General features: G+C 50.5%; 1 protein-coding gene across 1 annotated transcript; it reads left to right on the plus strand.

Moving 5' to 3' along the window:
- Positions 1–19,013: 19,013 nt before the first annotated feature.
- Slc6a2 (solute carrier family 6 member 2) lies at positions 19,014–54,465 on the plus strand. Its single transcript, XM_076838565.2, has 14 exons — positions 19,014–19,281; positions 30,163–30,294; positions 32,112–32,349; positions 37,969–38,107; positions 44,675–44,809; positions 46,407–46,510; positions 47,595–47,719; positions 49,211–49,323; positions 50,253–50,381; positions 50,797–50,896; positions 51,906–52,006; positions 52,279–52,446; positions 53,738–53,809; positions 54,442–54,465. The coding sequence occupies exons 1-14, from the start codon at positions 19,014–19,016 to the stop codon at positions 54,463–54,465; spliced, it is 1,848 nt and encodes a 615-aa protein (XP_076694680.1).
- Positions 54,466–65,300: the final 10,835 nt, after the last annotated feature.

Consider the following 65,300-nt stretch of genomic DNA (forward strand, 5'->3'; position numbering starts at 1 on the left):
TTTTCAAGGTTGTTCTGAGCCCCAAAGTGTAGCTGTCTCAGATCCTGGGCTGGGCCCTGGAGAGAACTCAGTGCATTCTGTCCAGGTCACTAGGGTCACTAGGGCCAGGCTTTTTGGCCTCAGGGTGCACTGAGCTGGGCCAGCCCCAATCTAGCTGCACAAGCTCCCAACACAGAACCCAGCCACAAGAGGTGCAATGTCCCCTCCCAAGTGGTCACTCTAGTGTCCAGTTCTGGTTTGTCCAGCCGGTCTCACTTTTTATCATTTGCCTCCCAATTTTACCTCTGTCCTTTACCTAAAGTTCACCATGAACATAAGCCCACATGGAAACCCCAAGTCCTTTAAGAGTAACCCTTTAACAGGGATTGTTTTATCAGATGCTTTTCTTGTTTTGCCTGTGTAGATGGGAGATCCCTAACTAGATAGCAACCCAGGCGGGAGCTTTGCTTCTTCTTATCTTCTGTGGAAAAGATGCAAAAGCCAACAAGAAAGAAAGAGATAGAAAAAACATTGCTACAGGGGGATGATGCGGGAGGGATGTGCCTCAGGCGACAGAAGGGCACGTGCGAAGGCAGGGAGAGGCCAGGAGCAGGAAGAGTAGGTCGGAGCTCAGGTGGACCGCCAGCCATGGCTAAGTGGGTGGTGTGGAAAGTTCCGGATGCTCGCGGAAGGGCCAAGTGCTAAGTTTCTCAGGGAAGTGCTGATGCCAAGTGGGAGAAGTGTCAAGGGCAGGGGGTGCAAGGTCTCAAGCACCCAGAGGCTGGGCGGGAAGGTGAGGCAGGCAGGAGTAAGAAGTCCAGGGTCGACAGGAGAGACTCAGGCTCTTTCCAAACTCAGGGTCCAGACAGGACTTCTGATGCTTTGGGAGAAGCCAGAAACTTGGCATTTGATGTCGATCTTCCTGACGTGCCCAGCAGTCAGCGGACCAAATACAACAGGAAGCGGGCTCCAGTTGGCCGCCAGGCGCTGGCTGGTGATTCCCGGAACAGAGGTAACTCCTTCCGCCATCCCCCCTCAACATCTGGCTGGGCAAGGCCACAGCTGCCTTAGGGACTCCCAGGCACCTCCCGAGTGATCCCCAAGGCTGATGGCCTGTCCCTGGTGAGAGAGAAGAGGCACATCTCTCAAGGCGGTGAAGGGGCGCAGATGTTCGCATTTCCCAGGATGGCAATCCATGCAAACCAGATCAAGGAGACCCGAGGAAGAGAGTGGCTGAGGCAAGACGAGATGTGTCCCCGTGGCCTCCTCAGCAATTAGCTTTGATATCCCCGGCAGCTGCTGAATTCCAAAGGCAATGGCAGGAGCTCTGGTTTGGAACCAGTGTCTTATTAAGACATCCCTAGAAGCAGCGGGGACTGGAGAGGAGAAAACACAGGCAGGTGGTGGAGCTGATGAGGAGGGAGCCATTATTCTCATCTTCAGGTATTGGCAGGGTAGGGATCACTTCTCTTTGTGGGGAGATCCAAGGCCTTGCTAAACCTGGAACCAGAAAGTAGACTCTGGAGGGAGAAAGACCTTTTACCTGGAGAACTTGCTAACAATCGCACACGTCTAAGGGCGCAATCGGTTCCTTCAGGAGCAGCAAGCGCTCTGTCCTTGGAGGCATTCAAGAACATGTTAAATGACACTGCTTGGCCATGGAGAGAAGGGCTGCTTTGGATGAATTCTGAAGTCCCTTCCACCCCCAGAAATTTTATGGTTTATCTTTTTTTTTTTAATTAATTTTTATTGTTGGTTGTTCAAAACATTACATAGTTCTTGATATATCATATTTCACACTTTGATTCAAGTGGGATATGAACTCCCATTTTTACCCCGTATACAGATTGCAGAATCACATTAGTTGCACATCCATTATGGTTTATCTTAATAGCAACAACTTGTGATTTTCAGTAACCTGCTTTAGCTGTGGTCATGATCATATATATATATATATGCAAATGCTCACTCCTCGGTATTCACCCTGAAGAATTAACGTCATCTTACTGCAGTGATACATGCATACATTGTTTATAGCAGCGCAATTCACAATAGCCAATCGACGGAACTGGCCTAGGGATCCATCCACAGATCAATGGATTTTAAAAATGTGGTGTATATATACACAATGGGGTTTTATTTGGCCATAAAGAAAAAGGAAATAATGGCATTTGCAGAAAAATGGATGGGACTAGAGACCATCATGTTGAGTGTAATTAAGTCAAACTCAGAAGGATAAGTGTCGACTGTTTTCTCTCATGTGTGGAAGCTACAGAGGGAAAAAGAAGACAAAGGTGGGGGTGGATCTCCTAAAATCAAAGGAAGATCAGCAGAGGACGGACCCAGGGTTGGGTGGGAGGCGGGCGGAATGTCAGGGAGTGACATTGTTATATTATGAGCACGTATGAATTAGTAACAATAAATCCCATCAATATGTTCAACTATAACGCACCAATAAAAAAAATTTAAAAAAGAGAAAATGTTCAGAAACTTCAGGTTTCTCTTTTTACTGTGGAAATGGGACTTGGGAGCTCTCAACAGAGGAACATGGTCATTGGAAGAATCCAGAATCACGGTCCTCAGAGGCACAGGCTGGGAACGGACAGGGGTTTACGTGTGGCTGCCCTGGAAGTGTTCATGTCCAAGCCGAGCTTCTGTTGGAACGGGCAGGTGGGACATCGGAGCCTGGAATTCATAGGTCCAATGGCTGAGTCACTGCACTCATTTCAAAGTCTGAAAGTAATAGAAAAAAAAATTTAACAAAAAGAAATTAAAAAAAAATAAAGAACAGGAAATCAGACAATTGGAGAGTAATAAATGCTTTGCAAAGACCCCAGGTGACCAAGACAACGGGAGAAGCCAGGAAAATGTAATTACTCACAGTGGAGTGGGAGTCCCTGGTGGGAGCCGATTACCTCGCCCCTGGCCCTCCTCTCTCACCTGCTTCCTGCCAGGACCCAACTGGAGGGGCAGAGGGGCTCACCATTTGCTCAAAGTGGTCCCCGTCACCCCTTGTCCCAGGACCAGTAAGTCCGTCGTTCCGTCTGCCCCCCTTAGAAAGAATATGGGGAATCAGGACAGAAGTGGACGCTGAGATCCTTCACCCATTTACATAGAAGGGAAAACTGAGGCCCAAAGATTGGATCCTGGGCCCAGAGCCATGGGGGAGGTGGAGGGGTGCCGCAGTCACGTCGCCTTCTCTGCTGAGTTCACACACAAAGAAGTCGGTCCTGGGAAACCTGGATCTTGCGCTTCTGCTTTAGAAATCATCACCCCTGGAATCATACGGAAAGTCTCTTCTCTCCAGGTGAATAACTGGATCTTGAGGAAGAGATTTCTCCTGTTCTACACCCTCAAAGGAACTTTGTTTTGTTTTGTTTTGTTTTACAGAGTGAGTTTGAGGGTGTGCTCAACAGCAGGGGCTATTTGTATTCAGTTCACAGACTGATCAAGGGACCCACAGCCCCCAGATGGACCCTGTGTGTCCACCTGAAACTCAGAGAGGCCCCAGGAGGGCTTCCAGGCAGGAGTGGGGGAGCAGGGCCCTATTCTGGGGCAAGCATTTCTGAAAAGAGCTGTAGAGCATGTTCATTTGGCTTTTGTGTATTTCTTTATATACTTGCAGAATCAGAAAAATGTCCCCAGACTGTCCTTGGGCGGTGGGCTCTAGAATGTCATGAGAAGCACCCTCTATTTCCTGCCCATCCTCCTCCTCTTCTTTCCCTGGAGACCCCAGAGCCCCCTGTCTGGGCCCAGCTCTAGCCCTGCCAGCTCCCTGCACACAGCAGACCCTTTAAAATGCAAACTGAGCCATGCCACTCAGGGCCCTGAGGGCCTTCTCATTGCGTGGAGAGGGAAAGCCACCACCAGAGTGGCCAAAGGATGCCTCAAGTCGGGCCACTGCCTGCCTCTTCACGGCACAAGGATTCCTGTGCCAACACCCTGGGATGGCCCTGCCCCTCTTGCTGCTCTCCCTCCCCCAGCCCACGCCCCGCCCCCTCTAGACTTTTCTTCCAAGTTTAGGGAGGGACCTCAGCTGTCTTTTGCCACTGTAGTCCTTCCTCACAGAATTGTTCCTGTCACATAGTAGAGACTTGGTGATGCTTGTAGGAAGGAAGGAAGGGAAGGAGGGAGGGAGGGAGGGAGGGAGGGAAAGGAGAGGATGGAGGGAGAAAGGGAATCTCTTGTATCTAGATATTCTAGTTGGATGGCAGTCGGAAGAGAGCGATGTTGAAAGGCTTAACCATTGGGGCTGGGGATGTGGCTCAAGTGGTAGTGCGCTCGCCTGGCATGCGTGCTGCCCGGGTTCGATTTTCAGCACCAGGTACAAACAAAGATGTTGTGTCCGCTGATAACTAAAAAATAAATATTAAAAAATTCTCTCTCTCTCTCTCTCTCTCTCTCTCTCTCTCTCTCTCTCCTCTCTCACTCTCTCTTTAAAAAAAAAAGTCTACTTTAAAAAAAAAAAAAAGAAAGGCTTAACCATGGCTTGGAGGCATTAGAGCAGCCATGTCTGGGGACAGGGTAAGAGCAGCTGGGGAGCCCCCACATCTTACCTTACAGGCTAAGATGCCCAGAGGCAGGACAGACAGAGGCCAGGGGCCACCCGGAGTGTGGGGACGGAGCATACGTGGAGGAGGTGAGAAATCTCAGCCCTCACAGCTGTGCAGGTCTTGCCTGGGAGACACCTGAGGCCAGTGTCCGCCATTTCATGAACCACATCAGGTCAACGTGGTCCTTGAAGAACCCAGACAGAGGCAGAAAGGAAGAGTGGGGTGCATACTGGGCCCAGAGAAAGGAGCTCCTCTGAGATGGAGCTGGGTCTCACACAGCTCTGAGAGTGGCACTGTCTTCTTTCAAGAGCTGGCCTTAGGTAGATACCCTACGCATAGTGGTTCAATGACAATCGATGGCACGGGAGAGGGGGACCCAGATTGGTGTGTCATGGAAGAAGAGGTCCCAGGAGTTCTTAGAAGAGAAGGGGGAACTCGACTCAAGACCAGCAGCATCCTGGGCAAACATGACAGAAGAGCATTTCAGCAGGGGCCACTCAGAGGCATGGACAGAGATTTATTGAAGAAAACCTGTACACGCTCTAGAGAAATGTGGGCCATCGAGAGAGAGAGAGAGAGAGAGAGAGAGAGAGAGAGAGAGAGAGAGAGGGGGGGAGATGCACTCCAAGATAAAGCAAGGGAGATGCACTCCAGGGAGGAGGCGGGCCCCCTGGAGAGCCAGAGGTGCATTTGGGGGACTCCCGGCCACGCTTTAGAGGAAATCAGGTGGGAGGTAGGTTCAGGAAGCTGTAGGAACAACAGCAGTCTGGTGGTCTCAAGACACGTAGTGGTGTCTGGTCAATCTCTGGATTCTTAGGTAGACCTGGTCTCTGTCATTTTTTCAGTAGATAGTGTTAGAAAGTTCCCTAACTTATAATCAAGTTTTTCAAAATATTATCTTTCTCTTTCTGGAGATGGTGGTGCCTGCATTGGAAATTACACAGAAAAAAATAAGTATAATTGATGTAAGGTAACTTCACTCATCTAAATTAAATAATGTGATTGTTACAGGAGGCTGAGGCAGGAGGATTGTGAGTTCAAAGCCAGCCTCTGCAAGGGCAAGGCACTCAGCAACTCAGTGAGACCCTGTCTCTAAATAAAATACAAAATAGGGCTGGGGATGTGGCTCAGGTTGAGTGGCCCTGAGTTCAATCCCCAGTACAAAAAAAAAAATATATATATATACACACACACACACACACACACACACATACACACACTCCTCCTCCTCCTCCTCCTCATGTCTCCCTTTACTACCTATTTGTCTGGGAGGGCGTGTTATTTGACAGTGCTCACGTAGACTCATAGATTTCCCAGGATTCCGGAGTCATAGGCCTGGGAAAGAGACGGGCTTAAGGAGTCCTAGGCCTGGATCAGAGTGTGGAACTTCTGAAGTAGTATCTTCCCTCCTTGTCCTCTGTGCTCTGCTTCCTACCTGTTCCTTATTCCTTCCATCCTAACGCAGGCAGGCATGAGCTAGGGCAACCCAGCCTGGGGCATGAGCTGGCTTGGGCAGAGGAAGAGGAAGATGAGGTGGTGGTCAGGGTCCCGGGCGACCTCCGATCCTGTGGCTGTCAGACCGGGTGCATTTCCTGCTGGTGCCCAAGTGAACTCTCAGAAGCCTCAGGAGGGTGTTCAGCGCATCAGGGAAAAGTCAATTCCCCGGGGCTTTGGCTTGTAACTTTGTTTGCAGATAGTGGGCCTTTTCCGTCCGGCTCCTCATCCCGAGCCTTTCTGCCTCTAACAATCACATTATTTAATTTAGACGAGTGAAGTTACCTTAGATCAATTATACTTATTTTTCCTGTGTAATTTCCAAAGCTTAATATCTCCATTCGGGCCCAGCCTGGGGGACAGGTTGTCTCGCAGAGTCCTAAACGATTTCAGCCTTTAATTCAATTGTACTTTTGCCATAGCCTGGGCAGCGAGCATAATTCTTTTATCCCTAAGATGTCTCATTAGCAATAATCTAATAGTGCACATTAAAATATAGGTCACCGAGGTGGGCTGCCGAGTGGAAGCCTTGTCATAACTTGGGAAACTGGACAGCCGCCTCGGTGGGTCCCCCAAACTCAGCATCGCCCCCAACTTCTGGCTTCATTCTAACACAATCGATTCAACAGCAAAAAAAAAAAAAAAAAAAACAGTTTACTTTCTGCAGTTCAAGGTTAAGAACGAGCGTTGGCTAGGAAATAGAGTTGATGTCTGCGGCTGTCGGATGGGTGAGGTGGAGGGAAATGTTTCTTGCCAACATGACATAATCGAAAAGGTTTCTGGCTTCAGGCATTTGGGACCAGAGCCTCCTACCAGCTGTGGCAGGAACCCAGTGAGGAACCTGAGGACAACTCCTGTTCTCTCTGGGCTCAGTCTGCACACCTGTGGAAGGGGAAGGCTGGGGTTAGGCCCATGTTTCCTACGCCCCGGCACCTCGAGCTTGAGTTGTCCTACTGTGCACAGGGTGTTCTCTCCTATATCAACTCGCTCTCCTTAATTAAGTACATTTGTTTTATACAGGAAGCGCAAGTGTCAACATGGAAAAATCTCAAGAACGTCTGCAGAGGGATTCACGCAGAATGATAGCATTTGTATAAACTTGAAGCGTACACAGAACGGTCTCTCCTATTGTTCAGACAGGCACAGCAAATGTGGGCCAGGAGAGGTCAAGAGAGTGGCCACTTTCGGGGAGGGTGGAGGAGATGCTGATGGCGGGGAGGGCGCAAGGGGGGCTTCTGTGAGGCTCATCATTGTTTTGAGGAGCCTGGGTGTGGTTACAGGGGTGTATTCGCTATGTAACAAGTACACTCATAATCAATTCACTGTTCTCTGTATCTGATCGACTGTATAAAGTGTATGTTTATACAAGTGTTTAAAACTTGAGGGATACACACACACATATATATAGAGAGAGTATATATTAAGTATATTACATGCACCACTTTTATATGCATACATAGATGCATACAATATATTTAATATGTATACCGTATGTTTAATGTGTTATTAGGTATATTGTATATACTGTTGATATTCCTAGGAATACTCTGTCACCTATTTATACATTTTATATGTATACTAGATATCTAATAGGTGCTATTAAACATATATTATGTGTATGTATATGGTGTCAATTATTATAGGCATGTGTGTAGACATGCTTTCACGGCTCAGGAATACTCAGCATTATTTAAGGACAGTGGCTGCTGAGGGGAAATGGGAGGGAGGAGCAGGGTTGGGGAGGGTTATAGGGGCTTCAACCAAATTTCTAATGTTTTCGCTTCTTCAACGAAATGGTCAGTTGTGGCATTATTTTCTACATTTTGATGTAAGTACAATGTCTCACAGTTTTAAAAATTGGGCCAAAGGTGAAGAATAATGAAAGAAATTTCTGCAACGACCATAAATTGAAAACAGTATCCCATGCTATCAACAGATGGTGACTGAAAATAAACGCAGGGAGTCAGGTGTGGTGGTGCCTGCCTGGAATTCCAGCAACTCAGGAGGCTGAGGCAGGAGGATCACAAATTTGAGGTCAGCCTGGGCAGCTTAGTGAGACCCTGTCTCAAAATGGAAATAAAAAGGGCTAGGGGTGTGGCTCAGTGGTAGAGCGCCCTGGGTTCAATGTTCAGTCACACGCACACAGAGGCAATGGAAGCCGCTGGGAAATTCTTCGTTGACCCTGTTTTGGCCAGAAGTCTCTGACTCAAGCCAGCTTCCCCCTGCTGAGATGGGGTCCAGGGGGTGAGCTAGAGGCCATTAGCACCAGACTAAGCCTCGCTCCTTCCATAATAAATGATCCAGAGTAATGTCAGGAGGGCCTGCACAGCCTTAAGACATGGCCCCAGGGAAGAGCCCCAAGGTCCCTCTAAGCTCTGACTGGTAGGGGAAGGTCAGGGAGAAAAAAGAGGGAAGAAATTATTAGTAAAATTTGGAAAAAATTTAAGAAAAAGCCCCTTCCTTCCCATGGCCCCTTTATCTGGGTCCTTCCCAGGATCAGTGGGCCCAGCAAACAGTCCCCGCTGTGACTTTTGTCACTCGGAGGCTCAGTTTGGAAGTTTCTGGAAGCAGGGTACTCACACCCTTGGAGGGCAGCCTGTGTCACCCCTGACACAGCCTTTAGGCTTCCTCTTGTGCCACTGTGAGCTGGTCTCATGGTTGGTCTCTTATGGGTGACCACGGGTCCCTCTCCAAGTCAGCAGATCCTAAGACCTGAGTCTCTCAAGGTGGGCAGCACCTCTGGTCTGACAGATGTCCCCATGGAGAGGACTTGGTATGTGGAGAGGCCCTTGGGACAAGTGTCAGGATCCAGGGTCTGAGTTCCTAGGGCCATGACTCACCTGTGTGACTGCTGGAGTCAGGCGGGGGCATGAAGTAGCCCCTGGAGGGAAGGGGCAGGAGGAAGACTGGCGGAGGTGGGAGGGTCATTGGATGCTGAAGCCCTGGGCAGGTGTGGCAGCCAAAGGGTAGAAGGGGAGAAACAGGATGGTGTTGGGGTCAGGTCCCAGAGGTAATGGGAGAGCTGGCCCTAAGGGTTTGAGGAGGAGGAGGTGAGACCCGTGAGGACGGGCCTCTCTTCAGAGAGAGCCTGTTGACATTCAGAAATGCATCCAACACTGCCGCCCAGAGCCCCAGCCAACCCTGATGAGTGGCCCTGCTGATAATGGGGACTAGACAAGGGACCACTGAGCCACTGGTGTAGAAGAGCGGTCAAGAACGTGTGCCCTGGAGCCGCCTGCATCGAAGTTCAAGTCCTACCCCTTTCCACTCTAGCCCGAAACCTAACGTGAGACAGTCAACCTCTTCCCGCGCCCACTTTTTAATCTGTCAAGTGAGAATAACAGTGAACACTCTGGTGAGTAGCACACACCACGGGACCTAGAGCCAGTTTGCGCTGTTAATAAAGGATTGACCCACGTCAAATATCCACTGTGTCTGTAGCATGTGCCAAACCCCACTCAGGCACTCTGTGGGCACTGATGCATTGAGGTCTCACGACTGCCCCATGAGGCAGATTCTACATGAGAAACAGAGGCACACATAGTCTCAAAAGGTGACACAGCTGGGAAGTAGGAGCCAGATTTAACCACCACTCAGAGTGGGAGTTGAGGGCCACTGCACCTGCTGGTTTCAGTGGCCCTAGAGCTCAGGGCCCCTTAAGGATCTAGGAAGGAGGGCGATGGAGTTCTCCATAAAGAGGGTCAGCACACCGTTGTCCTGAGCCCTGGTCCCTAGCACCCCTGCCTATGCTCTATGACTCTCCAGCTTTCATTCTGGGGGAGGGGGAGCAGCAGCCTTCTTAGGTGTATGTGCACGTGGTCCACAGAGTGTGGCCTCCCGACTGCACCACCGTCACCGAGGGGCTTCTAGTTGCAGCTCCTGAGCCTGAGAGCAGAGCAGGGGCAGCTCAGAGCCAGGGCAGCACCCCCAGCCCTCGGCTTCACTGTGCTGCAACCTCATGAGCATCGCCCCAAGAGGGTGCAGCTCACACCTGCATCCCACGCCCATCCCACACACCTGCTCGGGGGCTATGGGTGCTGCTGGTGCCCTCAGGATGGTCCCCTAGATAGTGAGCGTGAAGCCGTTTTTCTCCCTTCTTTGCCCCAAAGGTGACGCACCTCCCTGGGAAGACAGTTCAACTGGGAAATGGCTGTGTGCTTTCCTCTAGGTGTGGTCAGACGTTCTGGGGCTAGGGAAGAAGGGACTCAGGGTGGACAAAGCAAGTGCAAACCTCTAGGGCCATTCAGGGCCAGGCCAGCAGTTACGAAATATATGTCCTGATGCTGGAATTATTAAAAAAAAAATAAGAGTGAACATGCTCCAAATATGCAGATTCCTGACCCCACTGATGACCCACAGGATCCAAATTTCTGGAGTGGAGCCTGGGAACCCGAGCTTTTAATAATCTGCTAGATTGTCAATAAAAGTGGCAAAAAGGCAAACTATTTCTAAGAAAAAGCAGTGACCTATGAGGATATGATTCCTCTCAACATCATGGAGCCTTGATAAATGTGACCCCTTGACTATTGTAATAGGTGCTGTTACCCCCATTTTACAGGTGAGGAAACTGGGGCTCAGAAGAGGAAGTTCATCAAAGGCAAGGCTTAAAACCAAGCTTTTATTTAGGAATAAAATCACTGAAAAGATCACATTCCTAATTGTTAGACCATTCCACATTTGCTATTTCAATTTAGGCTTGAAATTTTTAAAAAATATTTATTTATTTATTTTTAGTTGTAGTTGCACACAATACCTTATTTATTTTTATGTGGTGCCGAGGATCGAACCCAGGGCCTCGCACGTGCTGGGTGAGCACTCTACCACTGAGCCACGACCCCAGCCTTTAGTTTTGAAATTTAAAGTCAGATAAACCTAGCTTAAAATCATGGACAAGATCTCTGCCTCCCACAGACACAGAGCAATTAAAGATTTTTGGTACCAAAAACCAATAACCCATATGCTACCTAAGTTGCTTTGTATGTATTTATTCATTTAATCATCTCAACAATTCTGTGAGGTAAGTACTATTATTCATCCTCATCATCTTTTCCATTTTACAGGTGAGGGAAACCGAGACACAGAGAAAAAAAAGGGAACTTGGTCAAAATTTCATGGATAGTTAGTGGCGGAGCTGGGACTAAAATTCAGGACATGTGCCTTCCAAGGCCAAGCTTTTATCTGTCTTTCCAGGCTGCAGAGAAAGCTCAGCCTGTAAGTTTTCCAGGTGTTTCCACACCCGTGGAAAGGGAAGGAAGGTAGTTGTAAGAATCAGGGTCCCAAATGCTTTACTGGTGAAGCCACAAAACGGTGTTTCCTGAGGAAAAAGGGTGAGCACAGATAATTAAGGATGGTGATTTTAAGGGATCGAGTCTGAAAATCACCCCCAAACTGTTTTTTTTTTTCATATTTTATCAGTACAATCTAATCTCAAAACTGTATTAAAATGTGTTATACATTAAGGAAGACAAATACGTGGAAACGTGACCTCTGTTCTTGGAAGAGAAAACTGAATATTGTAATGATATTCATTCTCCCCAAATCGATCTATAGAATCAATGCAGTCACTGTTAAATTGCAATGAAATCTTTCAAAAAAACTCTTGAGTTGATTCTTGAAACTTGTAGGGAGGAGAATTGTCAAGACATTTCCAAAGAAAAAGAGCTGGAGATCCTTGTTCCATCAGATAAGATAGTGTGGTATTGCTCAGGCACAGATAAACAGATGTAGAGAGCCCAGGAAAAGTCCAAACATACAAGGAAACTTGGTAAAGATGGAGAATTCTCTGCTGATCAGAGCAGAGATGTTAACTGCCTAATGACTGGATGAGGACAATTTGTTTTCAGATATTTGCATAAAAATTAATGAATTGAAATCCCTACCTCACACCCTACCCAAAAAAAAGGAACTCTTGGTCCTGACATAAATATGAAGGGCAAAGCTCTCAGATTTTAAAATATAATTTACGAAAATATCAGTTAGGGAAGAATTTTTAAAAATTAGACATACATATTTAAAGGATTTAATTATCATAAAAATAATAATCTCTACGAAAATCACCCTCAGTAGAACAAAAAAAAAAAAAAAAAAAAGCTATAACACAACCAAGTGAAGGTGTTTGCAACATATTGGACAGAGGTTAGTAGGACCCAGAATATTTTATGAACTACTGTGAATTAGAAAAAGTCAAGCCAATAAAAAAAATTGTGCGTTTCACAGAGGAAAAAGAAACACAAATGAGCCACAGCATGTGAGAAGATGCTGAGTGTCTTTAGAAGTCAGGAAAATGCAAATTAAAACTAGAATAAGACACCATTTCATACTCAAAAGATAATCCAAAGTTAAAAGCCTGGATACTACAGGTTAGTGAGGAGGTGAAGAAATTAGAAGTGAGGAATTGATATACTGCTAGAGGTGTAAGGGCCATAAGCACTTTTGAAGATGGTTTAACATTACCTGATAAAGCTAAACAAACACCCACCCTACAAACTAGCAATGCACTTCTACAAAGAAACCCTGGACAGAATTGTGCACGTGCATAGAGGAGACATCTCAACATCATGGATAGCCTGGTTTAAAGTTTTAGAAAGAAGACAAAAATACAAATGTCCTTCACATCAAACAAGTATAACAATTGTGATTATTCATTCAATAGAGCCAATACGTACAGCAATGAGGATAAACCAACTATGGCCAACCCCATGCTCACAAAGAAATCTAAAAAAATTATAGTGAGCCAGAGAACTCAAGGACAATATCTACACTGTAAGGCCTTTTATATGAAGTTCATAAAAGAATAAAACTAAACAGAGTATTGTTTAGAAATATATCCATAGGTGGTAACACTATAAAGAAAAAGAAGGAACTGGGGATTGCTAAGTTCAGGACAGGGGTGACCTCTCCCTGGGGGAAGAGGGGTGAAGGAACCTGCTGAGGGAGAGACACAGGGGACCGGGACTCTGGGACATGGATGTATTCTCCTTGGAGAACTGGGTGAGTTCTTGTAGGTTCCTATAATAATAATTACTATTATTTAAACTGAGAATGGGTCACACCTGGGATCTATACTTTTTCTTACGTATGATCAATTTCATACATCAATTTAGAAATGCTGAGCCTCTCCGCACATTCATATGGTTACCTTTGGACTGTCTGGTCTCCTGACAGAGGACAACAGGGCATGAAGATTGCTGAGATTTTGTCTTCTTCTGTGGTTCCTGGAAGGACAGAGACCTCATGCCAGGCAGACCATGGCTCATCCCTGTCAACCAACCACAAACCCCTCTGCCATGGAGAGGAACACTATCCAGGTGTGAGACTGACCCCATAAGCTTCACGATCATGGTCAAAGGGCGTGTCTGGCTCAGAGGGGCGGGAAAAGCTCCTCCTTTCCCCAGGACACTGAGCTCCTATCTGGACACCTTCTTGTCTCCTTCCGGGGCTCTTCTCCTGACATGGGCATTGTCTGTCTTTCCACGGTGCTGAGCATCTTGCTGGTCGACTTGACCACCACCACAGTTTCCGAACACACCAGAGCTGGGTGACAGTTCCCAGCCCAGAGCCCTTCCCGCCACACCACCTGCACTCTGTCCTCTGCCCCAGCACCCTGCTCTTGCTCCACCTGGCTTCCCATGCATTGGCCAAGTCCACCCAAGGATGAGCTCAATCATCCATTCCTATCAGCCCTGGAAGGACTTGGATTTTATTCTGAATGAGACAGGGAGGAGAGAGAAGGGGTGGAGTTGGGGGGAAAAGGATCCAAACTCATTCCAAAAGGTCTTTCTGGCAGCTGTGTAGGGCTCAAGCTTCAAAGGACAGGGGGAGAAATCGAGGAGGCTACTTAGAGGCCATCATGTCATCCCCGCAGGAGATGGTGGCTTAGAACAGGGAAGTCACCCCAGCACAGAGATGCAGAGATGTGACGTGACCTGGAGCCCACAGAGTGTGCTGCAGGGTCGCATGTGACAGTGAAAGAAGAAGAGTCCAGGCTGACCCCGGGGTTTGGGCTGGGGGAGGGAGGAAGATGGCCGTTCCCTGGGACGGGGAGCAGTGTGGAGAAGCCGGCCTGCGCCTTTGTTAGGGAGGGGACCTCCAGGACTCTGCTTTGGACATGGGCAGTTCCAAGGGCCTTTTATTACCCTCATAGAGATGTTCAGTCCCTTGTTGGATGAAGGCCTGTGGAATTTGGTGGGGGTGGGGGAGACACAGACAGAGGACACACTTGTGAAGGTCAACAGTGGAAGACATGCCAGTACCCGGATGGGTCAGCTGGGCTAAGAACGTTAGGGAGAAGACTCTAGGGATCGAGTCACAGCGGGATGGGATGGAAGCCTCAAGGATCCCCCAGGGGGCTTCAGTCAAAATGCCCTGAGGGAGACTGATTCCAGCTGAGGAGGGTCTTTTTTTTTTTTTTGGTACCAGGGATTGAGCCCAGGGGCAGTCAACCACTGAGCCCCATCCCCAGCCCTACTTTGTATTTGATTTAGAGACAGGGTCTCACTGAGGAGCTGAGCACCTTGATGTTGCTGGGGCTGGCTTTGAACTCACAGTCCTCCTGCCTCAGCCTCCGGGGCCACTGGAAGTACAGACGTGCTCCACTTGCCCAGCTCAGAGGGGTCTTGTGATGAGGAAACTTTCATGCTATTTGTGAATATTGCACAATTGGATAAATGACCAATGACCCTAGGGAAAGCTGACTGCAATGAAACAGATCTAATGTCCCTAAAGGAGTGGGGAGAGGGAGGGAGGCAGGAGGCAGACTCCTTTCCTTTTTCCCCTTCTTTTCCCCCTTGGTGCAATGGAGGTGAAGACTGACTGTACCCTGAGGACCCAGCCCCGCGTGCCAGGCCCCTGGTGTCTGCAGGGAGATGGCCAGGCTGGACCCACAGCACCAGCCATCGCCGTGCATCCCATGGCCTGTGTCACCAAGGGCCATAGTAAGTGGAAGTGACGCCTCCCCAGAGACCATGTTAGCTCTGATAATGCTCCAGCCTCCTGCCCACCACTTGCCCTCAGGCTGCCTGGGGGGCAGGATGCAGGGCACCAGGAGAAGCCACATGGCCCCGTGGCTTTTGGAGCTGGGAGCAGGGAGTCTGGGCCGGAGATGTAGGAGACGCCTTCCCTTCTGCTCAACCTCAGCCTGGTGTCCACGCTGCTATATCCCAGATGTCTCTGAAACCACAGGAGGAACTCTTGCTGATTGGTCCTCTGAGGGTGTGCATGTTGCGGGTGGCGGGTGGGGGGGTGTGGCTCCTCTGGCCCTGCAGCGAGTACTTCCAGGGCCCTGCCCACACCCTCCTCGCCAGTGCAGACCGGACCCTACAGCTTCCTGCTGCAAGTGTCTGGGACTCTGTGGGAAGCCCTTCCTTGGCAGCAGAAGCACGATTGCCCCATGTCAGGTGGGCTGGAAATGTGGGGAAGCCAGTCCAGGTGGATCAACACGCCAGCTTCCTTGCCCCTAGGTGAGACGACTCCAGGCCATACTCGGTGTCTCCAAGGTCCCAGCAGCAGACATACCAGATGGCCCCAGCACTAACTAACATCTACCCTCTGTTGGGGGCTCATTCCCTTTCTTGTCTCACTCCCCCCATTCTCTCCCAGTGCTTCTAGCAACTGCCTCCTAAATAAACTACTTGAATTTGAATCTTTGCTTCAGGTTCTGCTTCTAGAAGAATCCAATACAAAACCACGCTCAACCCAATCAAAGAATGAGATCTCTTCTAGTTCTGTTTTATAAACCTTTTCTGGATACAATTTATACACTAGGATACATCCAGCATTGTCCTTGTCCCTGGTAGGGAAGTCCTATGTGTAACTGAACTACACAAATATATACAGCAGTATAAAAGCAGCCAAAAGGTATTTGACTCTGTTGTGAGAGATGGTTTTCAATCAGGGAAGGCTTCAGAGGTGATGTAGGAGGTTTTGGAGGATGAATAGGAGTTCTCCATAAAGGCAATCAGACGAAAATAGCATATTAAAAAATTTAGTAATGCATAAAAGGAGAAGCATAAGTTCAGGGAACAACTATTCATGGAGTTTCCCATGTTGCATGTGTCAGAAGTAGCAAAATCTTTAGTGAAAATGAGGAATTAGAGTGGCAGAAGATACGGTTACCCAGACAAGTCGAATCTTGTCTACACAGCTGAACATGTTTAGATATTGTCTTGGAAAGATGAAAGGGTTTTTGAAAATTGTGGGTTATCTTTTCCTGATTTCGAAAATATCAACTGCTCATTGTAGAGAAGTTGGCAACTACAAAGAAGCATAAAGAAGAAAATAAAATTACCTCGAGTCCAAGGTTAATTAAATCACATTGATGTCTTGATGTGTCTCAGAGGAGTCTTAAGCAGAGGAATAAGGTGGACAGGCTTGAGTTGTAGAAAGAATCCCGGCAGCTGGTGATGATCATGTGGCTGGAAAGATACTGGACGTGGGGCGACCAGTCAGGAGACATGAGGACCCTCTGCTGGGCTGCTGTGGGAATGGGGGGGGGGGCTTTGCAAGGCTTTTAGGAATGGGAGTCTCAGAGTTTGATAATCAGATGGATGGGGCAGGGGGTGGAGGGCAGGAGGGACCCAAGTGTCTCCAACCATAAGTTGTGGGAGCCAGGCAACTGGGGTTCTCATTTCAACCCTGCCACTTCCCACCTGTGGGAACTAAGATAACTTGTGCCCTCAGAGCCACAGTGTCCTAACCTGAAAACTGGAAAGATGATTCTGAGCATTCTTCCTTACAGACTTGTCACAGTGGTCCATAGTCCAAAGGGGATAAGTAGCCTTGATGGATGGGAACCTGTGTTCCCAGATCTCATCCTAAAATCTCTACTCCCCGCTTCCCCTGGTCTCCTGCCCTCTGCCTTCGGTCTCATTCATTCACCTCACTTACTAACTGATGCTGTATTATTGTATGTCACAGGTCCTGGGAACACAGTGGTGTATCAGACAAAGTCTCTGCTCTCCTGGAGCTCATATGACACCCAAAGGGAGTTGTCAAATCAATAATTTTGGACTGTGATGCCATGAAGGGAACAAAACAGGGTGGTGTGTTTGAGATGAAGAGTGTATTTTTGGATTTGAGAGGTTAGGAAGGGATCTGAGTAACTCAGGCAAAGGAAACAGCAAGTGTAAGAGTCCTGGGGTGGGTTTTATCTTTGGATGCTAAAAACAGGGGAAGAGCAGTGTGGCTGGCTTTACCCAAATTCCTACCACACCACCCCTCACTTGCCGATTCAGCTTTACCAAACTTCCATACTCTTATGGTTACAATCAGTCCCCACTATACTAAGATGTGACCCTCTCTTTACACACTGGGTTGGGAACTCCTTGTTGGCAGGAACTCCCCATAGCTCCTCCAGCCTGCTCTGTTGAAGCCAGCGGCAAGTGATCATGAATCGGGTGTCATGAATGAATAAATTAATCACCTGACAAGTGAATAAGTAAGCAAATGGCCACCAAGCGGTCAGCCACCAAGTGGCCGACTCTTTGCTAAACCCTACCTTCTAGAGTTTGCTGACCCCACTCCTCCCCCGCCATCCCCTTACCTTGCTGTGCTTCCCCCCATAGCCCACGTGACCTTCTTCCCTACTACATAATGTGTTTGTTATGTTTCGTGTTTTCCCCTGTCTCCCCGGACTAAATATCAACTCCATGTCATCAAGAATCTTGGTGGTGTCATCCACGAATGGGCCTCAAGAAGCAAGTAGGAGGAAAACGCAAGAACCAATGAGCGAAAGGGTGAACTAATGACTAAATAGATGAATATCAGTTCTTAACCTTATAAAACAGGGGTCACAACCCTCAAAGGTCACTGCTCGAGACAGTAACCTTTCCGCCCGCTGAGCCCGTCAAAACCACCCAACGACCCGAAGACCACCAGTTGGAGTCCAGGACAGCGAGCAGAGCACTCGCCCCTACTGAGCAGGTAGTGTAAGTGGCCGGTCGCGGATGACAGCGCTGGCTGCGCACAGGTCGCCCTTGTCCAGTCCTTTCTTGGACCTTCTTTGGGGCGACTCAGACCCCAGTTCTAGGAGTCTGTCGTCTTCTGGTGAGAATTCGGAATCTGGTGCCCTCTGGAGTGCTCCAGCGCAGGATGGAGAATGTGCGCTCCCGGGTCCCCTGAGTCCTCGGGTAGCCCGCTCCCGCCGCCCTTGGCCCGCAAGGCGCCCCCGCCCCTGCCCATCCCCGCTGTCAGTCTCCATTAGTGCTAACAGGCTCCAGACAGAGCGGGCTGGGCGCTGGGCTAATGCAATCGGCGCGTTACCTGGGGCGCAGGCTACATTACCAGGCCGGCCCCCGCCCAGCGTGGCCAGAACCAGCCAGCCCACGTCCCGCCGGCCGCCCCGGACTCCAGCGCTCCTCTGGCCGCGCCCGAGTGCCACGCGGCGGAGCCCAATCCCGGCTCACTCCCCAGAACCGGCAGAGCGCAAGGCACCCGGGTCCCCTTGCTGCCCCACACGTGAGTGCGCCTTGCGCGCGGGACCGGGCTAGGTGTGCAGGGAGACAGACCCAGGCTGACGCCCACGAACTAGAGTGCCCACAAGTTTGAGTGCAGAGGCTCCTGGGGCTGTTGGAGGTGGCCAAGACTCGCTGTGGGGAGGAGGGCGGAAAGCGCAACGGGCACTGTCACCGCGGGAAACTTCAGCCTTGGTATGAGGGCGAGAGTGAGCAAGAAAGTGAACCAGAGAGAGCGCTGCGGGGTCTTCTTCAGTCGGACTCACAGGGAGGTCCAAAGCGGTCTCCACCTCTGAGTTTGTCCCAGTGGTGCGCGTCACAACCTCTATATCCAATTTTTTCCAACAGACGTAATCCCTTTCCTGCGAACCATGAGTCCACTCAGCGCGCGCTGATCCCAGTCTCCCCAGTGGTCTCTGTTGGCACAGGCAGGAAGGACCCCCGCCCTCACCAAGTGACCACTTCTTTTCCTTTGATACGAGCAGAGCTTCTGCGTGTCTCCGGTACCCGCTGAAAGTCCCTCTAGCCAGCCGCACCCATGCTTCTGGCGCGGATGAACCCGCAGGTGCAGCCCAGCGGGGAGGACCCTGAACCCGAGCAGTCCTTGCCCGCTTGCCAAACTGCGGATCTGCTGGTGGTGAAGGAACGCAACGGCGTCCAGTGCCTCCTGGCGCCCCGCAGCAGCGATGCGCAGCCCCGTGAGACCTGGGGCAAGAAGATCGACTTCTTGCTGTCGGTGGTCGGCTTCGCGGTGGACCTGGCCAACGTGTGGCGCTTCCCCTACCTCTGCTACAAGAATGGTGGCGGTGAGCACCGGGTGGGGCTGAGGCTTTAAACTCGGAGGCTACCTGCTGTGGCTGGTAGGGAAGCCAGGATACACGTGGGGGAAGGAGGAGACACGCGGGCAAGTCTGGGGCATAGGAAGGGACCAGACAGGGCCCAGGGAAAAAGAGTTGCCCCAGAGGAAGAAAAAAATCGAGGAAGGACCTTGGACCAGGGCAGGGACAGGGGTGGAAGGATGGAATCTGGGGCCCCTATTGAGTGAGGAGCTCTGACCCTTTAATGGTCCCCAGGAAAGGAGGTGGAGATGGAGGGCTCTGGAAGGACCCCCAGGAATGCCTGTGATGCAAGGTGATTTAAACACTCTGAGCCTTGGGGCAGGGATCCTGGGTAGGGAGAGGATAGAGGATTTGGGTTGAGACACAGGGTGACGGAAGCCTGGAAGAGACTCTGGCATCTGAGACTGCTGTTTTGCTGCTGAGGCAGTTGTTTTGCTGCAGGGGTCCATGTGTACCACCCCCCACCAGTAGGATTGGGTCAGGAGATGCCTCAAGCTGGCCTGGGCCTTGAGGTGGGAGTCCTGGGTAATTGGGTGAAGCCTCTAGCTCCACAGGTCCTGGGAACATTGCAGGGTGGAGTGGGAGAGGGGCCTGGAGTGGACAGTGGAGTTGTCCCCTGCTCCTGCTGCTGGGTGGTCAGATTACCACTTGCCCTGGAATGGGAGCCTGGAGATCACCAATAGTCCAATCAAGTACGATAAGGCAGAGCCCTTGGAAGCAGCCTGGGAGTCAAGAGGCTATGTCCTTAAAGATTAGCTCCTTCCTGAGGGCCCTTGTCCCTGGGGTATCCAAGTCACCCCAGTCCTACCATTTGTTTAGGGATGAGCTATGGGATGCCCTGCAGGGATCTCAGGAAAGTAAGAGGAAGACATTGGTCCAGTTCTGGAAAGTTCTCTATCCCCTGGACCATCCTTCCAGGTTGTGGCTGTGGCCCAGGACTTGAGGGAGGTCAGTGGGAGGGAGCTGGGTAAAGGGAAAGCGCATGACTCTGTCGCACAGGGCCTAGCACTCACGGTTCTTGGCTTCCCAGTGTACTCTGGACATTTGTTTGGGGATGGGCAGTGATCAATGCTTGCAGCAAGGGGCTGGTCACCAGCAGAGGATACTGTGTATGGAAACAATCCCCACCCGCTGAAAAAGTAGATCCATCCTTGGAGCCAACAGATGAGGGTTTGTGTTCGCATCTCCTTTAGCACTTCCGGAGATGAGTCTGTCCCTGTCAGATGCTCCAGACAAGGTGGCTGGGACAGCAGTCCTCAGCTTAGGAGCAGCTGGGGTCTGGGGCTTGATCGGGGGCCCTCTCTACTCTGCAGGCTCAGCCCTTGTGTCTGGCTCTAGGATAGCCATGAGCTACCCTAGAAAGGTTAAAAAAAAAAAAAAAAAAAAAAAAAAGAAAGAAAGAAAGAAAGAAAATTCAATCCAGAGGTGAAACTTTCCCACATTTACCTGCTGTAGTTCCTCAGGGGTTTCAGGGCAGAGTTGAGCTTTCTGTCCCTTGGGACCCAAGGAAGAAGAAAATGCAGCCGCTCAATATTTTTAGCAGACAGAGATGATGAATGAAAGACAGATTGGGAGACCATAGGACGTGCCAGCCAGCCTGTCCTCAGTGACCGTCCGAGACGACTTGTCCCTAGACAGCAGAAGCCTCTGTCATCAATCAGCAATATTTATCTGGGTCCCCTCAGTTAGAGGCAGAGTTCTCGACTCTGTCGGGTCACCTAGGTGAGTGAACCAGAACTTTTGCCTGCCAGGAGCTTGAAACTCAGAAGGTCCTCGTTGTCTTGCTGTGATAAGTCCCTTTCCTTGTTACACATGTTTGTTGAAACTAAATGCACCCCAGATAGCCCACTGGACACCTGAACTAGATAAATACTCTGGGGCTTTATTGATACTGTGTTCACTCTGCCATTGCCACCAGTACAGACAGAGCACCTGCTGTGTGCAGGACAATAGACCAGGTGCCTCTGGGACAAAATGGAGCAAATTTGTCACAGGTTTCAAATCTGAGGTGAAGTTGGCCAGAAGCTCCATGTCCTAGGCTAACCAGCCTCTTAATGGCCCAGAGTGGCTCAGTCATTTGTCTCTCTGTGGGTCTTGTCTCCCAAACAGGATGGAGCCCTGGAGGGCAGAGACTGTGTTTTCTTTTTTTTTTATCTCTGGATTTCTAATGCCCAAGATAAGGCCTAGCTAGACTCTGGAAATGTGGTGGGAGGTGCCCAACAAACTCCTGTGGAATAGATAAATTGGTGAAATGGTCCAGGCTCTCAGAGACCTGCTGCCAATCCAGAAAGCACCACAGAGATACAATGATGACTAAGGAAACAAAGCATCATGTGCAGAGGCCCTGGTGGCCTGGACAGTGGAGATCTTGGCTGTAGAGTCCAGAGCTCCGGTTTCTAGCCAGGTGGTTTGAGAACTGTCCAAGCCTCTACTTCCTCCTCTGTCAACCTGAAGTGCCGGTGTTCAGCTTAAAGCACGCTTAAGGTCCAAAGGCAGGAGAGCCTGGCACAGAGTGTGACCTAGCAAAGTGGCTATGGCTTTTTTTATTATCATCATCATGACGATGAGTGACATGGATGGGAGAGGTGACATGTGCTGTAAAGGTTTAAGGAGTTGCTTAGGAAAGGTTCAGTGGAGGGGGGCTGTGTTTGGAATTGAGCTGCCCAGGATGGAGGGGCAGGGGCAATCTCCAGGGACAGGCAGTATTTCCAGCCGTGCATCTGGGACAGGCATGTACAATTCCACAGCCATCTCAGAACAGGAGGCAAGCTGAAGAGATAAAGTCAGAAGAGATAAAGATGGAGAGGCAAGTTGGGGCTGGGCTACGGAGGCCGTGACTGCTAGGCTAAGGGCTGGGGATGTATGCCAGTGGATTTTAATTGGCAGGCAGGAGCAGCACAGGCTTCCATCTGGGAGTAGGCAGCAGCTCCTTTTCTAACTTACTGCTCCAGGAAATGCTTAGCAGGTCCCCTCTGGGCTTGGTCTCTGCTGAGACCTCCTAGCTGACTACCCCTGTGGATCAATTCTCACCTAGGAATTCTGAAGTCAGCCCCAGAGATGAGAAGTGGACAGGCAGGTGGGAATTCCTGCACTAGTGGAAACAGTCCAAACAAACTGAGTTTGAATCCTGGCTCTGTCACTCACGAAGTGACCCCAGCCATCACTCAGTCCCTCTCTGAGCTTCAAGTTCCTTAGGATAGAGGGACATGCGCTTAGAGGATGCTCAAGGTCCATCCATCTGCAGTGCCCTGGCTTAGGGCTGTACCCAAGCCGTGTCTCACCACCCTGTTCTCTAACAGCCTCTGGTCTGTGTGCTCTTCCGGTGCCAATATTAACACAGACACTCTCAAAGACTTGCTGTTCACACTGGCCCAGCTTGGAGGATGTCTTGAGATGATGAAGGTGCCAATAGTTTAGGCCCCTGGCTAATATTTTCTGAATGAATTGCTGGGAAAGATCAGCCTGTCTGAACATCTTCCCGAGGCCAGCTGCTGGGATGACAGGCTGTGGGTGGTGGTGGGAGGGGAAAGTCACTCTCAGTTTGGGGGCTTTGTTTGGACCCTCTTGGACTCAATCAAGAGGTAGCAGCAAGCAGCGGGCTATTTCCAGAGTCTGAATTTTCCCTCTGGTGATCTTGGGGCATGCTGGGGGTTTGAATCATTGACATTTGCTAGAAATGTGGCCTCGGACAAGTCACACACCCTCTCTGATCTGAGCTCAGTTTCCTTGTGCAGGAAAGCTGAACAACCACTGTCCCACAGTGCACCTGGAATAGTGTCTCATAATCAGGGCTTAATAAATATAGATGCTACTCTTTTGCTATTGGTGGATGAGGGCAGCTGTATTGGAGATCCAGGAGTGGAATGAGGTCCTGATTTTGCAGGGGGCAGAATTGATCCTAAGAAGGAACAGATGAAGGCAAATAAGGTATTGGCCTGGGGCCCTTGCATGGTAGGAAGACTTAGGAATCAAGAGTTGGGCTTTGTTCCAGTCCCTGACAGCCTAACCTTTTCTCACTCTAGATTTTTTTCCCCTGGAAAGTATGGATTGACTTTCCTGGAGGTGGTCCATGGGGGTCCCATGGGATGCTGTGGTTCTGAGCCCCCCCCGTGGGTTTCTCATGCTTCTCTAAGAAAGCTCAGGGCCTTGGGCACACATGGGCCATTGGAGATCCTCCTGGCTAAAAACCTCGGGAGTCTCAAAGCCAAGCGAGGTGGTGACTGGTGCAGAGGACGGGGGTTTTCCAAACTCAGTGTCTTCCCGTCCAGCCTGCCAGCGGGGGGCGCTGTCTACACCCTGGCCTTGCCAGGCTGACGCTGACGGGTTAGCTGAGATGCACAGTGAACCAGCCCGCTGGTGTGACACCAAGCTGACACGTGTGCCCACCCCTTTACAGGAACCAGGACCTCATCTAGGACCTCAGCCTGGGGTTACCAACTTGATTTGTCCCTGAGCAGGAAAAGGATCTGAAGGAGCCGTTTCCATCGAGATGGAATTTATAAAGAAAAATGTTCTGTCCTGCCCTGAGGTCCCAGACCTAACTGCCTAAGTAAGGATTAGGCCACAGCACAAGTAGAGAAAGACCCCGGGGCTGTCATTAGCTGCATTCTCAGTGTGATTCATTGCTGAAACTTGTTTATTTAACCAAAAATCACTTACTAAATGCCTACCATATGCCAGGAATACAGAGGTGAATGAAAGAAAATCCCTGCCTTTCGGGAGAGTTCATAGTCTCCTGGAGATAACCCAAAAGCTAATGCCATTTCATTTATTTATTTATTGGTACCAGGGATTGAACCCAGGGGCACTTAACCACTGAGCCACACCCCTAGTCCTTTTTATTTTTTTTTACCTCGCTAAGTTACTGAGGCTGGCTTTGAACTCAGCTGCCTCAGCCTCCCAGGCCACTGGGATTACAGGCATGTGCCACTCTGCCCAGTTGCCATTTCAGATTCTGTAATCTAAGGTATTATATCCCAAGTGAGCAAAGGTGACGTCCTCCTCTGTTCTTGGTGGGTCATATTTTCCTCCAGACTGTGGTCCTGAGCACCCCAGACACCTTCTAATTTGTTCCTCTTAAAGAGATCAAGATGGAGGAGAAAGGAAATCTTCAAGGATCTTTTAATGAAGTCACAGCTTTATCAGTAAAAATCAAGTCCAGATGGGACCGCCACATAAAGAGAAATAGCTCCTCCTCCATTCCACCCCCGCCATCGCCACTGGAGCTGGGTTTAATCTACCAGTAGGGTGGGTCTGCTGCTTCTCTGGGGATATTTCTGGGTCTTGGAGCTGAGGCAGGAGGTCAAGTGGGGGACCCAGGGTGAAGGTGCGGAACTGAAGCCAGTTCCCATCGTTTTGTGTAGAATTCTCTTGCGTAGCACCAGAAATGAATGCAGTTTGGTACCTCGTGTCGATGGTCCCAGCCTGTCAGTGGAATCCAGGGAAAGGAGCAAAGAGATGCAAGACCCGACTTGGGCTGAGGCTGGAGGGCCCTTGAAACCAGTGGGCAGGGCCCTCTGTGGTCAGTGAGGGCCCCGAGAAGGTCATTCTTGGGGAGAAGGCCGGAGTTGACACCACGACTCAGTTGCCCCACGCCAGAGGAGGGTCTCCGTTGCCAAACTCGAATCATCTGGGTTTGGTTAATTATGGGAAAAGAGTGTTTTCCTGCAGAATTGGCCTCGGGAAGCCAGCCATTTGACTGGCAGAGATTCTGAGGGGGACCCTGTATCTGATGCCAAAGACACAAAAATTTGCTTTAGAAAAAACTCGTTTGTCTTGTTCTCCATGGATGGAGGGATAGAATGGAGCAGAGGAGGCAGGCAGAGGGTGGAGGCTGCAGGGTGGGAAACTTGGCCAGAGGAAGAGGCTGGGCACTCAGGCGGTCTTGGCTGAGGGTCAGCTGACCTCGGGGAAACCCTGAAACCAGGTGTCTCCTCTGACTGGTGCAGAGTTGGGGTGAAGGGGCTGGGACTCTATGCTCTGTGGTGGTTGGTCATTGGATGGGGACAGGGTATGGCCTTGGATGAAGCACTCTTTCCAGATGGCTCCCAAAGGCCAGCTGTGGGGGACTGAGCTCTCTCAACCACATATGGAAGGTCCTTCATCTCTGAGGGGGGTCTGGACAGCTCTATGGGAGCCCCTTGGGGAACAGAGTTGGCTGTGGCCCGGGTATCTTTGTCCTGTTCTTGCTCATGGTCAGCATATTTGTTTGGACACACAGGTAAATAGACTCCATTGGGTTGGGGACATGAGGGGTCTGAAGGATTGTTCCCTGCACCTCCAGGTTGTGTGCATGGCACATACCACACAGCCCGCCCCCGCCCCCCTCCACCACCTGCATGGTGAACCTTTACTGGCAGTAAACAGTTGATAAAGGTGCTTCCCATCAGGCCTTGTGTACGATGACAGGACCCATTCCCATTTACAGAGCACGGCCACGTCCCTGCACTTCATCTCCATTATATCAAATTATCACAGCAAACTAATGACAGGTTTATTTCCCTTATTTATGAAGTGGGGTGGGGGTGGTGAGACTCAGAGAAGGCACATTAATGCAGAGATTCGTGGGTATAATTAGAAAGTTGGGGTCGAGGATCATCCTTAGATCTACCCTTTAGAAAGCCCAGCCCTGCCCGCGCGAACCATTGCTCTCACCTGCAGCTTGCTCCAGGCAGGTCACCCTGCTCAGTCTGTCAGTCCCAAGCCCCCTTCCAGGTCTGCGTGACCCTGGGCTTTGTTCCTTCTCCCTGTGTGCTGTGTTGCAGGTCTGCTCAGCCTCAGGTCTGTGGGCGGCCAGAGGCGCATGGGCTACAGGGGCTAGAGACAGAGCTTAGATACAGGGATGTGAGAGTCCACACTTACATGCTAAATGTAAGCAGGACATGGCCGGCCGGAGCCAGAGCCGAGGTGGGAAAGAGGAGGGCAATCCAGTGGAGTTCCCTCGGGGCCACCAGATTCAGACCAAGAGCTGAAAATTTCAAACTTGAAGTTTGTAATAGGACCAAGACCACGGCAAAGATCACTTTGTCAAAGTAAGAAGAAGCCACACGCTTCAGTTAGCAGTGGTGGCTTGATTTATCATTTTGAACTTGTCACAAAAAGGATGACGAACCTCCCTGTGCTGTTGGCTCAGTCCTGAAAGTGTCAGGCCAGCCTGTGGCAGGCAGCCCTGCTGCTGGGGGACGCCGTGCCTCTCTGGCACTCTGTACACTACGCCCTTGGGGTACTGGAGAACAGGGACAAACCTAGCTCCCCTGGGAATTGACCAAGATTTCCTGGGCCTCTGGGGAAAACCAGTCAGTGACAGCGTGCAGCTGAGCTGCAGCATCAAGGGGACAACTTTGTGGACTTTCACTCCTGGGATCCACCTGGGTGTGGCCAGAATCAACAGTTTGAGTTATCCACAGACTGATCTCAGGGCACCCACCTCTCCTTCTTTAGCTCCTTCCTGACACACTTCTCCACCGCCCCCCTCCCCTCAGACCTGGGCCACCCCATTCCTGCTGAGCCCCTCCTACCCCTCCCCTTTCCAGAGGATCTCCTTACTGCCCTGGTGAGCTCTTAGCACTCTTAGTAACCACTGGGCTTCCCTCCTGAGGCTTGGCATTGCACAGAGGTCCAGGATTCTTGTGTGGCCAGCAGGGTTCCTCTCAGTGTCAGTGAGTTGCACTCATGAGACAACCTTTTTTTTTTTAAACTAAGTATGTCTGAAGGCCCCTGGCCGGAAGCTCTTTCACTATAAATATTTCTTTTTCCTAGTGAGGCTGTGAGAGTGCGTTGGTGTGCAGAAGTCTGGTTGTGTACTGCTGCATTCGTGTGCACAGGTGTGCCTTTGTGCTTGTGCGTGTCACGTACTCTCAGTCGCTGAGCCCCTTACGAGGTAGGCCCAGCTCAGCCCCTGTCAGCCCAGCACTGTCACACAGCAGAGCAGGCCAGAGTCCAGGCAGGACGCTGGGCTCATGGCCCCTGAGACTCTGTGTGAGACATAGCAGGGCCACAAGAATGTGGCAGTTATGGGCACTGCAGGGCAGTGACGTCTAGGGGGTTCGTAATGAGCCTCAGGTTCCAAGGAGCCACTCCAGGGTCCTTTAGGAACAGGCGGCCTCAGCTGACCTCTTCGTCACTGAGGCCCGTTTCTGACTCTTGAGCCCTGCCCTGGTTCCCCTCCACAGGGGGCTTGAGCCAGTGAGCTGGCCACATCCTCTTTCAGAAAAAGGGCCTGGCAATGGGACAGCTTTCTGCTTTTTATTTGTGCACAACCGGTTCACCATTCCTTGACAACCCCGCGGGCTCCTGCAGACCCTGGGGCGACCCCCTTCCTCTGCTGTGACTCGGCGAGCAGGAGAGGAGGTAGATCTCAAGCAGGGCCAGTTACTGCTGGCTGGCAGTGCCACCCAGAGGTTTCGAGTAGAGAGCACGGGCCTGAAGGTCGCCTGGTTGGTGGTCGATGGTGCTCTCTCCCTTTGCTGGCCCTGTAGGAGGAACCCGGAATCGCTAACAGCAGGGGGCAGCGCCAGGACCTGAACCATGACGCCCAGCTTTGTTCTCCTTCCCACTCCCTTGGCCCCTGGCTTCAGTCTTCAGGCTCCTGAACCACTTAAGTTTTTATTTCCCACTCTGCTCCAGCTCTGCCTCCTGCTCCTGGTGTCCAAGAGGAGCAGCGGGTGGCCCCAAGGCACAGGGGAACTCAGACAGAGCAGGTTGGAAAGCACGCTGCAAACTTTCAAGTTAGGATGAGCAACTGGACTTTTCCAAATCTCAGTTTTCCCATGTGCAAAATGGAATTGGTGGCAATTATCTCTTAGGGGTGGTTTTAAATGGATATGTCCATGAAATCCTGCATGTGGCTTGGTATACAAAAGGTGCTCCATAATTGATACTTGTTACTTTCACCACCCCCACTGCCTACCTTCACCACCTCCACCACCACCATCTCCACCACTGTTAGCCAGGTGCACAGGAGTGGGTTTGAGTGCCAGACCAGCCTTCTCTGTGTGGGAGGGGGTGGGGGGGCAGGGAGTAAGTGGAAGAAATGAGAATTTTCCCCAGAATTTCAAAGAACCCAGCCTGGAGCAGGGACTGGAGCATGAACAAGCCTATAACCAATAGACTAGGTGGCTCGACTGGTCCCAAACCCCCAGAGCATCTCCTTCTCCCACATCCTATCCACACTCATATCCTTCATCTAAGATGGAATGTTCTGGAATTTTCAGGGTATGTTGGGAACAGCTGTGGAACTTGGAGAGCCGGGAAGGTTTAGGCCCAGATCCTAGATGCATTTAGCAGTTGGATGACCTTGGTGAAGTTAGTTCTCTAAGCCTCAGCTTCCAGGGGCACCAGAGCTGTTTCCCCAGAAGGTTCTGGATGGTGTAAAAGGGATCTTGGATATCCAATGCCTGGCCCTGCTGGATACATAGGAGGCATTCATTTCCTATAGTTTTCCCTATTCCCCACCTGCAGGCCCCTCTCCTTCTTGGAAGGACCGGGTCAGGCAGCATTCAGACTGACACCACACCCTTCATCCTTGAGGGCCCTGGGCTTCCTGAAGAAGGCAGAGGCCCTGGGTGAGTTTGCCTCTGGTCACCTTAGTTCTTTCTAAGCTTAGAGCCTCAGTTTCCATCTCTGCAAAGTGGAGATAGTAATACTCTTTCTTTGTAGAGTCATTGTGACATTGTGTGGCAAGTGCCTGGAACTCAGTAGGGCTCAGTAGGCGTGAGCTGTTGATATCTGATGTTAAAATTTCATGTAACTGTCTTTAATTATTTCCCAGTTTCCCCACTTTCAGGGTGTGGGCAGGTCAGAGTATTTGGTTTCCAAGGTTACAGCATTTCAGCCAAAAGCCAATGGCAAGAGGAGTTTGGATCTGGGCTGGCCAGCTCTGGCTGCATCAGGATAAGGAGCTGGCATATTGCTTGGGTTACACTTGGCAGCCCTGGCTGATGTGGCATGCATCCTAGTGAGTCACCTCCCAGTGCCAGAGCCCACAAAGCTCACTCCAGGCTACCAGGGCACACTGTGCAATGGCTCTGGAACTCAGATGTGTCTAACTTCGCCAGGGACTAGCTGTAGTTACTGCCTTTTGCCTAGGACACCCCTGGAGTTTCTGCTGGGCTCTGGGTGGGCATCTTTCCTGGCTAGAGATTGGGCTTTCTGGCCCCGTTGCCCTGGGCTTTGCCTTTAGCCACCTTAACAGGTGAGCCCAGTGGATTGGATGACCTAAATACAAGTCCTGCTTCTGTCACTCACCAGCAGTGCCAACAGGAACAGTCAACTACTTTCTCTGTCCCTCAGGGCTTAAAATGACACTGCCTGCATATTGGGTCTACAGGCTGTTGTAAGCGCTGGGAAAAATCCAGTGAGCTAGTGTTTAGGAAAGCTACGTGCAACCTAAAAGTTGCATGAGAAAAATCAGAAACCCAGTTGGATGTACCTTTAGGCACTGTCTTTCCCTCTCTGGTCTCAATTTGCTTACCTGTAAGAGCTGGGTGTTCCTGGAATGATGATCCATAAAGGAAAGATTCTCTGCTTAAGCAAATTTGGTGAAAGCTACAGCTAGGATTATTCTTGTGGTGTTTCATAGCAGAGGCTAGGAGAAACCTGCAGACTTTACCAATTCAACTAGAGACCCTCATTATTGCAGTTAGGACTCCTCCTGTTATTATTCCTGGTCCTGTTTGTTGTTATTCACTTCTCGGCATAACTCTCTTTACCTGCCACACAATGCTCCTTGTGAAATGGCTAGGTGATGGAGCCGCTAATGAGGGAGCCTGGTAGCTCTTGCAGACACTGATTCAAGTGCTGTGAGGGGCAGGGATCTAGTGGGTCACACTCTGCCTCTGTGTCCCCCAGGTGCCTTCCTGATTCCATACACCCTGTTCCTCATCATTGCTGGGATGCCCCTGTTCTACATGGAGCTGGCTCTCGGGCAGTACAACCGGGAAGGGGCGGCCACAGTCTGGAAGATCTGTCCTTTCTTCAAAGGTAAAGAAGGAGTCTGGGGGAGGTCAAAGTGCATTTGGGAAATGCACTCCAAAGATGAGATCTGAGATAAACCAACTATCTGTGGGATTCATAGGTACCAACAAGGTCAGGAGCGTCCACCGTTCAAAGTTACACAGGGAGCAGTTGACGTGTCAGGAAAAGGAGCTGGCAACCCAAGTTTCAGAGTCTGGAGACCCAAGTTTCAGTCTAGCTCCAACAGCTGAGTGGCCAGAGAGACAGTCTATTTTCATGTATGGGAAAGACAGAAATGTCAGAAACCCAGCATATACCCCTCTGCTGCTCCCCTCTGGCTTCTGTGGCAGACATGACAAATTGATTGTGGGGCTTCTCAAACTCAGTCGGAAAGCTGCCTTACAATCCTTAATGCAACAGCCATAGCTAATTGATTGCAGATGGGATAGGATTGAGCCTGTTTGTGTTTGGGACTTGGTGCACATCTGCAGAAAGTAGCCATGACAACCGTCATGCCTTGGCCTCCAGATATCTGGCAGAAAGGTGTGGAGCAAGAGTTAATATTGCCCAAGTGCTGGTTAGAGAACCGGTAGCAATAAGGACAAATGTGACTAACATGTGCCTCTTCTCAGCTGGCAAGTGTCCCCAGAGTACCTTCAGTTTACTCAATCCTGTAGTAAGTCCAGACTGATACAAGAGTCTTGCGTGTGTATTAGCATCATTTTTATTTACTTGCTGGAAATATGACTCAAACTGGCTATAATATAACAGAGCTTTTATTTTTATTTATTTATTTTTTGCTGGAGGAGTGCTAGTCTACTCAGGTACAGTTTGATCCGGGTGCTCAAATTGTACTGTTAGAATATGTGTTCGCATCATTCTCTGGTACATTTTTCTCAGTTGCTAAAAAAGATGGCTGCCAGCAACTCCAGGCTTAAATCCTGCCGAGTTTAACAGTGACCAGAAGCAAATAAGCAAACAAATAAGCTAACAAAACACCTTTATGCATCCATGGCTTCATTAAAGTTCTTAGTGAAGACTTTCATTGGTTTGATTTGAGCAATATGCTTATCTCTTAACCAGTCATTGTGGTCATGAGAAAGCAGTACTCTGATTGGCCAGGTCTTCACAAGCTGATGAGCAGATCAAGGAAGTGAGGGATTACTTTTACCCAAGCCTCACAGGCTGAGTTACTTAAGGAAATCCCTTCAAGCAATGCTGGGCAGGCAAAAATAATTTCTGCTCTGGGCAAAACTATAGAATTAGCCTTAGAAGTACGTTGGACACATTCAGGAAGATAATTTGTTGGCACGTGAAGTAGGTGGTTGAGAATGAGACCCAGAGAACTCAGTGGGCTGAGTGCTTGCTTGAGATCCCCCCAGAAGCAGATTCGGAGGTAAGGATTTTAGTGTAAGTACTTATTTGGGGAAGTCGTCCCAGGAAGTGCCAGATGGCATCAGGAAATGGGGGGGGCAGCCCATGAAGTGTGTGTCATCAGGTCAAGTCCACCATGGGAGAGTGGAGAGGGTGTGAAACACACCTCTTCATTATCGGGTCCACGGGGCGAGGGAGTGGGGGAACTTATATTCCAGCTTCCAACATGGCTGCTCCCTGGGGCCATCAAGGACCTTCTGACCCATCAATAAACAGGCGGAGAGGGCTACCAGGGTGAAGGAGAGCTCTCAGGCAAAGGGGTGGTCGGTACCCAAGGAATGTGGGTGGGACTGGCAATCTGCTACAAAACAATGTAGGGGTTGGGGACTTCGGTGTTTGGTGCCAAATCCTCAGGGGGAGGTGGCTCTGGGCCTGGGCTGGGGAAGCCAGACCTCTGTGTACCCACCCAGGAGTCGGCTATGCTGTGATCCTCATTGCCCTCTACGTTGGCTTCTACTACAACGTCATCATCGCCTGGTCACTGTACTACCTCTTCGCCTCCTTCACCTTCACCCTGCCCTGGACCAACTGTGGCCATGCCTGGAACAGCCCCAACTGCACCGACCCCAAGCTCCTCAATGGCTCCGTGCTGGGCAACCACACCAAGTACTCCAAGTACAAGTTCACGCCAGCAGCAGAGTTTTATGAGTAAGTCGTAGACTCCTTGTCCTGGGCTGACTGAGGCCTGGGCACGATCTGAGCCAGACTCCAAGGAAAACCTCAGGTGGAGAGGGACAGGGCACGCCCATCAGCATGGATCATGTGACAGGCCTGAGGCTGAGGGGGAAGCCGAGGATGCAGCCCTGTCTGCGGCTTCCTGGGGGGCTTTTGATGTGGGCGGGAGAGTAGAGTGGGGGAGCAGTACCAGGAAACACATGAGGACCCCAGGAGGTGTTAGTTCTCTAGGAAATAACTGTCAGTTTGGAGAGACGAATTGCCCTTAAGAAACCACAGGCAGTTGTGAATGAGGAAACAGGCACAAACAGGAAGGGTCTTGTCCAAGGTCATCCAGATTGAAAGTGGCATTGGAAAATGTGTTTGAACACAGGCAGTTGGGTCCCAAGGCCTAAGCTCTGAGCTCAGTGGTTCTAAACTTCAGCTGCATGTGAACATCACCCAGAGAGCTTTCAAACACACTCCTGCTGGATCCTGTGTCCAGGGACTTGGGTTTCGCAGGCATGGGTGCCGCCAACACAAGTGCATTATTATTAACAGCTACTTCCGGGATTCTAATACCTAGCCACTGCACCCACCTGTCTGAGAACAAGATACCTGCGGAGGTCAGGCTGACATCTCTACATGTCATGGAAAAACTAGGGTTTCTTCACTTTTCCCGAGGAATGTAACCTCAGAAGACCCCAGAGTGTTTGGAGAGCTTGCTAGTGGAAGTCTTGGGTCTTCCCAGTTTGAGTGTGGTCTGGACAGGGAGATAGTAAGGGCTGGGGGGCGAGGAGGTTTCTGATCCCTGTAAATGGTTGCAAGCTTCTCCTACCTTGTTTTCTCAGGCAGAAAAAAGCATGATCTTTCTTTAGCTCTTGGCAAACCCTGTTCTTATTAATCACAGTGGAAACTGATAGCCTGGTCATCTCTAGTCTGGGTGGTATCAGATTTCTCCACGGGTGTCCTTATGACCAGCTTGTCTGCCCCTGCAGTGGCAGGTCCCCTTTGACAGGTCTGGGGACCATGGTTCCTTTCATGCAGCCACCCACTTCCTCCAGGCCTAGCTGTGAGCAAAACACAGTGGAGGGTGACATTCCTGTGTGCAGGGCTTGGAGAATGCAGTGAAAGAGAGGTGCAGACCACCCCTCTTCTCCTCTCCTTAGCCCACCCCACTGCAAACCTTCATAGCTACCCTGAACCAGGGACTGACAATCTCTTCATATCCAAATCCCACTTCAACTGCACCGTTCACAGTGGCGGAAATTACCCTGCTTCACAGACTAGAAAGCAGAGGCTCTGTCTTAGGTTCCTGGCAGAGTTATCTGAGCGCCAGCTCTCTGATCCAAGGCTCCACCCCGTCCACAGCTCTCTGGGCTTTCTCCTCTCCAGTTAGTCTCCAGTTAGTTAGTTCCCTGCTGATAGGTGGGACCCCTTCTTGGGCACGTCTATCTCCCCTCTTCCCTGCCTATGGGCTGCAGAGAGCACAGCCCTAGGCTGCGGACTGCTTCTGGATTTTCCATGGCACATGAACTTTCTATCTAAAGGCCTCTGCTTTAAGACAAGTCAGCTCAGTTGGGGGAGCCAGCAAGTGGGGCTCCTAGGACCCATACTAAAAGATCAGATAATTTTTTCTCTTTCCCCAAGACTCCTGGCCCATGTTGCCCCCACCTTGTAAGCTGTTAGGCAGATGGATTGAACCTATCATTTAAGGGAACAAAAGTGCTCCTCTCCCCAGGCTCCAGGCCTGAAGCCACATGGCCCCACGGCAAAAGAACCTCTGACGCTGTCCCTTTATCTGTTAGCGTGCACCCTTGGTGGATATGTGTTCAGCAATAGGAAAGTTCTGCCCCACGCTGGCTCCTAAGGGGAAGAGGAACCTTTCTCTACCCCAATCCTTACCCTCTGAGCTTTTAAATGTCAAGTGAAAAATTGAGCTTTTTTGGCCCATAGACTTTGGAAAGCCTGGACTGTACCCCTCACGATGATTCATTTTTATTAAACTGCTGGAAAACTAAACCAAACCCAAGGGTTTTTGTGCAACCCCCCCCCCCCCCCCCCTGCCCCCGGCTCAGGCCTGCAGAGGAAGCCGGATTCACTTCTTTTCTTGGAAATCAGCTCTAATGTCTGGCTCTTTTTACTGATGAAACATCTAGAAACTGTGACCACGCCAAAGTGGCCTTCAAGTGCACGTAGGGCTCATTTTGGCTATTCCAGTGGACTCTAGAGGCATTTTAGCAAGTTTGGGGGCAAACAGATGCAGGCCGTTGCCTTTTTCATGATTTTAACAGTAAATCAGGGAAATGGTGATTGACACCGTTCAACACTTTGCCCCAAAAGCACTGGAAGAATCCGAATGAAGCATCAGGCAGGGTCAGGACGCTGTCTTTTCATAGCCCAGCTACTTGATTTTCCTCTTCCCTTTTCTCTCTCTTTCTCGTTCTCTTTCTCTCTCTCAATGAGAGAAGAGCCTATGTCAGGGGATCCTTCCTTCCTTCCTTCCTTCCTTCCTTCCTTCCTTTCTTTTTTTTCTGAGATGAAACTAGCAGAATAAGTTTTTCCAGGCTGATGAATCGGGCTGGAAAGTGTGTCCTAGGGTGCAGGAACAGGAAGTCCCCAGGCCAGAGCCCCCAGAGCACGGGCGATTGTGGAGAAGTGGCCTGCTATTGTCCGGAGCAAATGGCAGGGATGAGCTTGGCGGGGTGGATTGCGACATGCCTCAGATTCTGCAAGGCGTACATTTGCATCCTCCAGGCTAGGATTCCACTTGACAGCCTCAACACTGGACATTTTGGGTTAGAGGAGTCTTTCTTGTGAGGTGGGGGTTGGAGGGGGCGCCGTCCTGTGCATTCTGGGTGTTTAGCAGCTTCGCTGATCTCTACCCACTAGTTAAAGGGCCTTTGAGGATTTGGGGCCAGGATGGGAGCCAGGTCTGTCTGACCCCAAAGCCTGGATGATTTTTTTTTTTCCTTCAAGTTCTTGCAAATATTAGATGTCTGTTTAATGAATGAATGAATGAATGAATGAATGAAGCAAGCAGACACAACATCAGTCATGGCCTACAGTCCCAGAATCCATCCAGGTTAAGCTGGATGGGTTTCCAGGCGGAGGGTATTTGTTGTCCTTCATGGGCCTGGAATGGACCCTCCCATGTCCTCTACTCTTGATTCCAGCAAAAACCATCATCCGCCTCTCATCTGTGGACTCCTCTGACCACCCAGGCTCCTGAAATAGTTACACGCCTATTTCTTAAGAGCCTTTCCGAGCCTTCTTTTCCTCAAGTTTAGAAATCCAACTTTATTTTGCCAGGAAAGTAAAAGTTTCTGGAAGGCTCAATTTGGTCTAAAAGAAGCCTATGATTTGGGTGGGCCTCTGACTCAGTGGGTTCAAGCTTTGGCTGCCAGTTGGCATCGGCAGGGGTGGCACTGGTGGCCTGGTTCTGTTGCTCAAGGATTATGAATTAATTGGTTGAGAACAGGGCCCAGAGAGTAATATTTTTATGACGTAAAAGATTTAAATTTTTTAAAATTTTGATATCAGCAATTTTTAAAAAGGTGGGTCTTTAAGAATTCGGCCAAGGGTGGAGTGCAAATGTTTGAAAAAAAATACATCTGTACTGAGCATGTACAGACTTTTGTCCCTTGTCATTTTCCCCTAAATTAACCAGTATAGTAGTTATTTGCATAGCATTTACTTTTGATTTACCAAGTGTAACAGCTACTTATACAGCATTTATTTGTATTAGGTATTATAAGGAAGCTAGAGATTACTAGAAGCATACATAGGTATGTGTGTAGGGTATATGCAAAGATGATACCATTTTATGTAAGAGACCTGGGCACCCATGGATTTTGATATCCACGGATACCAAGGGACAACTCTATGAGCCTTCATGTTGCAGGGGCACACTGATGGCAAATGAGCCAAGAAACACGGAAACTGAAAGGATTAAAGATCAGGGGAAATCAGGGAGCCCTCCAGGAGGAGGTGACATAGGAGCTGGGCATGGCTAGGTATCCAGCAGTAGGCTATAGCTTCTGAGCATCAGATTCAGAGGAAGATGGGGCAGAGACCCATTCTGCAGCTCCCTGAACCCTCCCAACACTTGACACACTTTATTGCTGTCTTTTGCAGTTAATGCTACCTCTCATGTTAGAACAGAATCCCACCAAGGCAGGGACTGTGTGCCAGCAGTTCCCTGAGTGTGTGTGAGGCCCAGATGGGCCAGGTAACCACAGGGCGGAAGTGAGGAATGTGTGATTAGGGTGCAGAGCCGAGATGCCACACACAGGTGTTCCCAGGCCTGCTGCTGCATCTTGTGAAGGTGTAGAATTGTTGGGGTACCCTCCCTCCATGGAGCCTGCTGTACTGGATTATCAGTTGGTCTTATTTGACCTTGATCCCAGTGGATTTTGATTTGATTCTAATTAGCAAATGGACATCTTGTTCGCAATTCTATTTACCATTCCTTCACTGTATGAGGTGCCTCAATATTCTCAAACCTTCTAAATGTTTATAGTATATTTTCCTTACCTAAGAAACATGTTATTGTAGGTGACCATATTACAGAGAAGTGACAGCTTAATGAATATCACAAACTGAATGCATCCATGTGACCACTATCTAGATCAGGAGTCAGAGCATGACAAGTCTCCTAGAAATCCCTAGGAGTCCCTCCCAGACAGGAACCTTCTCTCCCATTCCAGAGAATACCTTTTCTGATTTCTAACCCCTAGGTGAATTTTGCCTGTTATTATACAGTGCTTAATTTGAATGGAATTGGACTTCTGTCTCTTCTGTGCTCTTTTGACTTTGACTACATTTTCATAATATTCGTTATGTGTGAGAGTTTCACCATTTGGGGGAAAATGCTGTATAATGTTTCATTTTAGTTAATGTGGCATAATTTATCCATTCTATTGTTAATGGGTATTTGAGTATTTTGCAATTTGGGGATATTATGCTCAAGACTGTGATGAACTTTCTAGAACATATCTTTTGGTAAACATATGTACAAATTCTATTGGATAAATACCTACAAGTAGACTTGCTAGGACACAGAGTATGCATATCTTTGATTTTAGCAGATATTCTTAGATAGGAGACTTGTTTATTCCTGTCTTAGTCTCTAGACAAGAGATTCTCAGGTTCAGCAAGATGAGCATTTTTGGATGGGATAATCCTTTGTTATTGGAGACTGTCCTGGGCATTTAGGATGTCTAGCAGCACTGTGGTCCAGGTCCCCTGAAGTCATGTCAATAGAAAGCACCTCGGACATCATCAAATATGCTCTGGGGTGCAAGATAGGTTCTTCCTCCTCTAGAGACCTGCTGCTGCAGAGGGTGAGCTCTAGAAAGCAGGGACCTTCCCTTATCACTGTGTCCCCAGTGCCAGCCATGCAGCAGGCACTTTGGAGAGCCATCCTGGGGTACAGGCTATGGCTGACCAGAGCCAGTCCATGTGATGCATGAAGTGGCCAGTGCCCCCTAGTCATGGAGAGTGGCTGACCCCTGTCTCCAACAGGGTGCATGTGGGACAGGCCCGTGAGCATGGATTTGGACATGCTCCTTGACGCTCTTTTCCCTGGTCCCCCACCTCTCCTCCCCACAGGCGTGGTGTCCTGCATCTTCATGAGAGCAGAGGGATTCACGACATCGGCCTGCCCCAGTGGCAGCTCCTCCTCTGTCTGATGTTCGTTGTCGTCATCCTGTATTTCAGCCTCTGGAAAGGTGTGAAGACATCAGGAAAGGTAATGTCTCAGTTTTTCTTTCAGTTGGGAGCTTGGCCTTGGGAAAAACAATTTTTTCTACCATAACCATGTGGTTGATGAAAAGACAAGGGAGCTCTAAGAATACCGAGCCTCATTCAGCCCTCAGCTCTGCATTGACATGGATGAATCCCTTCCTTCCTAAGCCTGAGTCACCCCAACAGCAGGGTGAAGGGGTGCAAGTAGATCTGGGCTTTTCATACTTTTCAGCCCAAATTCCCCTAATAACAGAGACCAGGTACTGGGTGGCACTGCTGGCCAATGAAACACAGAAATTGAAACACAGAAATTGAAAGGATTAAAGATGAGGGGAAATCAGGGAGCCTGATCCCTGGGACACCCCTAAAGACTTGGGGATCAAACCTAAAACAACTCTTGACCCATCTTTGCTTTGATAGATCTTGAATTTTGACCTAAAGCTTCATGCAAATGTTGCATAGAACATAATTATTTGGAATATAATGGAACATAATCATTTGCTTTACTATAAAATTAGTAAATCTCCACCCTTCTGAATTTTTGAGTTAAAGAGAATGCCCCAGAAGATATCCAGCTGTATGCTGTGGGCTTGTGTTTCCTCTGAAACAGTGCTGAGGGCCCCTAGGGGTCTGGGGGCTTTGGAAAGAAGCATACAGGGTAAGACGGTCATGGAGGCCCAGCCGAGATGGGGCGTTCTCAGCTTGGATGACACTGCCCTCTGTAGTCAGCCTCTAAAAGTGAAGTATACCAGGGAATGGCCTGCCCTGACGTGTTAGCCTGTGGAATATCATGGGGACACCAATCCCTATGGGTTCTAGAACTTGACTGTATGAAAAAGAATGAAGCTGGGGAATGTCTTTCCAGTGTTTTTCTTAGCAATTGGTGTGTAATGAACCACCCTGAAATGTGGTGATTTTAAATATTTAACTCTCATGTTTCTGGGAGTTGACTGGGCTCAGCAGGGTGGTTCTTCTGCTCCTCTCTGTTGCTTGGGTATCTTGCAGCATGGTGGCTGTGTTTCCAGATCACGTTCCAAGCAGACAAGACCTGATGTGCAGTAGTTCTTCCAGTCTCTCTTGCATGATGCTAGCTATTGTCCAGTGGCCAAAGCAACTCTTGTGATGAAGACTGGAGTTCATGTGCGAGGGGATGACACACAGATGGGAGTTCACTGGAGGGGTGGGGGGTCACAAGGCAAGTCTGCCGAAATCAGATAGGGATGAATTTGGAAGAAGCTTCATTCAGTGACTGTTTTGGAAAGCAGGGTGCATCAGGATTCTGTCTGTTACTTTGAAATTTTTATGATGCCTTTGAGATCAAGGACAGGGACAGGGAACCAACAGCTACTGGGAATGTAATCTGTTAAGAACTGGAGGTGAAATTTCCTATCGGCACATTGGGGATACAGGATTTTTTTCCTAAGGAAGGACTAAAATGAGATGCAGATCAGGATTGGAAGGAATTCTGGAGTGTAGAGCAAAATCAGTCTAGGACCACCACCATCTCAACAACTGGCACACAGTAGGTTTTCAGTAAATATCTGTTAAAGAAATGAAGAATGGGTGGGTAAATAAGTCTTTAATACTTTATTAAGGATTCTTTTGAATTCAGTTCAACTCATTAAACTTAGTAAACTTTTTAACATATTGTGAACACCTACTGTGTGCTAGGCTTGATCCTAGTACCGATGATGCAAGAATAAGTAAGACAAATGTTTTCTTCAATTTCTTTTAGCCTATATTCATTATGGATGGGTTGTGGGTCAGCCAATGTCACAGTGTCTCGGGACTCTATCCAGAGCTATATATGGGTGTCTCCCTTTACACTAATATTAATGGTTACAATCTACACATGGTATTATGTATTTTGCTTATTTATATATTTATTTATTTTGTGGTGCTGGGTTTGGAACCCAGGGCCTTGTGTGTGCCGGGCCAGCGCTCTACCACTAAGTCACATCCCAGCATTTCTTGCTTTATATTTTAAAGTTAATTTTACCTTGGAGATAATTTCCCATTATGTGGTCAGGTTATACCTTAATAGAAATACAAACAGTGGGTTTTTAAGCTGTCATTAGATCAACTTAGTGGGTTGCCACAAGTTGTTAAAATGGTATAGGCTAGATCATCAGAGGGCACTGCATAAAGAAGAGATGAGCTGTCTCGAGCCATTCAGTTTCAGTTAAGGCAGCCTATATGTTTATGTGTAGTTGAACTTGACATAGAACGTATTCCTTACCAAAGGCCATGGTCAAAAAGCCTGAGATGCTGCATGAGTAGAGGAAGGGAGATCTTTGAATTGAGAGTCTACAAAGACTGTGGAGAAGGGGGCATTTGTGCTGGGTCTGTGAGGACAGGCATGGGTAGGAATGAGGAGGAAGGAAGAGGTTCTCTATGGAAGGATCCACATGAACAAAGCCACAGAGGTGTGGAAGCCCCAGCCCAGCCTGAGTTAGTGCTTTCTGTAACTCTCTAGCTACCAGAGCAGGACTCTCCGGCCTCCGCAGAGGACCACAGCAGAGTCACACTCTATCCCTGTGAACGACAGAAGCATAGTCTACTGGCCCGTGTGTGGGGTCCCCACAGGCTTCTAATACCGCAGGCCAAGATTAAGTTCCCCACAGCCCCTGCCCAAGGGGTGCAGCCTGCACCATTCAGCTTGGAACTTGGCCAGAGCAGAGCACAAGCTGTCTACAGACAGTCAACTGGATGCTACAGAGAGGCCAGGAGGAGCATGCTCAGTTTCTCTTGCCAAATGCACTTTCAGAGGTGAGGAGGAGGAGTGTAATGAAGGGCGGGATGGTTGTGTCACCCCAGGGAAGTCCCCCATGTGGAAACAGGAGGACCGAGGAATATGAGTTCCCCCTTGTATGCATCCACTGAAGCCACAGCCCACACCCTGCGCAAGTCCCCAGTGTTCTGCCACTTGAGCAGGCAGAGGCCCAGGCAGTCTGTGGGGAAGATTTTTAGAACAAGGAGCTTTGCTTAGGACATTCCTGTGCCCTGTTTTTAATAGTTTTTATCAAGTGGCTCAGGAGGAAACCAAGAATGTTGCTTATCTCTTCCCGGACGATGTCTGGAACAGCACACAGCTTTTCTTAGCAGCCTTCCACAGCTGCAGAGCCTGCCTGAGGTGAATCATGAATGCACACACTTCCCATCTGGGCAAGTGGAGACTGGGATTCAGAAGATGCTGACTCCTGGGCCCCGGAGATGGTGGGAGCAGGTCTGGTTGGGACAGGGGTTATCCCAGGCCACACACCCTATGACAACTAGGTTGGCCCATCCAGCGCCTCAGGGTGAGGTGAGGCCTGCAGCAGTACCGGCTATGCTGGAGCCCCACCCACTTTCGGGATCTCCCGCCCCTGTCCACTCTGTGAACATATTGGACTCAGACCTCAGGCTCCCCTTCCCTGGAGAGAAACCAAGACATCGGAGTTGGCTGGGATCAGCGTCACTCACCCACTTCACTGCCAGCCTTTGGGCTGTTGAGGGGTGGTGGCCCTAGATGGAGCACCTCCTGAATTCGAGCAGAGATGGTGCTACTGGGAAGAGAGAAAGCCAGATCAATTCAAAGGAAACTTGAGCTCTAGAATATTTAAATTAAAAAATAGCCCTGTTACTTTCATATTCAAGTCATGATTCTAGCCAAGCCTTCCCACTACCGTCTCAATTCAGGCTGGTCCTGGCTTGCCTTGGTAACTTGTTTGGACCCAGTTGTGATGAACAACATCATTTGCATATGAGCCGCACATATACCAAAATTCGTGTAGCTCAGTGTTTTCTTGAGTAAACATCAGTGCATAGCGCACACCCCATAAATCTTTTTTTAAAAAACTGTGCCTTCATTATTAATGAAAATGTCCCTGAGACCCAGTTCAGAGGACCACAAATTCTAAGTCAGTAAAGGTTAAATTAATGCAGTGTGGACATTTATGTTCTCTATTAGGCCTTAGAGTAGGTCAGGAGCTTCTCCAACATGAGCGTATGTGAGGATTATTTGAAGGGCTTGTTAAAACTCAAATTCCTTGTCCTTTCTTGAGAGTCTGGGAACTCTTGGAGATGCTGATGCTGGTGTTGCTGGTTCACCAACTTCACCTGAGTCTAGGCAATTCTTTTCCCAATGCTTCTATACCTTCAAGTGAGGTATATTGACCTCACTATTCTCCTGGGCAGCTCATTTACATTAGAGAGCTCTATCATTCAAAAGTTCTTCCTTTCTTGGAACCAAGATCCTCCTCATTTTGATGATAAGCAATTGGTTTGGGTTTAATATCCCCAGAACTTCCAAATTATCCACAGAAACATCAGGTGGTTAAGAAATTTCAGGTGATAGAAAAAAGTGACATTCCTTGGGGTCTAGGAACATGCTTTCTAAGACCAATGGGCTGCTCGTTGTCTTATGCTCAAAGTAAAATTTGCACTCAAAGTTAAACTTTTAATAGGAGTTTGGATTCTCCTGGCCAGAGATGCATTGCGAGTTGAATTCTGAGAGCAGAGAGGCCTAGGTTGGAGACAGAGCCCAAATGTCCCTTCTGTTTGCCCAAGGTGCATACAGGGCACCTGTGGGCAAGGGTGAGCTATGGCCTGAGGATCCAGGAGCCTCACTTTTGACACAAAGTCTTAGGCAGCGGAACTCACGTAAGCCATCAATTCTGAGAACCTTCGACAAGACTCAGATGGTTTAGTTTTGAAGATGTGTGCATGGGCAGGGCGAGCTCCTATTCTCTGTGCTTGACTGTTGTCACGGTCAGCTCAGTCACGCTCTGACGTGTACCCATGTTGGAACCTCACACATGGCCAATGCAGGGCCACCTCCAGGCCCAAGGAGAGATTCTCTGGAGTAAAAAATGCAAGATTTATTTTTCTTTTTTGAAAAAAAAAAAAAAAAAAACGTTTGTGTGGTCATCTCTGACCTGTGGAGATGGGCAGTGCAGCTTGGACTTCAGCTACTGACAAGAATTGTAGGGACCCAGAGTAGATAGGACCCCCCCACAAAGGTATGGGAGGAATGTCTGTGTTTGATGCTAAGGACCCACTTGTCCTGGTTAGGGAGACCAAGTCCAGGGCCACTGAGTGAGGCCACCCAGATTGAACAGCTTCCTTCCAGGTCATGTTCACCTCCCCAGTTGTCTAACCATTCATCCAATAAATAGTTCTAAAGGACCCATTCAAACCAGGTGCTGGGCATAATTTTTGAAACTTTTGTTTCTAAGGTGTGACAGTCCAGTAGCAAGGAGACAAACAAACAAAGGGAATATATTTCCGCCTTTAAGCGTGGGCATGGAAAACATAGGACTTTATTTTCTGTGTCTTGATTTTTGTTTTGAGCCCTTATCTTTCAAGGTGGACAAAGAACTTGACTCTCAGTCACGTACTGAGGGTTCCATTTTCTCCCAAGGGACGTGCAAAGACCCTGGGGGCTGCAGACTGCCAGAACTTTTGAGGGGAGGAACCATCTGGTCTTTAAGTTATGTGTGCTCTCCTGTTTCAGCTGAGTCTTCCTTGGGTCTGACCACCCTGGCCCTGGCTTGATTTTCTGTTCAGGTTACAGTATTTTCCTACAAGGATGCCCACAGCTGCATTTGCCTATAGCAGGGATTTTTAACCTTGAAATTGATGTCACTTGGGGAGTTTTTGAAATACACCAAAGTTCATTCTGGGTTCATATATCACCTCAGACCAGTTAGATCAGAAACTCCGAGACTGAGAACTGCGCGTCAGCATTCTTATCTAGAGCTTCCCCAGGGACTGTGACATGTGGCCATGGGCACCAAGGAACAGCCAAGAGGCCTGCGTAGCCCTCAGCGTCCACATTTTGTAATCTCTTCCTCCAAGTGGGCAGGAGGATGAGGTGGGTCTTCTTAGTCTAAGGATGATCTCTTCCCCTTTGTGTTTCTGAAAAAGACACTCTTTGTCCCAAATCTGCTCCAACTAATATGGAGAAGGGACAGAGACTCTGCTTTCTGCCCAGCCACAGGCCTGCTTGGGCAGTGGGCTTCGGAGGGTGTGCTTAAGTGGGGGTAAAGGAAAAGAGGGAGAAGCAACAAATTTGGAGAAAAAGAAGGGAGGAGAAGAAGAAAGAGGAGGAGGAGGAGGAGGGAGGAAAAAATGAAGATCTTTAAAACCCTGCCTGTAAGATGGGTCCAGAAAAAAACCTGTGGTCGGATGCATGCAGGAGTGGCAGGAGCAGTGGACACAAAAATGGGGATAAGCTTAGTTCTACCTGAGGCAACTCGAAGGGACCAGGAGAGGTGGCTTTGTGAGGGGGTGACACCTGTGCTATGAGAGCCTGGTCTTTGCCCATGGCGACCTCAGCTTCCATCTCAGCACTATGGAGATGGCCTTGCGGGTTCTGAGCTTCTCCGGGTGCGCCAGCTCTGTTCACTGTTCTGTCCCTGGAGTCTGGCTCGGGGCTGACCTGGAGGTGGAGCCTGGGCACGTGTGTTGGGTGAAGGGAGCTGGCGGGAAGGCCTGACTGGCTCTCTGGGAGAGGACCCTGTGTCCCTCCAGCACCCTCCCCTCAGCGGGAGGCCGATGGAGGGGCTCACAACCGCGCGTCCGTTGCCAGGTGGTGTGGATCACGGCCACCCTGCCGTACTTTGTGCTGTTCGTGCTCCTGGTCCATGGCATCACGCTGCCCGGCGCCTCCAACGGCATCAACGCCTACCTGCACATCGACTTCCACCGCCTCAAGGAGGCCACGGTCAGTGCCACCCGGACCTGGGCCAGGGCAGGGGGGCTCTCAGGAGCAGACAGTGATGGGAGAAACTGGTCCCAGTTCTGCCACAAACTCGCTGTGCAGCTGTGGACAGGACCCCTCCGGCTCTGAGTGGCAGGTCCCCTGAGGGTCTGCACAGCCTGTCCGGCTCTGATGGCCTGGGCTTCTGTGGTTCCCTTTAGTGGTCTTCATGGACCACACTTTGCAATGTGGGCCAGACCGTGTACGGGGACCAGGATGCCCTTGGTGCTTACTCCTGTCCTGTGCCCACAGCACCCTCGTCCACCCCATCGCCCCTTCCCTATTTCTACTCTCTAGTCCCCAGCCATGGCCTTTGCCACCATCCTGTCATGTCAGCAAAAAAGAGCAACCTTAGCCCCCAGGGAGACCTGGACCTGCCACCTCTCTCCCTCAGCAGCCTCCTCCAGCTCACCGTCCCAAGTTGCAATGAAGAAGGGGTGAATTTGGTAATGAAGTCCAGGGCAGTGGGTGAGGATGGGTGCAGAGACCATCTTGGAGGGACCGAGTGCCTTGAGCATCTTTAAATCACAGCCAAGATCACTTCCAGCCTCTTCCCGCAGGTCCCCACCAGGGAGAAAACCTCAGCGTTTTCACAGTTCTCCAGGGCTTCTTCACTTTTTATTGGAACCCACAAAGATCCTGGCAGGTGGCAGCAACATAGAAATAGGAGAGATATATCCCAGTGTGCTTCTTGCCCCGCTCAATGTCCCAGCATATCACCATGCTGTAGACCAACGGCCAAGAGAAAACCTATTTACTTAGCAACTGCCAGAAATGTAACCCAGCATGAATCTGCCTTGTTAATTGTGAAACATATGATTCCACTTGTTCTGCAACTGTCTGGCTGTCCCCAGTCATTCAGACATGTGGAGATCAAGCCCTTCATGCAGTCTGAAGGGCAGACCCCCCACCCCCCATGAGGGGGCCCCCTCATTGTGCTCTGTTGGCAAAATTGTAGATGCTGAGGTCAGCGGTGGGGAGAGGACAGAAATCTCCCCATTCAAATCTGAACTGCAGCTCAGTTCGTGTGGGTTAGGCATAATGACCCCCACTGGACAGAAGAGGAGTGATGATATTAGAGGGGTGAGGTTGACCAGGGCTAACCTTGGCAGGGAGGTTGACGAGGGGCTCATATCTTCAGGCCTCCAGCTGTGTGCACGCATCACCCCAAAGATGCAATCCATAAACCCCATTGCTTTCCAAGGCCACCATTTATCCTAGACTCAGAAAAGTCCACTCATTAACCCCTTGCTGTGGATGTCATCCCCTTAACTCCTAAGGTGGTCAGGATCCTCTGCTCTTGCCCTCTCAACCCCCTGGCTTAGAACTAGGAAGCTGGTAAACTGTCTTTGAAAATTAAGGACTTTCAGCTGATGCCGTGAGTTCCTCCAAGCTGAGGTTGCCCCTGACTGCCCAAGGCTGGGAGATGCTAGGGAGACCCCTGCCTGTCTCTGGGAGAGGGGGCATTCCCTGGTCCCAGAATGTCCCCAGGGCTTTCCGTCCACCCCGAGCTCCAGTTCTGTAGGCAGCAGAGGGTGACGGCTTTCGTCTGCGCTTTCAGGTGTGGATTGATGCTGCAACTCAGATATTCTTTTCCTTGGGGGCTGGATTTGGAGTCTTGATTGCATTCGCCAGTTACAATAAGTTTGACAACAACTGTTACAGGTAAGTTCCTTCTCTGAGCTGTGAAAGGCTCAGACCTTTGCGGGGATGGAAGAGGGGTCTGGGTCTGGTCCAGATGTTCTTGGACAAGCCAAATTTCCTTCCCACGGACATCCTGGGCATTCTGTGCATGCTGATGGACCTATGGTGCCCTGATGAATGTGTTCACCCCGGGATGCTTTTTAAACGGTCATGAGGTACCCATCAGGGAAAGCTGGGGTCAGTAGGATCAGGAGATCATGGATTGGGTCAGAGGAGCACCGCGTGACTTTCAGAGCAGACCGTGCTGCCTGGCTCTGTCTATCAGATGACCAGGCAGCCAGGGGTGGAAGAGCCAGGCTGATAAGGCCTGGCTGGGTCAGAGGTAAGACTGGAGGGGAGAGTGAGTCAGACCTGCTCCAGTCTGGGTCAGTAAGTTCTCAGTGCTGCCCCCTGCAGGCCAAGTGCTACGAGGACTGCAGAGATGGGCACGGACCAGAGCCCATCTGTCACCCCATCGGAGGCTTAAGCAGAATGACAGTGTCTTTGGTACAAGAAAGAGTAGGATGCCTATGTGCCATCAGGGCAAGCTTCAGGATGGGGAAGGAAGGGCGCAGTGGTCGGCTTGGATAGACTACGGCTGGCGGACCCGGGGTGGAAGGCACGTGTGGTGGGGAGCAGCATGCACGGGGGTTGGGACCAGCAAAGTGACTGGCCTGGTTCTCTTAAGGAGTACATATTGGAAGTCATGGGAAATTACCCTAAAAGGAAGGTTGGGTCATCTTAGCAATTGATGCCAAGGTGAGCCGCTGGGAGACCCTAGGGAGCCATGCAGAGTTTGGAAGAAGAAGCCTCATGACCTGATTCCCCAACAAGAGTTGGATACCAGAGTCTGGCATTGAACTAGTCCCTCCACAGCTAGTCATCTACTTCCTGCACCAGCAGCTACTGACCCAGCGAAGGTCACTAGGGGTCCGTGTGGCACCAGGATATGGCATTTGAGGCTAGGTCCAGGCCGCAGATTCCACAGATGGGCAGAGAAGTCCGTGGGCAGGGGTGGAGGGTGAGAGTCAGGGGGACTTGAACTCGCAGCACTTCTTTCCCCCAGGGACGCCCTGCTGACCAGCACCATCAACTGTGTCACCAGCTTTATCTCTGGGTTTGCCATCTTCTCCATCCTCGGTTACATGGCGCATGAACACAAGGTCAACATCGAGGACGTTGCCACTGAAGGTGGGTGAGCAGACCACTTTGGCTCTAGCCAAAGGAGGAGGGACCAAGACAGCCACCTCATTCCTGGATGCAGAGCCCTCCCCTGGCTGTAGGACTGCGAGGGCTGGTGTTTCCAAACCATCCCCTTGATGGACTTTCCCTGAGGCTGTCAGTGGGAATTCCAGGCAACGCTGGGCCCTGGGTAGGCAACAGAACCTTCTTCTGAGTTGGATTAGGGGGAGCAGTTCTTGAAGTGCCCACTCTGGAAGCCCCTATGCTAATCATTTTACATATGTCTAAGTCCATTTTCTGTTGCTATAACAAAGTACCTGAGGCAGTGTGATTTATGCGTAAAAGAAATTCAATGAGTTCACAGATCTAGAGATTTAAGAGTGTGACAGTAACATCCACTGAGCTTCTGGTGAGGGCCACATGCTATTCAACTCACCACAAAGTAGAAGGGGGAAATGACTGTGTAGAAGGGCTGGGCATGGAGCATTTTAAATAATCTGCTCTCCCAGTAACAATCCAGTCCTTAAAGAGCAATGTTCACTCCTACAAGAAAAATGTTAATCCTAACAACCTAGTAACCTCTTTAAGTCCCCAACGCCTCTTGATATTGCTATACTGGGGACTGGACCTCAGCATGAGTTTTGGTGGGGACAACCTACGTTCAAACCATAGGAACTTAATTCCATTTAGTGCTCACAAGACTGAGAGGTAAGAGTCACTTTAATGATGACAAAAGTAAGACAACCAAAGCACGAGGACCAAGGTCACCCAGTTGGTGAACAATGATGCCAGCAATTCATCAGTCTGACTTTGGAGCCATGTCCTTCTCCACTGCTTCCTATATTCTTACCACCACAAAGAAGCTGGGACTGGGTAAGGGCTCCCTCTAATTGACTCTGAGGACTACCGGTTTTTGAAAATAAGAGTGGATCCTTCATGGCTTGTAGGAGATGGGTTTGCCGCATGTAGCTTATGGCTGTCTAGGCAAAGGCATTGCTCTTCGCCTTGATGTTTGAGGTCAATTTTCTTTTCTTTTTTTTTTTTTTCTGGTTTTTATTTTATTTATTTTTTTATTGGTTGTTCAAAGTATTACAAAGCTCTTGACATCTCATATTACATATAATAGATTCAAGTGGATTATGAACTCCCATTTTTACCCCCAATACAGATTCTGCAATCTGTATTTGAGGTCAATTTTCTTGATGTGCTAGTTGTGTTAGCCAGCTATCCGTTATTATGATAAAATACCTGAGAAAATCAGCTTATAAAGAGGAAAGGTTTATTTTGAATCAAGTCTTGGAGGTTTTAGACCATGGTTGGGGACCCTGTTGCTTGTGTCCTATAGGCTTCATGTGTCATCTCCTGACCTTTGGTGTGCACTACCCACTACACATGACTGACCAAGTGTCCTGGGGCTGAGCTTGAGCAGATGTTCCCCAACTCCCTGCGGTTCTGATCAGTAGTCCCAGCCATTGATAAGGACCTTGATGTGTGTTACAGGAGCTGGCCTCGTGTTCATCCTGTATCCAGAAGCCATTTCCACCCTGTCGGGATCGACGTTCTGGGCTATCTTGTTTTTCATCATGCTCCTGGCCCTGGGCCTTGACAGCTCGGTGAGTGACCCTGCTCAGGATCTGCCCCATCCCTGGGCCTGACCCGCCTCCCTGAGGGTCACCCCGACTCAGCCTGCAAAAGGAGCATTCCTCATTGTGCAGACAGGGCTGAATGCAGAGGGGACCTGGTGGCATTTTTCCCACTTATTGTATTTCATCATCGACAACCAACAAAAACATTTCTGAGATGCTTTTGTGAGGCTCACACGCAGGACTGGATTTCCTGACGTCCTTTTATATCTGTGACCACCTCATGCACCTCGTGCCTGAGGTGTGACAAACAGCTTCCTCCCGCTGCCTTCCTGTTAACTGATAGATCTGCCAGGGGCAGGGGTTGAGTCGGGGGAGAATTCTGATTTTGATTGACAATGTCTGCCAAGACTAGAGGACAGGAGCCTGGTGGCCGGTGTCTTCTTTAGCCAGTGGCTCATCCCTTAGAGGATGCATGTGCCCAGAACAATAGGATTGGAGAGCCATTCGGACCTGGAGTCTGGAGTCTGGGGTGACCACTTGATAGATTAGAAAGGCAGCTGAAAGTCCTTGTCCAAAACGCTGCTTTGAAGTTGCCCAAACTAGAAGCTCTTCTCTGGTGGATGTTTCTAGAAAGCCCCTTTTTAATATGCAAATGTGTCCCCTGGGGAATACCCTGGGCGCCCTTCACTCTCTGTGGGCTCCTCCGTCTCCTTGGGGCTGAGGGAGCCATCAGGCAGCTGGTGGTGGGCAGACAGGTGGACTTAATTCTCCGCCCTCTGTGTCTGAGTTTGACCGACAGCAGGGCAGGACAGGGAGGAGAGGAGGGGAGGAAGGTAGGACCACGCACTGACTTCTTGAGAGAGGCCAGGGTGCCTAGGCCCTGGTCTTGGAGGCCCAAGGCAGTTGGGGTCCAGACTGGGGGCCCCGCCTGCTCCACACCCACCTGTTCCCTGCAGATGGGAGGCATGGAGGCTGTCATCACGGGCCTGGCCGACGACTTCCAGGTGCTCAAGCGACACCGGAAACTCTTCACGTTGGGCGTCACTGTGGGCACTTTCCTTCTGGCCCTGTTTTGCATAACCAAGGTGAGGAGGGACTCGGGCCACTTGGAGCTTCTGGGACTGCGTGGAGCTGGCGCGTGCAGGGCTGGGCTGAGCCCGCGGAGCAGTGGGGTATGAGAGCAGGGCCAGCATCATCCACAGCCCTGCGGCCCTCCTCTGGGTGACCCGAGGATCTCCAGGCACCCCCGCTGCTTATTGATTTGGGGGCAGCGGAGCCCCTCTGAAGTCCATCTCACTACCCCTAGAGCCCATGGCTCCCAGAGGACTTGGTAAGAATGCAAATAGGTAGGTCCTATGTGTAGGGCCACAACCCTGTCACCTGCAATCCCTAACAGGGTTCTGAGCATGTGGGTCAGGGGACAGGTAAGACGTGGTAGATGCAACAGTCAGTGGCCTCTTCTGGCCAACGATGGCCCCAGGCCTGCTCTCTGTGCCCCAGGGTGGAATCTACGTGCTGACTCTCCTGGACACGTTTGCAGCCGGCACCTCCATCCTCTTTGCTGTGCTGATGGAAGCCATCGGAGTGTCCTGGTTCTACGGTGTGTGAACAGCTCTGGTCCCCAGGGCTCCTGGGGCCCTCCAGCTGGGATGGGAAAGGACGTCCATTCCTAGGCAGCCTCCTGAATCTCCAGAGTTGGGCAGGCCTCACGTGGGGAACAAGTCTCCCTGACCTCAGCTCCTCTTTGGACATACTCCCTTTAACAGGAAGCGACAGAGGCCCCCGAAGCACCAAGGGTCCGTGTCTAAAGAGGAACCCATGGGAGTCGCTGAGCCCACCCATGGAATTCATTCTCACCTAGGGTTGTCAGATTGAGCAGGCAAAACACAGACTGCCCAGTTAATCTTGGATTTCAGATAAACAATGTTTTTTCCTTTTTTTGTTTCTTAGTATAAGTATGTCCCAAATGCTGCATAGGATATACTTATCCTATTCCTTTTCAAACTTAACTGGGGATCTTGTATTTTATCTGATAACCTTATTCTAGAACCCGAGAAAACATTTGATCAACTGTCAGATGCTAATTGCTGTTTTTCCCCTCTATGGGACACCCAAGTATTAGTCTTGTTCTGACTTTTCTTGGGAAGTGTTTGCAGTGTAGGAGCCTGACCTCTTCTATCCGATTGCAGCCAGGGACACACATCCATGTATGTATACGTGTGCATGCAAAAAGGATGTGCACATGGTTGTTATTTTCAGAAAAAGAATAAGAAGAAAGAGCTGGGCTTTGGAGTCAGGGCAATGTGGCTCTGTAGCCTGGGGCAAGTCCTCTGCCCTGCCCGAGCCCTGGCTTCCCTCTTACACACTAATTGGGGTGGCTTATAAAAGGTGACACTGTCCTTGAGTTTGTCCTTTCCCTTACTCTGCATCAATAAAGTGCCTTCCCAGGTCTCCTAAGCCCCAGCGGCTCAGTCTCTGACCCCCCTGTCCTGCCATCTACGTGGAGCCAGAACTTCCGGCGGTGGGGGACCCAGGGGATACCCTGGCTCTGGGGGTCCAGCCTGTCATAGGGAGGGACTGCCGTGACAGGTGTGCCCTCGTGTGCCCAGGTGTGGACAGGTTTAGCAACGACATCCAGCAGATGATGGGGTTCAAGCCTGGGCTGTACTGGAGACTGTGCTGGAAATTTGTGAGCCCTGCCTTCCTCCTGGTGCGTACTCTGTGGCTGGGAGCCCAGGGTGGGCTGGGGTGGAGACCTTTGCTTTCAGGGAGGAGGCACGGGGCCTTGGAGGCCAGCCGTGCAGACAGGAGCCCTGGGTGCTCAGCCTGGGGACCTGGTGGGCGTCCACCTCAGCAGTTGCTCTCTGGGATTCTCTTCCTCCCCACTCTCTCCTTTCCCTGGGATCCACTCACTCCTGCTTCATCTCTCCTGGCTCATCTCCCCCCCATGCTCTCCTCCCTCTCCCCTCGTACCCGCCCCAGTTCGTGGTGGTGGTCAGCATCATCAACTTCAAGCCGCTCACCTACGACGACTACGTCTTCCCGCCCTGGGCCAACTGGGTGGGCTGGGGCATCGCCGTGTCCTCCATGGTCCTGGTCCCTGCCTACATCATCTACAAGTTCCTCAGCCTGCGGGGCTCCCTTTGGGAGGTGAGCTCTGGGTTGGTCGTGGGGTGCGATGGGAAGTGACATTTCTGTTGGGGTGAGACAGAAGGACGGGGCTGCTGGGGCCAGACAGATCTGCCTCACTGGCCAAGTTGTCCATCTCCTTGAGCCTCCGTGTCCACCTCTGTCCCCGAGGACAATGTTGTGCACCTTTAAAGGAGAAAGGACGTCCTCAGCACAGGGCCCAGCACGTAGGAGCTGGGCCAGCTGTCACCACGTCACCATGGCTGTTCCTGTCACTGAGTAAGCAAGGAGAGGCTCAGCCCTGGAGGCAGGAAGGATCCACCAGCCAGACTGCCCAAGCTGGGCCCACTTCTGGGTCCCCTTCTAAAGTTGACAGATGTCCCAGCTCTCCCTATCCAAGCCACTGATCTGGTCATCTTGGTTTACGTACTTCTTTTCTGATCATGATGATCTGAGCAGCCTAAATCCAGGACTTCTAACGTGTTTTTCTTTTTTACACGCATGCACACGCACAAGTCCCTGTGGGTGTCTGGGACATGGAGCCCATGTTCTGAAATTATGTCATTCCCACTATTTGACTGTGAACCCCCCTCCCCCTTTAAATGAACTATGGCCGTAGTCTTTCCTTCATGTCCTTACTTTGTAAAGCAAAGATCCCATTCCTTCCTTCTTGATCTGCTCACTGGATAGGTATTTATCAGGAATCTCGTGTGTGCCAGGCACCGTTCCAGGAACTATATTAAGAAAATCCCTGTCCTTATCACGCTGAAATCCCAAAGCCAAACGGCCGCCGTCCTGGCTCACGGGGAGGACCGTGTTCAGCCAGCTTCACCCGGATGTGGGAGCCAGGACCAGGGCCTTCATTCTTCACCCGTTGGGAGCGGAGGGCCCCCATCATGGAGGGTCAGCCGTTGACTCAGGCTCCCTCCTCAGTCCCTGCATTGGGTCCACCTCGGGAGGCCCTCCCTGATCCCACGCCCGCCCAGGTGCCTCCTCCGGGCTCTCACTGTCCACTCACTGCGACCTTCGTTTGAAGTGACCTGTATGTGTTGGCTCAGTGCCAGCCCCTAATGGGCTGTCAGGTTCCCAGGGGACCCCGGGGGTCTCCTCCAGCTCCCCTCCGCAGGCCTCCCCAGCGCCTGGGCACAAGAGCAGGCCTGACAAACGTTCCCGGGATGAAGGACCCGAGGGGACCGAGTGGCAGGGTGTCTCTATAGATCCAAGTGGGGCTTCAGGTCCACAGGGTGCCAGCTGACTGCTGGGAAGGTGTCCCTGGGCCCAACTGAGGCTCCTCCCTGCTCCATCTCCACAGAGAGTGGCCTACGGCGTCACACCGGAGAATGAGCACCACCTGGTGGCGGAGAGGGACGTCAGGCAGTTCCAGGTCAGTGCAGCCCGGAGCACAGGGTTGGGGTGGGCCCCAGCTGTTCCCCCGCTGTACAGCTTTGGCAGGACCCGGTAGCCAGAAAACTCAGTGACAGTGGCCGCAGCCCCCCGGACCATAGTGATGGGTGGAGGAGGAGAAGGGCCTGCCCTCTGCCTTCACCAGCGTCCTCTTGCCCTCTGGTCCTTGGACCCCGGATACCCAATGCCACATTTGCCTACAACTGTATTTTCCTTCCATGAGTTGTCACCATGGGGTGCCCCCAAACTAGGTGAGAATGTCTTATCTTGAAGAAAGAGCTGCGGGGACATCAGTAACACATTCCTGGCCTAAGCCCTATTATATCCCTTAAAAAAAAAAAAAAAAAAAAAAAAGCCCAGGACTTGGATATCAGGGAGTCCTGTGAGTAGCCAGGGCCTGTGTCACACTTCCATATTTGGGAAGGTGACTTTGTGTCTTCCAGGCCTCAGTGACAAGTGTGGCATCGACCTGCCTGTCCCCTGAGGACACTGAAGGGACAGGCTATCTTTTCTGTCTCCCCTTTGCTTGCTGTGCCCTGCCCCGCTGACCCTGGGTGCTCCTGGTCCCCGCCCCTGGGCCCTGTCTTAAAGGTCTGCTGTCTTCCTGTGTAGCTGAAGCACTGGTTGGCCATCTGACCCTGACCCAAGGAGGAGGACCCCACCGTCCAGGCCAGAGGCAGCTGCTTCCCTCCTGCCCCGGATGCTGTCCTGTTGTTCCTCTCCTGGAAGATGCCCTTTCTGACCCCCATATTCTACTTTTCCCAGTTACAAAGAATTGAGTGGCTCTGAGTTTTGTTCTGCCTCTGTTCCTCTGGCCTGGGGGCTGTGAGCGGGGAGGACGGGTAAGCCTCAGGGCAGAGGAGGAAAGGAGGAAATAGGATCATAACTTCCCGGAACCCCCTTTATTTGAGGGGGAGACTCCCCTCTTTGGAAGCCCCCTGAATCTGAGCTCCATGGCTCAGGCAGAATCTCCTACCACATTCACTTGTACTTTGAAGAAATCCTCAGTTTGCCAAAACTGCAAGAGGATGGTCTTTTGTTCAGATTAAAAACAAAACAAACCAACAGAGCAACCAACCAGAGCCCAGCTGAGCTTGGAGAGGGGAGACGGGGTCCATAGGTCCTCTTTCTCTCACCCACCCCAGGGAGCGTGCTGAACCTCAGTCTGGGAGTTTGGATGAAGTCAGCAGATAGATACTTTGGAGGATCTTGAAACTTTCATAGTTCCCCCTCTGGCTCATCTGAGTTTGATGTGTCTGTGTGTTCCAGAACATTCCACTGGCTTCTGGTGTTCAGATAGTCCAGGGGACATGGATGTCAGGGAGGCAGGTGGATGAGCCACAGAGAGCAGGTTCCACAGAGGTGTCTGCACTAGGCAAACCCCTAGACACCCCAAAGCCCTGTGCTGGTCCCCTGTGTCAGAGGCATGGCACCCACAAACCCATCTGTGGTTCCTAGGACCTTCCTACGTAAACGGGGCAGGGAGAGACCCAGTGAAGCCATGTGTGTGTCTCCTTCACAGGACTCTCTGCTGTCCTCATGGGGCCAGGTGGCTGCCCAGGGACAGCCTGAAAGGCTGTGGTGATCACTGTCCACTAACACCTGCAGGGCCTTTCCCAGCCCAGGGATCTTGAACCGCAGGGAACTGACCCTGAATCTCCTTTTGCGTCTCTTGATAGACTAACTTGGCACCTTGGGGGGAGGGGGGAGGGGGGACCAAGCACCTGGCCACCCAAGCAAGAGCACCTGGGTGGCTTGGAGATCCGGGGATTCACTAACGAGCCAGTGGGGCCCTCTGGGGCCCTCTGGTGGTGGCTCGCTTCAGGTCCGTGGGAACGGACTGGTGGCTGTCGGGTTTCTGTTTGTGGTCTGAGTGTCTTGTGCCCTCGCTGGACACACAGATGGCACGCTGCTGTTCTGACGAGGGGAGCCCCTCTGCAGAATTTTGGGCAAAATAAAAGAGGCCACTGCATTACTCGGGGGACCGGAGGGGACACATGGAGAAGGGGTGGGGCCTGAGAGGGGCGTGCCTCTGTACCTGCCGGGTTTGTCCCTGAGGGCCCTAGGGTGTCCCTGCTGAATCAGGGAAATCAGGAGACTTTGGGTCTTTCCATTCACAAAGGCCAGCTCCAGCCCAAGTGTCCTGGGCCCTGTGAAAGGTGTGGCCTGTCCTGTTCCACACCTAGCGGGTGTGGCTGCTCCTCCCATGGTGACAGCTCCTCTTAGGTGTTGACATTTATTTATTTTTCAATAAAGCACTGTCACCCACGTCGCCTCCCAGCTGCCCCAGGAGGACGGCAGGGCGGGCTCCTGTCGCCTGGTTTCCCCTGTGAACAAACTAAGACCAGACCTTTCAATGGCTCACGTTCAAGGTCTCAGCTCCTAAGGGCTCCAGTCAGCCCTCAGTCCAGGGCGCTGGGCATTCATCGGCCTGTGCCATGGGGTTCCCCGACCCAGACTGATGTGACCCGAGAAGCTCACTAAATTCTGCCCCAGGGCAAAGGGATAAGAGGGGAGAGGCAGTCACTCTCTCTCCCCTGGCCACCTGCCCCAGGAAGTCGCTCAGCTGCTCCTTTGGAGGAAGGTAGTCACCCCTGGAACAGGGGCACCCCACCCCGGAGGCCCGTCCCTATGGATGACAAGAGCACACACCCAGAAAGGGATCCGACCACCTCGCCGTGGGCGCAGGACCCTCTGGGAGACCCTCGGGGTTCACCTGGCCACCCGCACCATCTGAGGGGTAGGGATGGAGTGCTTGGTCGTGAGTATCGCTTGACTTCTTTTTTGTGACCTTTCTTTGATAGCAGAGGCCACCCAGGGCCAGGGTGCTCCTGTGTACTGTATATGACACTTGACACTTGGGGTATTTTACCAGATTTTTAAAGAATTATTTTCCATGAAATATGAGACACCATTTCAACCGTCCTGTCCACATCTACCTGGTGCCTGTTATTAAGCATCTACCTGCGAATCTTCATCCTAGACGCAAAGGAGACCGAGGAGAAGGGGGGCTTCCAACTCCTCCCAAATATCCTGCTGAACAAAGTCCCCAAGCTGCCTTAATTCTCAGAGGGATTTTTTTTTTTTTTTCCCAAGTGGGAGCCAATATCCTGCCGTATGATTTGTCTTCCAGTCTGATCATGTAAGACGGGAGCATTCTCACCAAAGAAGTCATTTCCTATAGGAATTTCCTAGAAGAATCCCACTGGATCCACTCTATATGTTTGTTTATTTCTTTTGAAAGCTACAGAATGGAAAAGAACAGAGAGGGTGTTATGGCGTTGTGAAAATAGCACAGCATTTAGAGTTGCACAGACCTGGGTCTGTGGCTAACTAGCTGGGTGGACTGGGGTGAGTTTGTTCACTCTTTGGGTGTTAAGGCCCTTGTGTGTAAAATCAGGGATTATATCAGATAATCAAAGGTCTCATTCACTTAAAAAAAATGCCTCTGCATGTCTCCATGACAATATTCTTGTGCTAAATTTATGGTGAAGACAGCATGTCCCTAACTGTAGGGCTTCCCAAAGTGATCCTGTCACCAAAGACCCACGGAGCTTAGAAATATCAAGTTTCCAAAACACTTGCTGTTTGAATAAAAGAAAAGTCTGACCCTTTGTCTTGAGGCCTGTTTTGTGGAATTGGAGGCTGGCTGTGGAGTCCCATGGTATTGGAGGCCAGTCAAGGAGTCCCACTCTGTCCCTGGGCGTCCCAGGACTGTAGCCCTGCTGATGGGCCACTCGGACTTGCTGGTGAATGTGAAGTTGTTCCGGGGGTGCCTGCTGTCGTCCCTCTGTCTCTGTTTCTGTGTAAACAAGGAATGTTTCAATAGTGTCCTCTCTGAATCGCGGGCCGTTTGGTGTCATGCAACTCTCTCTGTCTGGTTGAGTTTATTTTAAAAGTTGTTCTCTTCATAGAAATATAAGTGTACAGAATAATAAAGGATATTTCCTGTGCCATGTATCTGCTGATGGAGTTCAAATGCTTTCTGTCATGAGGTAAAATGCTATCAATTATGTAAGGCAAGTGGGTTTGTCTGTGGCCAGCCTCCAGCTAGTAAAGAAGAGCTTTTGGTCTTAGTGGCCCACTTTTCACCCCGATGATTATTTTCATAACCCATGGTACAGGAGACTGGAAGGGGTTGAGTCTGTGATTAGCTCTGAGATTCATGTCCATTTTACATTTTTAGTGCTAGGAATCAAACTCAGGGCCTCACACACACTGACCCAGAACCCAGCATATATTTTTACTTAAATAAAAAGTGGCTACTAAGCAGCAGGTGTAGCTCTCCAGTTCTGTGTTTGGTTCTAGGACTGACTTTCAAGGGAATCAGAACCTCCAGTTGGATTGAATTCATGCATAATTTTGTGTGTGTGTGACGTTTCCTGGGACGAGGACCACAGTCACACGAGGTCCTCAGCTGAGTACTGTCAGTGCTTGGGGATGACCTGAACTCACTGAGACTTGTTTTCAACAATGACGATGACAATGACACCTGTCTGGGAGGGGTTGTTAACAGAAAACCGGTCGGAGCCTTGACGTATGCGGAGGCCGTCAGAGCGGGCGGCTGGGCCCAGGGCTGAACAGAGGCCAACGGTAGGTAGGAAGCCCCAGAGGACAGCCCAGAGCACCTCAGGCCAGAATGCAGGAAGGACTGGTGCTGGAAGCCGTGAGCGCCCAGCCCTGGAGACGCGCAGGCAGGGTACAGTCGTGTCTCTTGGGACCCGGTAGAGGGGACACTGTCAGGAAAGGGTGGAGCAGCAGGTTGCGCACCTCTAACCCCTGTTTGAAGCTCCTGGGCTCTTCTCTGACAGCCCTAAGCACAGGCCTGGGCAGCGGTGTTGGGAGAGGCAAGGTCACTTGTGCCCAGGGGCCCGGCGAGGAGCCGCTGGCCCCCAGAGACGCCGTGACCATTCCAGCCACCTGTCCCCATGCGACCTGCATATGGAGCAAACGGCAGGGAGCAGGTGTCCCTGTGGGCTCTTATGGGGCGATGGGGGTTCTGGAAGCTTCCACCCTGCCCCCTGGTCTGACAGGGGTGAGGGGAGCCAGAGGAGCACGGGGAGTCCTGAGCCTCACTTTTGGCCCCTGTGGGGTTCCGAATTCCCTGAAATTTAATCCCACGCGGTGCTCTTTGAGGACATTGTGCAGATCCATCGTTACTGTCCCCAGAGGTGCCCATTCGCCCAGTGGACCCCGAGTTGCCCAAGCCAGACGCTCAGGGTGGGCTTCCAAGTGCAGCCCCTCCTGAAATCTGATGTTCGGAGGAGTTCACGTCCGGTTTCCTAAGGAAAGGACCCTGTGGTCCTCAGATCCTCAAGTATTTCAGAGCCACAGGTGGATACGGTCAGCCCTCCTCTGTGGGTCCAGCGCCTGCAGGGTCAACCATCGTGGATGGAAATGCTGGAGAAAGCTCGGGACTGCCCAGAACTCCGGCAGCCTCCTCCCTGGTCCTCATCCCCTGAGCCTCTCCCTGCAGGGGTGTCCGTGGCCTTTGCATCGTGGGGGGTGTTATAAGCAATCTTGAGATGATTTAAAGCGGGCAGCGGCCGGGGTGTGAGAAGGTTCTGTGCAAACCATCGGGGGCTTGAGCGTCTGCTGATCTTGGTATTCCTGAGGGCCCTGGAACCGATCCCTTAGGGACACAAGGGACAACCATGTTGCCTCTGGCCTCTCTCTTCTGATGGTCCTGGGCATCTGTGTGTACCACCCCTTACTAAAGGTGATGTCCACTGCCCTTTCTCTGCCCCTATCACCGCCCACCCCACCAGTGCCTCCAGTGTGTCCCTGAGGACAGGAGCAACATGCCCACTGACGCCCAACATGCCCACAGATCTGACGCCTGGGGCTGGGGTGAAGAGTGACCTCTCTGAAGTCGCCCGCTGCTGACAGGCGAAGCCAGGTCCCTCGCACCTGGTCAACCCTGTCCTCATCCTGTGCTCCCTCCTGACAGGAGCCCTGGGCCTGCAGGAAAGGGCAGCGGGGTCATCAGGACCAATTCATGTGTCGGGGATTGTTGCAGAGGACTGGGAAGATCACTTTGTCATCTAGCCCCAAAGAGGACCGTCCAGGGAAGTCTGGATGGATCTGTGAGGTCAGGGTCAAGGGTCTGGGTAAGTTCGAGACACCCAGTGCCCGTCTGAGACCAGCTCCTCTGATGTTGGGATCAGTCCCCTTGTGCCACTCACCACTCACGCCTGTTTTTTTGATCTGTCCAATAAGTGGCTGCCCCTTATCCATCCCATGCTGGTCTCCCTGTGAGAACTCTGTTTTTACAACATGAAGGCAAGTCTTTATGGAACAGGTGGTGGACTAGGTTGGGGCTGTGGTCTGTGGTTCTCAGGTCTTTGGTTTAGTAGAAAAGGTGAAGGGTTTGGGATTAGACTAGACCTGGATTTGCATTCCAGCTGTCTAGCCCTCGCTTCCTCCCTCCCTCCCTCCCTCCCTCCCTCCCTTCCTTCCTTCCTTCTTCTCATGCTGGGGATGGCCCCAGGGCCTTGGGCAAGCCAGGCAAGCACTCCACCACTGAGCTCCTTCCAGCCCTCAGCTGGATGTTGCTGGATATTGGATAATAAGGATGTTGCTGTGGAATCTGAGGCCTTCCTGTCTCAGAAGGGTGGGCAGGAGACCACCGAAGCCAAAGGTGAAAGTGGGTAAGAGCACTTAGGAGCAAGCTCTAGGTCCGCGGTATCTGAATCCAAACCCTGGTCCCGAAGCCTTGGGCAAGTTACTCAGCTTCCCTTTGCCTCAGATTTTCATGGACAAAGGGGAGTGACAGGAGGACATCATGGGCCACGGGAGGATTGGGAGTACTGTGTGTCGGGGACAGGCCTTGCTGCACCCTCAGCTGTCCTACGTTGGGTCCATCCCGGCCATGCGGTGACCAATTTCCTCTTGTTAAGGTGACTTCCATGTTTGTGTGGCCAGAACAGCTCTGTTCCCTTCTTGTCCTGGCTCTTCCTATCTAGGATGGTGCTGCTGAGGCTCAAATTTGGGTCTGGGCAGCCAAATCCAAGTCTCACTGGATCTGAGTGCCTGTGACCACCGCGGCAGGGGGGGGCTCAACCTTCAGCAAATGCTGGCTCCCTGGGCCTGGCCTCTTGCAAGGCCCCTCAAGCCTTCCATCATCAGCCCCCTTGATGGCGGACAAGGGAGACACTACACCATGCTGGCCCTGACCTCATATGCAACCCAGAGGTGAAGAGACAGACACTTGTGGCCAGAGACTCCGAAAATAGCCAGCAACTAACTGGCTTCTGGTGTCCTGCTTGTCAACTGCTGGCTCTGTCGGGCCCAGGCTTGGGAGGGGGCTGGGCGAGGTCAGGAGAGCAGGGTGTGAGGGTAAGGCTTGGGGCACAGGGAATCCAAGAGGGCCTTCCCTGTCCCCAGAGATGGTCCCAGTGAGGGCGGTGGTCTTGGCCTTCCCAGGGACCACAGAGCCTGGGGCTCTGCTGCAGAGGACGGCTGCCAGGTGAAGAGCATCCCTCGCGCTCTGAGGCTCCAAGCTCTAGCCCAGAGCCCCAGCCTGGGACAGCAGCCTCAGGGGAGCAGAGGGGAGGCCCACAGCAGCCCCAGAACAGCCACTGTCACCCAGTAACAGGGCCTCTGCCTGCTGCCCACCCTGAGCCATTCCCAGGACCCCACTAAACGCCTCTTCTTGCACCCTGAGCAGCTCTGGTGGCTGCCAGAGAACCCAGGCCACATCTTCAGCCACTCCACAGTAGCCACGTCCTGTCCCTGGGAGGAGTGACAGGGTGGGGGTGATAGCTGAGGTCCTTCAAGGACATTGCAACTCGGGGTATGTCAAACAGGCTGTTGATTCAGGTCAGCGATACGACATCCGTGAGCATCAGGGGACACCCCCCACCCCCACCCCCTGCCCGCCATTCTCAGTTTGGAATTGCAAAACAAAATGGCCCAAGGGGTGCCTGGCTTTATTCAAAAACTCCAGTGGTGGAGAGGAGCCAAACCGCAGCCACACACCCCTCAGATTCCCAGGAGGACAGAGACCTTAGGACATCAGCACCTTGGACAAGGCCAAGGACTGGGCTGACCTTGAGTTGGCAGAGGGGTCGGCTCCTGGGGTGCCGACTGCTGTTCTTACTGTTTCACAAACACCAGCGCTGAGTCCCCTAAGAGCCTCAAATCAAAACATGCAAATGTGTACATCCAAGTGCCTGCAATATGCTAAGGATAAAAGGAATTCTTCTGCTAGTGTTTTAGTCAGCTTTTGGGCTGCTATGACTAAAACACCTGACAAGAACAATTTAAGAGGATGAAATGTCTGTCTGGGGTCTCACGGTTTCAGAGGTCTCGGTTCGTAGAAGGCCGACTCCATTCCTCGGGCTGAGGTGAGGCTGAACATCATGATGGAAGAGTCTGGAAAAGGGAAGCAGCTCACATGGCAACCAGTGTTGAGAGCCACAGCTGAAGGGGCCCCAGCAAACTTCCAGCTGATTGGCTCACTGTGGCCCCAGCAAACTTCCAGCTGATTGGCTCACCGTGGCCCCAGCAAACTTCCAGCTGCCAGCTGATTGGCTCCTTTGTGGTGACGCTCATTGGGCTGTTTCCCCGCCCTTTCAGACCACGGAGCTGCTCATTGGGGGACTTTTTTGGCTCCGCCCACACGACCCAGCCAATTGGCCTCCAGAGCAGGAGGAGTGGGGGTTGAGAGGCTTGTGGGAAGCCAGTGGTGGCAGTTGGGCTCTGAAGGTTTTCCTGAGGAGCTGTGTGGTGTGGTGTGTGGTTCTAAAAATAAAGTTTGTTTCTTTTGACAAGTGGCTTCTGAATTGTGCCCAGCCAGACTGCAGCATTTGGTGAGCCACTCGGGGAACGACTGAGGGTAAGTGATAAGGTAAACTGCTCGCCCCTGAGGGCAGGGCGAGAGGATGGGTAGCCATTTTAAGATTCTTCTTTCATTTTGTTTCGCTTTTGTTTTAAGTTGCCTGTCCCTGGAGATGAGTGAGACGGAAGAAAAACCGCTCACTTCTGAGGAAAAACTATTTACGTCTGAGGAACAGATAGGGAGAAAGGACGGATGGACATTTCAGGAGGATAGAAAGGCTATAATGATTTTTAGTGGTTCCATTTTTGTTTCATTCTGTCTCGGCTTTGTTTGGCGTCATCTTGTTGGGTTGTATTGTAGTAGAAATATGGGATCAGAAATTAGTAAAAAACAAACTGAAAGAGTGTTAAGTAAATTGTTAGAGGAAGGAGGCATCCCAGTAAAATCAAGAGCAGTCAGGGCATACGTTGATACAATACAAAAATGTAGCCCCTGGCTTTTTAAGGAGGAGTTGTTGAATATATCACAATGGAACCATCATGGTGAAGATTTAAAAAGAATAGAAAAGAACAGCCCAGGAACTCTGCCAGCTGGCACATTGCCATTGTGGACGTTGGTATCTTGTTTGCTTAGCCCAAAGCCTTCAGTTCAGACAAAGGTAGAGGAAGAAGACATACTGATTCAAGTAAAAGAGAAGGTCTCTCGAGTTAGTCAGACAGAGGAAAAATTCAAGTAAAAAAGAAAGTCTCTTGAGCTAGTCAGACAGAGGAAAAAATTCAAGTAAAAGAGAAGGTCTCTCGAGTTAGTCAGACAGAGGAAAAAATTCAAGTAAAAAGAAGGTCTCTCGAGCTAGTCAGACAGAGGAAAAATTCAAGTAAAAGAGAAGGTCTCTCGAGCTAGTCAGACAGAGGAAGAAAGTTTAGAGCAGAAAAAGCCATCAGGGAAAAAGTTACAATAGGAGACTGCTACTAACACCTTTCTATCACCAGAGGGCATAAGTGCCCAACCAACAGCGCCACCTCCATATGCTAGGAGGCCCCCAACCCCCGTAGTTGAGAGATGGGATCCTGAGACGGGACCTCAAAGATTAGCATGCCCTGTACCCACGATATCATGGAGAAAGGCATCGGGCTCCATTGCCAAAAAACGGACAGGGGGGCCCAATGCTCCAGGGCCCATGACCACGAATATACGGGGCACTGGAGGAACCCAGCAACACCATCAGGGTAGTGCCCAGGACACATTATCCATTAGATCCCTCACTAGACAAACCAGAGGAAGTGCAGGATTGGACATCTGCGCCTCCGCCAGAGCAGTACTAACTCCAGAGATGTGAGTTCAAATCATTCCCACAGGAGTAAAAGGGCCTCTTCCCCAAGGAACAGTAGGCTTATTATTGGGAAGCAGTTCTTCTACTCTAAAAGGACTTATGATAAGTCCTGGGGTAATTGATCCCGATTATGAAGGTGAAATAAAAATTATAGCCAGTTCTCCAAGGGGTATATCAGTAATTTCATAAGGAGATAGAATAGCACAGTTACTAATAATACCCAGCCTACATGATAAATTTTCCAGTCGTACTGTAGAAAGAGGTTCCAGGGGATTAGGCTCCACAGGTGTAGATTGGGCTATGCTTTCTTTAAATTTAGATTCTCACTCCATGCTAAAACTAAATATTCAAGGACATGAATTTAATGGGCTACTGGATACAGGTGCAGACCTTAGCATCATCTCTCGTCAAGAATGGCTAAAACATTGGCCATTACAACAAGCCACTCAAATGCTTCGAGGCCTAGGAGTGGCGACTAATCCCCATAGAAGTGCGATGGTATTAGATTGGAAGGATCCTGAAGGATGTAAGGGAACTATACAACCATATGTATTGGATCATCTTCCCGTAAATTTATGGGGACGAGATGTCCTAGATCAATTAGGACTAACATTAACAAATAACATCAATTCAAATGCGTCCACTATTATGGCTAGACAAGGTTTTAGGAAAGGAAAAAGATTAGGAGAACAAGAACAAGGTATAGCAGCACCAATACAAATAGATCAAGGAACAGACAGATATGTATTGGGTTTTCAGGAGGGGTCACTAAGACAATAAAAATTACATGGAAATCAGAAAGGCCAGTATGGGTTCCTCAGTGACCCCTGATTAAAGAAAAGATACAAGCACCCCATGACCTGGTCAAACAACAATTAGTGGAGGAACATATACAACCTTCCATATCTCCCCATAGTACTCCCATTTTTGTCATCAAAAAGAAATCTGGTAAATGGAGATTATTGCAAGATTTAAGAGTTATTAATAATGAAATGGTTATTATGGGACCTGCTCAATCAGGGGTTCCTCAATTGTCTGCTTTGCCAAAAACCTGGTATGTTTTAGTTATAGATATTAAAGATTGGTTTTTTTCAATTCCAATTCATCCTGAGGATAGTCGACGCTTTGCATTTACTATCCCTGCACTGAATCATGAAGGTCCTGATCAGAGATATGAATGGAAAGTACTCCCTCAAGGGATGGCTAACAGCCTGACTATGTGTCAAATTTATGTTAACAAAGTAATCCAGCCACTTAGAAATCAAAATCCTGAACTACAGATATTTCACTATATGGATGATGTATTATTAGCACACAAAGATAAAAACACATTTCTAGAATGTTATCCCACACTTACAA

The sequence above is a fragment of the Callospermophilus lateralis genome, chromosome 18 (genome assembly GCF_048772815.1).
Source record: "Callospermophilus lateralis isolate mCalLat2 chromosome 18, mCalLat2.hap1, whole genome shotgun sequence".
NCBI classification, from domain to species: domain Eukaryota; kingdom Metazoa; phylum Chordata; class Mammalia; order Rodentia; family Sciuridae; genus Callospermophilus; species Callospermophilus lateralis.

Coding starts and splice junctions, on each gene's coding strand:
- Slc6a2 (XM_076838565.2), top strand. CDS start 19,014: ATGCTTCTGGCGCGGATGAACCCGCAGGTGCAGCCCAGCGGGGAGGAC. Junction 50,382..50,796: donor CCCTGTTTTGCATAACCAAG/GTGAGGAGGGAC, acceptor TCTGTGCCCCAG/GGTGGAATCTACGTGCTGAC. Junction 50,897..51,905: donor CGGAGTGTCCTGGTTCTACG/GTGTGTGAACAG, acceptor TCGTGTGCCCAG/GTGTGGACAGGTTTAGCAAC.